This window comes from Dromiciops gliroides, chromosome 3, assembly GCF_019393635.1.
Source record: "Dromiciops gliroides isolate mDroGli1 chromosome 3, mDroGli1.pri, whole genome shotgun sequence".
NCBI classification, from domain to species: domain Eukaryota; kingdom Metazoa; phylum Chordata; class Mammalia; order Microbiotheria; family Microbiotheriidae; genus Dromiciops; species Dromiciops gliroides.
In genome coordinates this window covers 340,642,038-340,714,126 of record NC_057863.1, presented here as the reverse complement: position 1 = coordinate 340,714,126, position 72,089 = coordinate 340,642,038, and the positions used below count along the sequence as shown (strand labels likewise).

The following is a 72,089-nucleotide window of genomic DNA, read 5'->3' as shown; positions in this document are numbered from 1 at the left end:
AGTGGACATGGAATATGATGATACTGCTCTTCCTGACAATGACCAGGGGTTCAAAACTCCATTCAGCTCTGGATACAAGACTGAGAATGAACCAGAACCCAAATCCCAGGTCACACTTCAACCAGAACTAGAAGACTGGGAAACAATATCTCTAGGATCAGATTATGAGGTGACACATTTCACAGGTAAAGGTCAGTGGGCAATACCTTCAGAGGGTGTAACAGACACTCAGAACACAACTCTATATGGTCATGAACACCAGGCCACACCTCTATCCAGTAATGACCACCAGACTGAGGATAAAGAAGTAGAGACCACTACCCAGGTCATATTCCAACAAGAACTAGATGAATGGGAAACATATTGGATAAAAGACCAAAAGTCTTCACCTCCATCCAGAATAGATCAGCAGACCCAGGATCCCCCAGAAGATCCAAGGGACCAAATCACATTTGAACAAGAACTAGAAAACTGGGAAATACATTGTACAAAGCAACTAGATGACAAGTTGTCACCTCCATTTAGCAATGACCACGAGGATGAGGCTATACCAAAAGATCCCAGTGCTCAGGTAATATTCCATCAAGAACTAGATGAATGGGAAATAATTTGGAAAAGAGGACTAAACGACCAGTCCACACCCCCACCAAGCAATGATCACCAAGCTCAGGATGTGCCAGAAGATCCCAGTGTACATATGATACTCAAAGAAAAACTGTATGATTGGGATACATTTTGGACAACAAAACTAGACCATGAAGCCACACTTCCACCTGGAAATGACCATCAATCCCAAGATACACCAGAAGACCATAATTCACAGGTCATATTTAATCCAGACATAGATAAAGAGGAAACATTTTGGACACGAGGACTAAACCATCAGTTGACACATCCAACAAATGATGAACACCAAACCCAAGGTAATCTAGAAGACTCTAGTGCACATATCACACTGAAACAAGAACCATATAACTTGGGCACATTTTGGACAAAAGAACTAGACCACCAGGCTACATCTTCACCTAACAATAACCAGGAGGCCCAGGATATATCAGACTCCAATTCTGAGACCGCAGTACAACCAAAAATAGATGAATGGGAAACATTTTGGCCAACAGAACTAGACGAGCAGGGCACAATACTAACAAACCAGGTTTACTTGGCAACCTCCACATTGGAATTAAAATACCAAAACAGGATTTCACCAGATCCTCATCGTGGGGACACACCATCACCCAGCCATGAGGACCAGGCTTCAGATGTATCAGACCTCAGTACCCATGCCATACTCCAACAGGAACAAGGCAAAAGGGAAACACTTTGGCCAACAAAAGTAGACCAGCAGGCCCAGACTCTAACAGACAAGGTTTATTGGGCAACATCCTCATGGGACATAAGAAAACAAGAGATAATTTCACCTGACCTTCATAATGGGGCCATACCTCCACCCACACACGGTGACCAGGTTTCAGATATATCAAACCTCAGTGTCCAGGTCACACCCCAACAAGAACTAGGTGAAAGGGAAATATCTTGTCCAATAGAAACAGACAACCCAGCCACAATTCTAACTGATGAGGTTTACTGGGCAACATCCCCATGGGACGTAAAACACCAAGACAGAACTTTACCTGACCATCACCATGGGGCCACACCTCCACCCAGCCATGATGATCAGGATTCATATGTATCAGACCTCAGGACCCAGGCCATAATCCAACAAGAACTACATAAATGGGAAACAATTTGGCCAACAGAAGTAGACCAGAAAGCTACAACTCTAACAGACAAGGTACACTGGGCTACACCCACATTGGATCTAAAATATGAAGACAGAACTTCACTTGACCTTCATCATAGGAGCACACCTCCATGCAGATATGGAGACCAAGCTTCAGATGTAACAGAAATCAGTGCCCAGGCCACACTCCAACAAGATCTAGTCAAAAGAGAAACATCTTGCCCAACAGAATTAGAGAAGTCAGTAAGAACTCTAAAAGACAATATTTACTGGGTAACAACACCATGGGACATAAAACACCAAGACAGAACTTCACCTGACCCTCCTCATGGGGCCACACCTCCACCCAGACATGAGGCCCAGGATTCTGGTATATCAGACCTCAGTGCCCAGGCCACACTCCAACAAGAACTATGTAAGACAGAAATATCTTATCCAAAAGAACTAGACAAACAGGCTATAACTCTAAAAGATAATATTTACTGGGCAACATCTCCATGGGACATAAAACATCAAGAGAGAACTTCACCTGACCATCACCATGGAGCCATATCTTCATCCAGCCATGAGGACCAGGCTTTAGATGTATCAGAACTCAGTATCCATGCCATGCTCCAACAACAAATAGGTGAAAGGGAGACAACTTATCCAACAAAACTAGACAAGGAGGCAACAACTCTAGTAGACAAGGTTTACTGGGCAACTGTCCCATGGGACATAAAGCACACAGACAGAAATTCACCTGACCATCACCATGAGGCCACATCTCCACATAGGCATGAGGACCAGGCTTTAGATGTATCAGACCTCAGTGTCCATGCCATGCTACAACAAGAAATAGGTGAAGGGGAGACAAATTATCCAACAAAATTAGACAAGGAGGCTACAACTCTAACAGACAAGTTTAACTGGGAAATGTCTCCATGGGACATACAACATCAAGAGAGAATGTCACCTGACCATCACCATGGGGCCATATCTTCACCCAGACATGAGGACCAGGCTTTAGATGTATCAGACCTCATTGTCCATGCCACGCTACAACAAGAAACAGGTGAAAGGGAGACAAATTATCCAATAAAACTAGACAAGGAGGCAACAACTCTAACAGACAAGGTTTGCTGGGCAACTGCCCCATGGGACATAAAGCACACATACAGATATTCACCTGACCATCACCATGGGGACACATCTCCACATAGCCACGAGGACCAAGCTTTAGATGTATCAGACCTCAGTGTCCATGCCACGTTCCAACAACAAATAGGTGAAAGGGAGACAAATTATCCAACAAAACTAGACAAGGAGGCCACAACTCTAACAGACAAATTTAACTGGGAAATGTCTCCATGGGACATAAAACACCAAGAGAGAACATCACCTGACCATCACCGTGGGGCCATATCTTCACCCAGCCATGAGGACCAAGCTTTAGATGTATCAGACCTCAGTATCCATGCCATGCTACAACAAGAAGTAGGTGAAAGGGAAACAACTTGTCCAACAGAAACAGATCAGCAGGCCACAACTCTAACAGACAAGCTTAACTGGGCAACATCTTCATGGGACATAAAACATCAAGAGAGAACTTCGCCTGACCATCACCATGGAGCCATATCTTCATCCAGCCATGAGGACCAGGCTTTAGATGTATCAGACCTCAGTATCCATGCCATTCTACAACAACAAATAGGTGAAAGGGAGACAACTTATCCAACAAAACTAGACAAGGAGGCCACAACTCTAACAGACAAGGTTTACTGGGCAACTGCCCCATGGGACATAAAGCACACAGACAGAAATTCACCTGACCATCACCATGAGGCCACATCTCCACATAGCCATGAGGACCAGGCTTTAGATGTGTCAGACCTCAGTATCCATGCCACACTCCAACAACAAATAGGTGAAAGGGAGACAAATTATCCAACAAAACTAGACAAGGAGGCCACGACTCTAACAGACAAGTTTAACTGGGAAGTGTCTCCATGGGACATACAACATCAAGAGAGAATGTCACCTGACCATCACCGTGGGGCCACATCTCCACCCAGCCATGAGGACCAGGCTTCAGATGTAACAGACTTCAGTGCCCAGGTCACACTCCCACAAGAAATAGGTGAAAGGAAAACATTTTGGCCAACAGAAGTAGAAGAGCATTCCACAACTCTAACAGATAAGGTTAACTGGGCAACATCTCCATGGGACATAAAACATCAAGAGAGAGCTTCACCTGACCATCACCGTGGGGCCACATCTCCACCCAGCCATGAGGACCAGGCTTCAGATGTAACAGACTTCAGTGCCCAGGTCACACTCCCACAAGAAATAAGTGAAAGGAAAACATTTTGGCCAACAGAAGTAGAAGAGCATTCCACAACTCTAACAGATAAGGTTAACTGGGCAACATCTCCATGGGACATAAAACATCAAGAGAGAGCTTCACCTGACCATCAACGTGGGGCCACATCTCCACCCAGCCATGAGGACCAGGCTTCAGATGTAACAGACCTCATTTCCCAGGTCACACTCCCACAAGAAATAGGCAAAACAGAAATATCTTGTCCAACACAACTAGACAACCCAGCCACAATTCTAACAGACAAGGTTTACTGGACAACATCCCCATGGGACCTAAAACACCAAGAAAGAACTTCACCTGATCCTCATCATGAAGTCACACCTCCACCCAGCCATGAGGATGAGGATTCAGATATATCAGACCTCAGTACCCAGGCCATAATTCACCCAGAACTAGATGAATGGGAAACATTTGGGGCAACAGAAGTAGACCAGGAAGGCACAACTCTTAAAGACAAAGTATACTGGGCAACACCCACATTGGATCTAAAACACCAGGACAAAACTTCACCTGACCCTGATCATGGGGCCACCCCTCCACCCAGCCATGAGGACCAGGCTTCAGATGTAACAGATCTCAGTGCCCATGCCATACTCCAACAAGATCTAGGCAAAAGGGAAACATCTTTTCCAAGAGAATTAGACAAGCAGGTTACAACTCTAACAGACAAGGTTTACTGGGAAGCATCCCTGTGGGACATAAAACACCAAGACAGAACTTTACCTGACCTTCTCCATGGGACCACCCCTCCACCCAGCCATGAGGATCAGGATTCAGATGTATCAGACATCAGTGTCCACGCCACACTCCAACAAGAACTAGACAAATGGGAAACATTTTGTCCAACAGAAATAGAACAGCAGGCTGTAACTCTAACAGACAAGGTTTACTGGGCAATACCAACACTAGAACTAAAACATGAAGAAAGAATTTCACCTGACCTTCACCATGAGGCCACACCTCCACTCAGACATGGTGACCAGGCTTCAGATGTATTGGACCTCAGCGCCCAGGTTGCACTCCCACAAGAAATAGGCAAAACAGAAACATCTTGTCCAACAGAACTAGACAACCCAGCCACAATTCTAACAGACAAGGTTTACTGGGCAACATCCCCATGGGACCTAAAACACCAAGAAAGAACTTCACCTGATCCTCATCATGAGGTCACACCTCCACCCGGCCATGAGGATGAGGATTCAGATATATCAGACCTCAGTACCCAGGCCATAATTCACCCAGAACTAGATGAATGGGAAACATTCTGGGCAGCAGAAGTAGACCAGGAGGGCACAACTCTTAAAGACAAAGTATACTGGGCAACACCCACATTGGATCTAAAACACCAGGACAAAACTTCACTTGGCCCACACCATGGAGCCACACCTCCACCCAGCCATGAGGATGAAGATTCAGATATATCAGACCTCAGTACCCAGGCCATAATTCACCCAGAACTAGATGAATGGGAAACATTCTGGGCAACAGAAATAGACCAGGAGGGCACAACTCTAAAAGACAGGGTATACTGGGCAACACCCACATTGGATCTAAAACACCAAGACATAACTTCACCTGACCCTCATCATGGGACCACACCTCCACCCAATCATGAGGACCAGGCTTCAGATGTAACAGACCTCAGTGCCCAGGCCACACTCCAACAAGAACTAGGTGAAAGGGAATCTTGTCCAAAAGAAGTAGACCAGCAGGCCACAACTCTAAAAGACAATCTTTACTGGGTAATGTCTCCATGGGACATAAAACACCAAGACAAAATTTCACCTGACCATCACCATAGGACTACCCCTCCACCCAACCATGAGGACCAGGCTTCAGATGTAACAGACCTCAGTGCCCAGGCCACACCCCAACAAGAACTAGGTGAAAGGGAATCTTGTCCAACAGAAGTAGACCAGCAGGCCATAACTCTAAAAGACAAGATTTACTGGATAACATCCCAGTGGGACATAAAATACCAAGGCAGAACTTTACCTGACCTTCACCATGGGGCCACACCTCCATCCTGCTGTGAGGACCAGGCTTCAGATGTAACAGACCTCAGTGCCCAGGCCACACTCCAACAAGATCTAGGCAAAAGGGAAACATCTTGTCCTAGAGAATTAAACAAGCAGGCCACAACTCTAACAAACAAGGTTTACCGGGCAACATCTTCATTGGACACAAAGCACCAAGACAGACCTTTACCTGATGTTCACTATGGGGCCACACCTCCACCGAGCCGTGAGGACCAGGCTTTAGATGTAACAGACCTCAGTGTCCAGACCACATTCCAACAAGATCTAGGTGAAAGGGAATTATCTTGTCTAATAAAAGCAGACCAGCTGGCTACAACTCTAAAAGACAAGGCTTATTGGGTGATACCCAAATTGGATCTAAAATACCAAGACAGAACTTTACCTGACCTTCACCATGGGGCCACAACCCCACCCAGCCATGAGGATGAGGACTCATATGTATCAGACCTCGGTACCCAAGTCACACTCCAAGAAGAATTAGACAAATGGGAAACATCTTGTCCAACAGAACTAGACAAACCAGCCACAACTTTAACAGACAAGGTTTACTGGGCAACTTCCTCATGGGATATAAAACCCCAAAACAGAACTTCACCTGACCCTTGTCATAGAGCCTCACCTCCACCGAGCCATGAGGACCAGACTTCAGATGTAAGAGACCTCAGTGTCCAGACCACACTCCAACAAGATCTAGGTGAAAGGGAAATATCTTGTCCAACAGAAGTAGACCAGCTGGCTACAACTCTAAAAGACAAGGTTTATTGGGTGATACCCACATTGAATCTAAAATACCAAGACAAAACTTTACCTAACCTTCACCATGGGGCCACAACCCCACCCAGCCATGAGGATAAAGATCCATATGCATCAGACCTCAGTACCCAGGCCACACTCCAGGAAGAATTAGACAAATGGGAAACATCTTGTCCAACAGAACTAGACAAACCAGCCACAATTCTAACAGACAAGGTTTCCTGGGCAACTTCCTCATGGGCCATAAAACACCAAGACAGAACTTTACCTGACCATCACCATGGGGTCACATCTCTACCTAGCCATCAGGACCAGGATTCAAATGTATCAGACCTCAGTACCCAGACCACACTCCAACAAGAACTAGACAAATGGGAAACATTTTGGCCAAGAGAAATAGACCGGCAGGCTATAACTCTAATAGACAAGGTTTATTGGGTAACACCCACATTGGATCTAAAACATGAAGACAGAATTTCACCAGATCTTCATCATAGGACCACACCTCCACCCAGACATGGTAACCAGGATTCAGATGTAACAGACCTCAGTGCCCAGGCCACACTCCAACAAAATATGGACAAAAGTGAAACATCTTGTCCAACAGAACTAGACAAGCAGGCCACAACTCTATCAGATAAGGTTTCCTGTTCTACATTCCCCTGGGATCTAAAACACCCAGACAGAAATTCACCCGATCCTCAACATGAGGATGCACCTCCACCCAGCCATGATGACCAGGCTTCAGATTTATTAGACCTCTATGCCCAGGAAACACTCCAACTAGATATAGAGAAATGGAAACATTTCTGGCCAATACAACTGAACCAGCATGCTACAACTCTACCAGATCAGGTTTCCTGGGCAAATTCCCCAAGTGACATAAAACACCAAGACAGAACTTCAGCTGATGCTGACCACACAGTCTCAACATCATCCAGCCATGAAAACCAGGATTTTGATGTGCCAGATCCCAATGCTCAGGCCACACTCCAGCCAAAACTAAATCTATGGGAAATAATGCCATCAGTACTAGACCAAGATGTAACAAATCCCACAATTCAGCACTCCCAGACAGTACTTTCAATGGACATAACAGAGCCCCAGAATATAGCTCTATCTGATCCTGAGCACCTAATTATACTCCCATCCAGCAATGCCCAGCAGGTAGAAGATATACCAGAGCCCAGTTCCAAGGTCACACTCCAACAAAGACAAGATGATGGGGACATATTTTGGACAAGACTAGATTACCAGGACATACCTTCACTCAACAGTCTCTACCAGATGCAGGATATTCCAGTCCCTAAAGCCCACATGATTCAAAAAGAAAAAGAAGACTTGGATATATTTAGGACAAGAACACTAAAATATCAGGCCATAACTCCAACAAACCAGGATCACTGGACTGCACTTCCTTTACTGGGCATAGAACATCACAATATGATGCAACCCGGCCCTTACCAACAAGCCACATATACAGCCAGCCCTGACCATCAGGCTAATGATACAACAGATCCCGATGCCCAGGGCATACTTCAAACAGAACAAAACCCATGGGAAACAATGCCACAGGAAATAGAGCACCAGAATCTAGTTCTCACAGCCCACAATCAGGAAGCAACCCTTCCACTGGGCAAAAACAAGGACAAAACTCTATGTGGCCCTAATAACCAAGACTTGGTTCCAGCCATCCCCGACTCTCAGGATACTGATGTACCAGGCCCCAGTACCCCAGTCACAATCCAACCAAAACAAGGACATTGGGATTTGATGCTCCCTGAAACAGACCACATGGCCATAAAAGGTCTCACAGTCCAGCAACAGGAAGAAACACCTTCCCTGGCTTTAAACCATGAGGATCTAACTCCATCTAATTCTATCCATTGGGCCAATTCTTTACTGATCACTTAGCACACAGCTAGACCAACTCTTCTTAGTTAAACTATGAATAGGCCACTGGAAAACAATGTCACCAACCCAGAATTTCAACAACACAAGACTATGAGGCAACTATTATACTGAGCATTGACTTAGAGAACCAAACTTTGCCTGATCCCAACAATCATGACATACCTCCATACGACTCTAAGGATACAACATCAGATCCCAACAAAACACTAGGAAACAATACCCCCAAGAATAAATAACCAGACCATAGTTCCTATAGATCATGTGTCTCAGGGAACATCTCTCCTCAACTTGGATCCCAAGCACACAGTTCTACTTGGACCCAATGATTAGACTCCAACTCCACCATGCCCTGCCCAGCAGGCTAGGGATGCATCAGGCAGTGATGCCCAAATCTCATTTCATACACAAATCCTCTTAAAAGCAATTTAACCAGGAACAGACTATGAAGCTATAACCCTCATCATCCAGGATCATGAAAGAACACATCTAGTGGGTTTAGACAACCAGGACAAAATCCCACCTTGACTTGGCCACCAGATCTCTCCTTCACTGAGCATTGACTACAAGGCTTGTGACATTCCAGACGCTAATGCTCAGATCTTTGTTCAACTGGAATTAGACCACTGGGAAACTGCCACTGGCAACAAACCACCAGCACATACCACCAGAAGGCTGGGATCATGGGCAACACCACTAATGGGCATCAGTCCTGAGGATACAAGTCTCTCTAGCTCCAACTGTCAGGCTATGCCTCCAAGTAGCCCCAACCAAAAGTCAGAAGCTGCTCCAGACTCCCAAACTTAGAATACACCTCTTTCAGACCTACCTCCCTAAACAAATAAGTCAGTGAGCACAGATCAAGAGGCCATACCTCTGCTCAGTCCTGATCTTCCAATTACTCTTCTACCCAGCCATGAAAACCAGACTGAAAATAAACCAGACTGAAATAAACCACTTCTTAAGACCCAATTTCAACAGATATGAATGCTCAGAAAACAATTCAGCTAAGACCAGAATGTAGTAGCACATTTTCATCAAGTCTTAGCCATCAACCCGAGAATAAATTGAGCTCTGACCAAAGAGATGACAATCAATCCGAACTCCAACATCAGAACCAGATAAACAAAATTACACAAACTCCATGACATTTAAATTACTTCAAAACAGGGGCAGTCTCTGCTACAACTGTTCATGCTGTCCATCATCGATACTATCCCTCAGGAGAAAATTAGTGATGACATCTCTAAGCAGATTCTCCTGCTGAGAATGAGGGAAACTTTTGTTCTTCAACCTGGTCAACACACCACATGCAATTGTATGGTCTGTTTAATTCATGCCTTTTGTGTCCCAAATAGCTATTCCCATCTTCAGGGAATGAATTATCCTTGTAAGGCACAATAACTAGCCATAGCAAAATATCTGTGTGGCTCTGAAGAGGAGATGGGTGTGAAATTTGTCCTCAAGTACTGTGGTCAACACTATTCTCCTTTTTTAACCTTCAAGCCACCCATGGAGGTTTATCCAAGCCCTTATATCATTCACCAGCATTTCTAACTCCTTCCCACTCAGAGCCTGCACTTCCTATACACACAAGGGCAAACTGGCTTCAATTTATCCTTAGTAATTATTTCTGGCATCAAGGAGGGTCACACCTAGAAGTCAACAGCCATCTGCAAGGCCACAAAGAGCAAGAGCAATAGAAAAGAGGGGGCAAGAACACATTGGACATTGTTCAAATCCCTGCTAAAAGTATTTCAAAGGCAGCCAAGGAGAAATTAAATAAACATCATTTCCTCTTTAAAAAAGGAAATAATGCCTTGTGTATCTTTGAAAGTTGGGTCTGATCTTGTGTGCCTCTTCCTTTTACACAGAGAGACAAGGAGCCTATTTTTTCTTTTCAGTTCATGGGATATTCAGGAACCCTCTTACACATATAGCTTGATAAGCCCTTCAGGTTCCCTCTCAGGCCATATTCAAGTCAGACTATATTCGGACTGAACAGCTTCCTATACAGCAAGAAAGTTTCATTCTCTGCTTTACCCCGCACTCTATCTTGTAGCAATTCAATGAAGATTTCCCTCCCCCTGAAACTTTATATAAAATAGGCACTGCCCATAAAATCATCCCCTTTTAATGAAGAAATGGGACGAACTCTCCCCTAGGGTTATGTGCATGAACACATGTAGATCCCATGTACTTCTCTCCCAAGGAAGCCGTTAATGGCTCTGGAGCAGACCTATATCCAGAAATCTTGTCCCCCATTTCTATCTTTCTCCTGATGACTGCTTGATCTCTCCAGTTGAAAGTCAAGGGAAAAGTTAAAAAGAAACCCATTGTCTTCCCTGAATCAATCAGTCAACAAGCATTTATTAATAAGCACCCTCTGGGTACCGGTAGGCACTGTGTTTTGGCCTAGGAATACAAAAACAAACAAAAAAACCAGTCTCTCGCCTTTGGGAAATGTATAATTCACAGCTACTCCTAAGACTGAACTACTATCAGTCACTAAGATCCATCGCCTAGGAGGCACCAAGGGGAAGTCCCAGACCTATCTGTGTTAGGATAGTCTTAATTGAGTCTGTCTCTTGTCTTTTCAAAATGGCACCAGTGGGCATGTCCATACCCTGTATAAAGACAGTTCTATCTAGAAAATCTGAGGTTCTAAAAAAAGTCTCATCTTCCAATAAGCTTATAAAATTGATCAGAACTTACACAGTAATAGCAACATAGGGTGATGATCAGCTGTGATAGACTTGCCTCTTCTCAGCAATACAATGATCCAAGACAATTCCAAAGGACTCATGATGGATCAGATTTCGTGAATGTGCAATGGAATGTTTCTAGTTGTCCAAATATAACTTTTGGTTGTTATTCTTTAATAGATTTTAATTCCATATTCATAGATGCCAGATATGCTTGCATTTCTGAACTGTAAGAGGTGAGTTGATTAAATGATCAGTGTAAGTACTCTGATCAATTCCATTTCTTTCTTTCTTCATTCATTCATTCATTCATTCATTCGTTTGTTTGTTTGTTTGATAAATCTTCATATTATTTTTTTCCAGTTATGTGTAAAGATAGTTTTTAACATTTGTTTTTATAAGATTTTGAATTCCAAATTTTTCTCCCTCCTTCTGTTCCCTCCCCTCTCAACAAAACAGCAAGCAATCTGATGTGGGTTATATATATATATATATATATATATATATATATATATATATATATATATATATATATATATATATATATGGTAAAAAACAGCATACTACGGAAGTGGCTTTTGAAGGACCGCCCTTTTGGGGAGGAGACCGTGACGAACAGCTGTAAGCCTGCTGCTGCCTGGGAGAGCGTGGCCAAGCACTCGATATTCCAGGAGGCCAACTTAAAACTGAGTAGTGGAACAGAAGTTCTCTCTTGGTCTGGCACATTCTGGCTTCTCAGTTTAGCGGTGATGGCGTGTTCTGGTGATCGGCTCTGGTTCTCGGCCTGGCAGGCAGTTTTGGGATTCGGTGAGTTTTATAAAAGAATATAGACTAAGCTTAGATCTAAGATTATTTATTTGTAGTTCTACTTTCCTATTTCCCTAATTGGTATCACCTGTTTGTTGTCTAAACAATAAAGGCTAATCTCTCACTGATTAAAGCTCAGAGGCTTCTTTCTTACTGGTCTGGGAGATATATAAGGGAAGAGTTAAAGGGGGAGTTTAATGCTCTTATAATCAATTTTAAATCTCATATATACATATATATATATATATTTACAATCATGTTAAACATATTCCCACACTAATCATGTTGTGAAAGAAGAATCAGAACAAAGGGGGGAAAAACTCAAGAAAGAAAAAAAGTGAAAATAGTATGGATCGATCTGCATTCAACTTCCACATGGCCACTAAAACCTCCAAGTTTGTTATCCTATATCTTCTCTTGTCCCTTTGGTTCCCTCATAAAACCCTGAAACTTTTCCCTCCAAGCAGGAGAAAAGTGTGTCTGTTTTTCTTTTAAATGTTCTCTGAGGCAGAGGGTTTCAGCTACGTATTTGTCCCAACACTTCACATGCCCAATCAGCCAAAACGATTTCATGTAACTTGTAGAAATTTCTCTGACAGCTACCTTTGCCTGCATTACTGCTCTGCCAGCTGGTCTCTTCTCCAGTTTCAGGTATCTGGTATAAGTTGCATCTGGAACTAGGTTCCCCTTCAAGTCTCACTTCCACCTGGACTGAGTTGACGTTGTTACTGTGATGGTGTATTGTGTAGAGAGGAAGGGATGGCAAGGCAGATGCCCAGTTCCTAGGCATCTTCATCCCCCTACCCTTCTCTGCTTCAGTCCATGAGAAAAAGGGTGTTTTCTCCTTGCCAAGGAAGAATCTCTTCAGTCCTCTCCTCTCCCACATCTTCCAGGAGTTTGTCTAATCTGTCCATTCTCTCACTCATTTTACATCCTTTCCTATATCCTGGTTATTTCTTTATAACCTACAAGCATTCTTAGTTCATTCCCTTTTTAAAAAGAACTCTCACTTGACCCTGCCATCTTCTCAAACTATTATCCTATATCTCTCCTTCCTTTTGCTGTCAAAAAATCACATGTAGTCATTTCCTTCACTTTCTTACCACCCACTAATTTCTCAGTCCCTTATAATCTAGTTATCAATCTCAACACTCAAATGAGGTCACCAACAATCTCTTAATAAGTCTGATGGGTCTTTTTTGTTCCTTAATTGTCTTTGACGATTTTGTTACTGTCAGCCCTCTCCCCTGAATATTTGCTCCTCCCTTGACTTCTGTGACACAGCTCTCTCCTCAACAATCCTCTTGCCTGAGCACACCTTCTGTCTCTTTTGCTGGATTATCATAATCCCCTGACTCTTCATCTATCTATCCATCTGGTTGTGAGGCCTGTTCTCTTCTCTCTCTATGATCTTTCTTGGAGCTCAAAGAACAGAAATCTCCTAAATCTATCTAGGCAGTACTAATCTACCTCCTAAAGTGCAGGAAAACATAGGATTAGCATCCTATAAGCTGCCTGCTGAATATCTATCTTCTACTGCATACCCTGTAAGTTTCTTAAACACATGATGTCCAAGACAGAACTCATTATCGTAACTCTTTAATCTACCTTCCTCCACATTTCTCTGTTTCTGTTGAGGGCACTACCACCCAAACAGTCATCCTACACTCTTCCCTCTCCCTAACTCCCTTTAGTTAATCTGTGGCCAAATCTTTCTGGTTCTACCTCCACAATATCTTTTGCATCTTTCCTCTTCTATGTACACAGTAACCCACTTTAGTCCAGGCACTCATCACTTCTTTTCTATACTACTGTGATAGCCACCATCTTGGTTTCCCGAATTGATATTTCTCCTCAATGCTAATCTCACCTGTATTTCACTACCAAAATAATATTACTCACCCTGGCATTTCTTAAATCAAAAACTTCAGTGGTTGGCCATTGCCTATAAAATAAAACATCAATTAATTTCCCATCAGCTGACTGCTAGGTCAACTACCATAAGAAAAAAATCTCATCATCAGGAAATTCACCACCATGAAGATTGCTTTACTTTTTATACTCCCACCCCATCAGTACTCTCACTTGTCTCTGCCCCTCTGATTAGAGGGCTAAAGGAAGGAGCAAAATAGGTCTCTCTTAGCTGTGGGAAAATTGGAACACTAATCCCTTGTTGGTGGAGCTGTGAACTGATCCAACCATTCTGGAGAGCAATTTGGAATTATGCCCAAAGGGCGATAAAGCTGTGCATACCCTTTGACCCAGCAATACCACTTTTGGGTCTTTTTCCCAAAGAGATCATGGAAGGGGGAAAGGGACCCACATGTACAAAAATATTTATAGCTGCTCTTTACGTGGTGGCAAAGAATTGGAAGTTGAGGGGGTGCCCATCAATTGGGGAATGGTTGGACAAGTTGTGGTATATGAATACAATAGAATACTATCTTGCTATAAGAAACGATGAGCAGGAGGACTTCAGAGAAACCTGGAGGGTCTTGCATGGGTTGATGATGAGTGAGATGAGCAGAACTAGAAGAACATTGTACACAGTAACATCAACATTGAGTGTTGATCTACTGTGATGGACTATATTCTTCTCACCAATGCAATGGCACAGAAGAGTTCCAGGAAACTCGTGATGGAAGAGGATCTCCAAATCCAGGGGAAAAAAAAAAAAAAAGAACTGCGGAGTATAGATGCTAAATGAACCATACTATTTCTTTTGTTTTTGATGCTGTTGTTTTTTTTCTATTTTGAGGTTTTCCATCATTGCTCTGATTTTTTTTCTCTTATAACATGACTAATGCAGAAATAGGATTAATGTTATTATGTGTGTGTGTGTATATATATATATATATATATATATAACCTATATCAGATTACTTGCTGTCTAGGGGAGGGGGGGAGGGAGGGGAGGGAGGGAGAAAAATCTGAAATTGTAAAGCTTGTATAAACAAAGGTTGAGAACTATCTTTACATGTAACGGAAAAAAATAAAATACTTTATTAATTAAAAAAAAAATAGGTCTCTCTTTAAAAAGGACCCAGGGGGCAGCTAGGTGGTGCAGTGGATAAAGCACCAGTCTTGGATTCAGGAGTACCTGAGTTCAAATCTGGCCTCGGACACTTGACACTTACTAGCTGTGTGACCCTGGGCAAGTCACTTAACCCCCATTGCCCTGCAAAAAAACCAACCAAACAAACAAAAAACAATAAAAAGGACCCAAAAGCTCAGCTAAGTCTTCATTGCCCACATGCTAACTGCTTGGTTCAACTCTACTTGGTTTTAACTCAAACTCATGCTCCTGGACTCCCAGCCCCTTCTTCCCCTTTTAGCTTCCAATTGTGTTATTTTCCTCCCCTGTTATAATATAAACACTTTGAAAGCAAAGACTGCCTTTTTTTTCTTTCTTAGTAATATTTCCAATAACATGTAAAGATCATTTTTAACAGTCGTTTTTTTAAAAACTTTGAGTTCCAAATTTTTCCCTCCTTCCTCCCTCACCTCCCCCCTCCCTAAGATTGTAAGCAATTTGATATAGGTCATGTATGTGTATAGTCATGTAAAAGATATTTCCATATTAGTCATGTTGTGAAAAAATAAACAGGCCAAAAGAAAAAAAAAAGCAAATGAAAATAGTATGCTTCTATCGGCATTCAGACTCCATCAGTTCTTTCTCTGGATGTGGATAGCATTTTCCATCATGAGTCTTCTGGAATTATCTTGGATTGTTGTATTACAAAGAGCTAAGTCATTCATAATTGATCATCACACAATGTTAACTGATACTGGGTCCAGTATTCTCCTGGTTCTGCTCATTTATTTAACTTTGTATCAGTCCATATAAGTCTTTCCAGCTTTCTTTTTCTCATTTGCACTGTCAACACATAGCACAGTTCTGGGTACATAATAGGCACTCAATAAATATATATATAATATCATGTGTCATATTCTATAACTTAGTATTTAAGGTCCTATTTTTCTATTTTCTATTCTCATATCACAAATTTTACCTTCCAGACAAATTGGATTAACTGTCCCCCAAACTCTATGGGCTTATCCAAATGGTATGTGTGGGGAAGCTTTGATAAATAACTTGGGAATCTTGCCCATTTATTGCTTAAACAGACTTTGATTCCCAACTGGAGAGGAACAAGAGAAAAGACCATGATGTTGGTCACTCTGTTCTATTCAGAGAGCAGATACTAGACTAGAAGCGTGAATATCTGCCCCCACCGCCCCCCCTCCCCCCAGCAAATGTTGCTAATTCAGGGGAAATTATTTTTTTTAAGTTCTAGCTGCTTTCATGGTTACTATTGAAAAAATTAGTTTTTGAACCTGCATTTTGTTATATTTTACTCTGTAAATGATTCTATTCTGTAACTATATTCTGTAGTCTATGTAATAAACCTAAGCCTCTTCTGTCTTTAAATATAGAAACTCATGAGTTCAAATGTTTAGTCTCCCTCTCTTGTTAAATGCAAAGATTTAAGCTTTTCTACAGCCACTGCTAATTCAAGGAAAACCCTGAGCTATGTTTAAAGATTCCATGCCCTCATAAAACACTTTAACTCTTAGGGAATTGTTATCTGAGCACCACCTGCAAATTACTTTGTTTTGTTTTGGTTTTGGTGAGGCAACTGGGGTTAAATGACTTGCCTAGGGTCACACATGCAAATTACTTTGTGCCAAGAAAATTTGTTATCCCTCACAATTTCAGCTCCTGAGAATCCCCATGATATGTTTGCTATTCTTGAGATCACACAAACTGATGTGCCCTCATCTTAGGTCCAATTAAAGGTGGTCTTATCTCATTCCCAGTCACCAATGAGTCTACTTTCCCGGTCCAAAATCAATAGCTTTGACATGCAGCTAGATCCCACAAATCCACAAGGCAATTCCTCTAAGACAGAGAGAGGTTGTCTGGCTCAAGTTGATAGAAGGAAAATGTGAAGGTTGATGAAGTTAACCAAAGCTCCTCTCTGGGATCATTAAGTAAACAAGAAGCAAGAGGGAGGCCTCCACTACATTTGGAGTTCAAGAGGAAGAACAGCAAAGGGTAATGCAACAATTTGTTACCTTGTTCTGTTGGGGAGGCTATTCCACTTTCCTGGCTTTCTGGGGTTTTTAGAACTCACAAATAGAAGATCTGTGGGGGGGAGCGGGAAATTGGGGCAGACAGTTATTTCGATATAGGTCGCACAGTGGATAAAAAAGTACCTGCCTTGGATTTAGGAGGACCTGAGTTCAGATTTGACCTCAGACACGTGACACTAGCTGTGTGTGACCCTGGGCAAGTCACTTGACCCTCATTGCCCTGCAAAAAAAACAAACAAAAAAATCTGCCCCTGCCCCACTCGCCCCACCCCCAACAAATAAAGTGATACTTAAGTACCAGGAATGGTGGTCATTTAGTAAAGCCTATGTGAATGTTTTCACTTGGGATAAGGTACTCACCATCCCCTCTTTCCTCTTTCCCAAGAGTCCCAGTATACAATCTCACATGCAAATAATGTTTTATTGTTGGTGTTGTTTTTAACCAAAGCAGTTCAGTAAAAACCATTTAACATATTGCAGAGTAGAAATTCTGTACATTTACAATTTTTTATTACCACTATACAGTATTTTAGCCCCATTATGAATTAGCAGCCATGGGCAAGCCTAGGAATCTAGCCACCATTTATGATAACACCATTATTACTAATAAACACTAATAATCATTATTTGTTAATAATATGATACTTTGATGTTTACAACATAAAAATAGTGGAAATATTCTTAGCCAGCTAGATGGTGCATTGGGTAGTGTTGGACTGGGAGTCAGAAAGACTTGAGTTTGAATCCTGCCTCAGATGCTTAGCAGCTGTGTAACTCTGGGCAAGTCACAACTTCTCTCAGCCTCAGTTTTCTCATCTGTAGAATGGGGATAAAAATAGCTGACTTCCAGAGTTGTGGGAATCAAATGAGGTAATATATGTAAATCATTTTGTAAACCTTAGCAAAATGCTAGTTATTATCATCCCCATTATTGAACTGAGGAAACTGAGACTCAAAAAGGCTTAAATGACTCATCCTGAATCACAAAGCTAATTGTGTATCAGAGTCCATGTATGATCTCAAGTCTCCTGACACTAGGATTCAGCACCTTTCTGATACAGGAAATGCCTGCCACCTATGTTGCTACAACTTAATATGTGCTCTTTAGGGTATAACCTGGTTGTAAATTGGGAATTGCACATACTCATCTATACTAATGTATTTATTTTTTCATCTATGCTAATTTAAAAAAATATATATGCCCTGCTAGACTAAGTTCTTTTTCCTTATATGAAACATTTTATTAAGAAAAGTAAGACCAGATTGCCCTTTATATGCATATTATGAGTAACAGTGATACCAGTTCTGAAAGAGCACGCCTATGAATATGATGGCTCTTCAGCAAGGATTCAAGCTGAAATAGCACTTTCCATCATTGGTGACCGGATGGTAGTAGCCTTTCTCTTGGGACAGCAGCACCATGGTGTAGTAGAAAGGGCACTGACCCTAAAGTTGAAAAACCTAACTCCAGAACTGGTTCTGCCTCTTACTCCCATGACCATAACCTTGAGGAAGTCACTTTTTCATCTGTAGAATAGAAATGGAGAAGATGGTGTAGATCAGCTCTAAAATCTCCACCATGGCCTCTTTGAAATCTCTGTTTTAGGAGTGCTTGAAAAAGAAGGACATGCTATCCAGGCTCAAATAGAAACAAGTCAAATCAGGAAACAGAGGCTTGGGTTCAGTGATGGATGGCCCTTTTACTAGCTGTGTGACCTGAAACAAGTCCCCTCACCTCCCTAGGCCTCAGTTTCTTCATCTATAAAATGAGGGGGTTGGATTAGATGATCTTGACAGTTACTTGTAGATCTGACAATCCATGATTTTCATGTCTTTACTTTTGTAGGTACAAAGATTTCTGGTTCATTCTGACACAGGTTATAGCAAGAGTCCAGACCATTTCCATTTCAGTTTCCCAGTGTCATCTGTGCCCCACAGTCATTGTTTCCACTTCTCTCTTCTCCGTCACTTCTCAGCCCTTTTGTCCCCTGGCTTCGAAGTGACCTTATCACTTAACTGAAATTGAGCAGTCAGTGATGGTGCCAAATATGATGGTCTCATTTCTATTTATTTATTTAGAATTTTCCCTACATTACATGTAGAAACAAATTGTAGCATCGATTTTTAAAACTTTGTGTTCCAGATTCTCATCCTTCCTATTCAATATAAGTTATACATGTGCAGTAGTGCAAAACATAGCAGACAAAAAAAATCTTTAGAAAAAGAAACTAACAACAACAACAAAATATACTTCCATCTGTATTCAGGTATCAGTTCTTTCTCTGTAGATGGGACTGCATTTTTAATAAGTCCTTCAGAGTTGTCTTGGATCATTACATTGCTGAAAGTAACTGTCATTCGCAGCAGATCATCTTACAATATTGCTGTTATTTTGTATACAATACATTTCACTTTGCATCAGCTCATGTAAGTCTTTCTAGGTTTTTCTGATAGCATCCTGCTCATCTTTTTTTTAATAGCAAATGTTATATAGTACTTTAAAGGGAGATTTCCCTGTAAAACACCCATGAGGTTGATTATTGCAGCAATAATAGCTAACACTTATACAGTAGTACCTTACACCTGACAAAGAATTTTCTTCACAATAGCCCAGCAAAGTACCAACATCATCATCATCTGATGGTCTCATTTCATTCTTCATTCTTCTTGATCCGTCTAGTACATTTGACAGAGCTGATTACCCTCTCTTACTGAATTCTCTTTATTCTGTGTTATAATGGCACCACTCTAGTCTATTCCTTCTCCTATCTCTTCATTCCTTTTCTTTTTTTTTCTTTCTTTCTTTCTTTTTTTTTTTTTTGGATGGGGCAATGAGGGTTAAGGGACTTGCCCAGGGTCACACAGCTAGTAACTGTCAAGTGTCTGAGCCAGATTTGAACTCAGGTACTCCTGAATCCAGGGCCAGTGCTTTATCCACTGTGCCATCTAGCTGCCCCCCTGTTCATTCCTTTTCAATCCCCTTTTGCTGATTCTTCATATTATACTCCCTAACCATATATGCAGAAAGTCTCTATTCCCTCTCTATACTTTCTTGGCCACCGTATCATTCCCCATGGGTTTAGTTAGCATCTCTATGCAGGTGACTTATAGATCTATATATCCAGTCCCAATCTTTCTTTTGAGTACCAGTCCTTCATCAGGAACATTCAAACTGGAAGTCTTATAGTAATCTCCAACTCAACATATCTAAAATAAAATGTATCTTTTCCCCACCAAAATGCCCTTCCTCCAAACATTCCTATTACTATCAACAGCACCACCATCCTTCTAGTCTTCTAGCTTTTACAAGGAAAGAAAGGAGTGATGAACAACATCACGGGCTACAGAGAGGTCAAGAGGGAGAATTGAAAAAGGGGTCATCAGATCCAGTAGTTAGAAGATAACTTGGAGAGAACAGTTTCAATGCCATTATGGTATCAAAACAATGGGACTGGGAAGTGATTGAGAAGTGAGGAAATAGAACCAATGGGTATGGAGAGCTTTTTATAGGAGTTTGTCTATGAAACAGAAAGAAAAGAGAAGACAATAACTTGGAGATGGAGTGAGAGGAAGCCCTGGGCTGGAAGCTTTGTGAGTGTCAAGGAAGGAAAGACTCAAGTGGAGAATGAGAGGTCATTGACCAAAGGTACCAGTTCAGGTAGGAGGTGAGAAGGATTGAGATTAAGAACACAAGTAGATGGGCTGGGCTTGGCAAGAAGAGCCACCTTTTTGTCAGGGACTAGAGCAAGGAAGGAGAGAATGGGAGATGAATTAGAGTGATTTTGAGATGCAAAAGAGGGAGAAGAGAGAACTCACTACAAATGACTTTTTGTTTTCTCAGGTAGGAGATGAGAAGAGTGTAGTGTAGGAAGCTAAAGGAAAGAGGTTTAAAACAGCCACTTTGGGGAGTTAGGTTGAAAGTCAGGTGAAAATAGCAGGATTGAGATTGGGTAAAATAATGGGAAACATTTTTTCCATTATATTAATAACCAATTATTAAATTAAGATCCAGGCTTTTTCTCCAGTTTCTTCATTGAGACCCAGATCTTGTAGAAGGTTGGCCTCTGAAGGATTTGGCTAATTGAGATTAACCCTCGAGGAACATGCTTTTCAATCTTGGGCAGGACCCCATCCAACTAGGAGACCTTACTTCTGTTTAGAGTGTAAATAGAATCTAGGCTAGGTGATTTCTTGCCAGAGTTGTCTGGATGGAGATGGATTCCCCTATCCAGATTGCTGGAGAAGGCTGAGTCTCATGATCAAGCCACACTCAGCAGGAGCTGCAGGCTTCTAGCCCACCTCATCATTAAATGTCCACCAATCAGGGCTGATTTTCAGTTGTCAAGAGAATTCCCTTTCAAGGATTATTTAAAACTTTTCCTGTTCTCCATGTTGTCTTTGGTTGCCAAGATAAACCATGGATTACTAATTAGCCTAATTAATAAATTGATAATTAATTATCCAGAAACTCTGTTTCTTGGGGCTTTTCATTCATCACGTCAGCAGTACTCCAATACAAGTGAAGAAGGGAGATGGCAAGGGCTGGTGTTTTACAAAGCCTGAGTGGTAATAGGATAAAGGGGATGAGGGTCAGGTACCGAGGGCAGTGTGGGGTAATGTCAGAGAAGCAATGGGAGATTGGGAGAGCAAGGAGAGGTATTGAGCAGGGTGAAGAGGAAGAATATCTTTAGGGAAAGTGAGGCAACAGGAAAGATGGAGTGGAAAAGCCGTGCTTTTCTCTCAGTTATCTGTGCCTAGGATTACTTTGTGTGTACTCAGCAGCCTTAAATGAAGCTTGAACTTCCTCAATTGTATTGTAGATGAGTATCTAGAAAAATTAAGTAAATTCTATGGGAGTAGTCTTGCTTATTCAAATTGATTTTTTGTTGTTCATTTGTGTCTGTGACCATATTTGGGGTTTTCTTGACAAAGACACTGGAGTAATTTGCCATTTATTTCTCTAGCTCATTTTACAGATGAAGAACTGAGGCAAACAAGGTTAAGTGACTTGCCCAGAGTCACACAGCTACTAAATATCTGAGCCCAGATTTGAACTCATTAAGGAGTCTTCCTGTTTCCAGGCCCAGCACTGTATCCACTGAATGTGCACTCCAGAGCTGCTCTTTACACACAGCCAAGTCTCAATAATCAAACTCTAGAATTTATGCTAATTGTGACCCAGGTGAAACTAGAGTTAACTCTTCTAAACAAATTAGGAAAGTAAAAAAAAATATTATAAAGTGGAATACATACTGAGCTGATTGTTAAATTTTCTCTGTGAGCATTTACATCTCAGAAATCAGTGCTGGATTTGTTATTTTTTTATTTCTAGACTTAAGAAAGTAATGGTGAAAATGTTAATATAGATGAAACTTGAAAAGTGTATTGTGTTTTCAGAGAGCCAGTTGTTAAACAAGGAGCAGCACCCACCCACATACACACACCCTTGTGGGAACTAATTGTAAAGAACATTTCATTCAGACCTGGGTGTTTCAGTGACAGTGAGGTGTAGTGAATAAAAGCTGGCCTCAGCCCAGAAGAGCTAGTTTTAGTTCTGCTCCTTACTAGGGAAACCCCAGGAACCAAGCCCCTGGTGTCCCCAGGCCACTCTTAAGACTGTAGCTGACTTATCAGGAGCTGGTCTACACCGGTAGTCAGTTTCCTCAGTGAGAGTTCTTTGTACCAATGAAATCACGTGTCTAGTCTAAAATAAAAATGGGATTACAACATGGCAGTGCAGTCTAGACATAGGAAAAGGCATGAGATGTGAAGGAAGTTTAATATGAAAACACAGAGAATCAGTGACATTCTTCCACTTTATTGTTCAGATGACAGCAGGGAAGTATGAAGGTTGAAGACGTTATTCCACTGTAGGATCATCTGTTAAAAGGAAGTGAGAAGGCCGTCCCCACCATTCTTGGGGATCAGGAAAGAGCAGCAAAAAGCAGTGTAGCCATCTGGTGGTTAGTCCCTCATGGGAGAATGTCTCATGTTCTTGGCTTTCTAGAATTTGTGAAATTCACAGACAGGCAGGAGAGCTGTGGGGAAAGAATAGGACAGATGGTTATTTAGCCTCTGCTAGCTATTTCCAAAAAATGATTTGGCCCCCACCCTCCTGCAACATGTAAAATGGCAGTTCTATACTAGAAATGAGAGTCAAGTAATAAACTATAGACAATATTTGTAAAGGGCCTGGTACAAGAGGGAAACTTCCTTCTCTTCCCCACTCCCTTCCTCACCAGTTTTGTCAATAGGAAAAAAATTGTGCCCTTCCACTCTTCTTTTCTTTTTCTCTACAGAAGGAAGGGAACAAGCATTTATTAAGTGACTACTATGTACCAGGCCCTTTACAAATATCTCATTTGATCCTCATAACCACCCTGGAAGGGAGGTGCTATTATGATGCCCTGTTGAGGAAACTGAGTCAGACAGAGGTTAAATGAATTGTCCAGGGTCAAACAGCTAGTGTTTGAGGCCAGATTTGAACTCAGGTATTCCTTTGTTGTCCAGCAATCTGTTCACTGCATCACCTAGACTGATTTTGACTATAAGAAAAGACAGTCTCATACTTAGGCACTAATGATAGTTCTTTGAGGACAGACATCTGAATTTTAAAGTAAAGGCATTCTCAGACTCCTTTTTGTACTTTTGGGGGGAGAGGAAGTAGGAGGAGTTGAGGAATGGGATCTTAGATGCCCACCAAGGGTTATGATGAATAAAGAGTTGGATTTTTCTGGTTGGTTCTTGGCTTTCTTTGTATCCATAGCTCTCAGTAGGTGTCTTATAATAGTAGGTGTTTAATAAATGCCTGTTGACATGACTGGACTGAAGTCATTATCTTCTATCCTCCTGTTTACCACCAGCCCTCCTTCAACAAGGTTATATCCAAGACCAACCTAAGGCTGAGAAAGGAAGAAAAGGGTCACCAGCAAGCTGGAGGGAAGTCACTGTGCTCACCAGCCACTGCCCCAGATGGCAGTTTTTTAGAGACAGGCATAAGTAAGTCGAGATTGATAGCTTTCTGTCTCCTCAGCACCTTGGACAGTGCTGGAACCACTGCATGTACTCACTATTTCTCACACTTTCTCATTCCTGTGTTCCTAAGGAATCCATTTGATAGTTAGCTACCTGTTTCCCGGTGACTTTTCCTTCTACTTACTGGAAGTTGAGCATTTCTTCAGAGAGCCAACAGCTGTGACATACTCTTGTCCTAAGAATGTCTCATAGGTGATGTCATCTGAGAGTTTTGCCAGGCACTCAGTGTTGTCCTTGAACAGGAGGTTTTTGGTTTTGGGGAGGATAGTAAAAGTGTCTCGATCGTTCCCATAAGTTCCAAAACGGCTCTGAGTCAAAGAGACAGACACATTATCAGCAGACATCCATAGGAAAATGGGGGAGGGGTTGGGGAAGAATGGTTTGTTCAGGATCAGCCTTAGAGGAAACTTCACAGCAATACAAATTGACCACTGGTGTCTTTCTTTTCACATTGTCAACTCTCTCCCTTCCTAATATTACCACCACCACCAGTTCTACCATCCATCAAAACTTACTCATCCTCTATCTACTTAGAGCCTTATTTTGACAGCTATGATACTATCTTTTCAGATGCTGAAGGATTTCCACTTAATGCATTACCCTACCTAAGGGAAATTTAAAATGGCATTCCTAGAGATAAAATACCTTTATCTTAATTGGCAGACTCTGAGGCAGTGTGCCATCCAAGTGGTGAAGATGTCTTTTGAGAGCAGAAAGGTTTTATGGATCTTCCTTGAATCATACAATTAGGCAACTACCTGCTCTACCAATATTGTCAGTCTTGTGATATTTTGAATTCAGAGACATGTCTTTTTCTCAGTGCCCAGTGCTGTGCCAAGCTCTACAAGTGCTATTTCTGACTAGCTTCATTTTTAAAAGCAGATCAGCAAGGACAAAAACCAAATATATTTTACCCCAACCTATACCCAGGCCATCACTTTCACCTCTAGAAATGAGAAAACTAAGTGAAAAAGGGCAAGTAAAGGTAAGTATCTCAAATTCTCCCAACAAACTCAAGAAGGAATAGATTGAAAAACTGCATATTCCTCTGTTCTTGAATCACACGGGATTCCTGAATGTTCTCCCTTTCTTTCCACTTAGACACTCAGGACAGAACAAAAGCGTTAACATATGGCTACAACCAATTACCTACATTCAGATTTAAGTAGAAGCAAGATCAAGTGACTGGGTTCTGGACCCAATTAACTGATTCAAGTCTAAGTTAGGGAAAGGGATGGCAGGCCCTGAATTATACAGACCTGTTGGTCCAATAGCACCTGGCGGACTAACTGTGCCTTATCTTTCCGTGAGATCACAGCATGGTTTGGTGCCTTAGCCAGGTGACATGTTTCCGGATTGGTCACTTCCCTCTGGCTTCCATCTAAACATAAGAACCTAAAGTCTCCACTCTTCAGGTTTTCTGCCCAAGAGTCCGTATTCTTTCCTGAAAAGAGAATGAAAGTGACCATCAACAGCAACCACTTTGACTTCAGTTGGTTAATCCATTGGCCATCACTCATAATTATGAGTACCTAGGGATTTCATTTACTGCTTTATAAAAATCTATATATCTGTGCCACGGTAATGTAGGGGTAGAAAAAAGGGTCAACTACCTCTCAGGAGGAGAGTTCAACTTCAGATTTTATGACCAATTCATCCTCTCTTGAACACCTCCAACCCATCACACTTTTTCTTAAGGATCAAACCAAACCTCTGGGTTTGAGACCAAGGAGAATGTAATTTGTTCTTCTGTTTCCAAATACCTCTTTGTAGTAGTAGAGAGAAAAAACCCTGAATCTTCTGTTGCCCAGACATTGAGCACTAGTGTCTATACCTCATCTGCTAGGTTCCCCTTGGGGACAAAATTCTTTGGGGAGTCACTTATGAAAGCTTCCTTACAGACTCAATGAATACCATGTCTGCACAATAGTACACTCATGTGAATACATATTTCATCATCAGCCTTTTCATTGTTTTATCTATCCCTTGTCGTGCTGCTAGAGAAGGGATGGGCAGTAAAAAGAATGTTCTGGATTTAGAGTCTGATGACCCAGATTCAAATCCTGACTGTGTTATCTGTAATAACCTCTGTGGTCTAAGGCACAATGTGGAACTCCTCTAGGCCTGTCCCCTCACCAGTAAAAGGAAGAGGTTTGATGAGAAAACCTCTGAGGTCACTTCTAGCTCTATATCTATGTTCTTTTGGTCCCTGAGAGAATGCATTCATTGAATCAAATGGTTTTGACAACCATGTGAATGGTTGACGACCTCTGCGCAGAAGACTAGCAAGTCCTCGTGTCAGACGGGGACCACTGTTGTTTCCTGCTATTCCCTTTTATGAAGCCAGGCTCTAGTCAAAATTGGCCTGTCATTGTCTCTGTGTTTTTATACCTCCCTCATCTTCCTCTTACCATTACCCCTGTAGGGAATGAATTATAGGAAGATCTAAAGCTAGAAAGGGCCTCAAGCTGTCTAGTCCAACTTCCTCACTTAACGGACAAGGAAACTGAGACCTAGGGAGGCAGAACACATACAAAGTCAAAAAGGTGGCAATCATGAGAATTGGGATGTAAAACCAAGACCTCTGACTCTAGGTTCAGTGCTCTTACCATTCTTCCATGATGCCTCTTCTTTGCCCTATTTCCTTTCTCTTTCCCCCTCCAATTCCTAACCATCATTCAAGGCCCAGCTCCATTCTCAAACTCTTCTGAGAAAGAGTCTGAATCCAAAATTAACTTGGAAGTTTGTGTCTAAAGGGAAACTAGGTGGTACAGTGGATAAAATGCTGGGATATAGTCAGGAAGTCTCATTTGTCTGAGTTCAAGTCTGGCCTCACACCCATACTAGCTTTGCAACCCTGGGCAAGTCACTTAACCACAGTTTGCCTCAGTTTCCCCTTCTGCAAAATGGGGATAATAAAAGCAGCTACCTCCCAGGGTTGTTGTTGAGTGCTCTGTAAACCTTAAAGTGCTAAATATATGCTAGATCTCATTATAATTATTCTTTTTATTCTTTTTTCTCTCATTATAATTATTGCTAGTGTTACTGTCATCATTAGGAATCAAGATGCCTACCTCTGATATTTGGGTTGTGTGACTCTGGACAAGTCAATTAACCTCAGTGGCCCTGGTCTCCTTCCTAAAGACAAACCTCTAGGACAGGTGCTGATCTACACTGGCAGAATTCCCCCCATGGATGGAATCACAAGTCCCAACAAAAAAGGGAACCAAAAAATGACTAAGTTGTAATTTGCTTCTATCTGTCATTGTAAGTAAAGAGTGGATATTCAAGAATCTATTGAGTATTTGGATGGATGAACAGATGAGGATAAGATCATGGACTTGGAGCTGAAAGGGGGCTGGAGGCCATTCGCTCCCACCCTTCATTCTACATATAGGGACCTGCCCAATATCACACTGGCTGTCAATGTCAGAGCTGAGATTTGAACATGTCTTCTAACTCCAAATCTACTTCTTTTTCCCTTTGCCAAGAGCTCGCCCCTTTCCCCTCCTCAACTCACATCACTCAGATGCCTTCTGCCATCATCTCTTCCTTCACCTGTGACTCACATGAAGAGGTGATTCCCCTTTCTCCTTGCCAAGCAAAACCCTCTACATACACAAAAGATACACTTCCATCCTGTCTTCTCTACCATGTTTCCCTCTAACATCCCCACTCAATAATCTTCAGCCTCTCTCAGTCTACTGGCTGCTATTCAACTGCCTACAAACATGTCTATGTTTTCTCCATCCTCAAAATCCCTTCATTTCCTCCATCCATCCTTGCTAGCTGTCATTCCATATTTCCCCTGTCTTCTGTGGTTAAATTACTTGAGAAAGCCATCTACAAAAAGTGCCTTCACTTCCTTTCCTCTCACTCTCTTCTTAGCTCTCTACAGTCTAGCTTCTGTCCTCCATTCAACCAAAACTGTTCCCTCTATAGTCATTCATGATCCAATTGCCAAAATCAGTAGTCTCTTCTTAATCTTCATCCTTCTTGTCACAGCCTTTGACACTGACTGTCATTTGCCCTCTTCTTGAGACTTTCTTCTTTCTTGGTTTTCAGGACTCCATGCTCTCCTCAATCTCCTCCTTCCTATCTGACCGCTCCTTCTCAGTCTCCTTTGCTGGATCTTCATCCAGGTCATGCCTTCTAACTTCACATATCATACAGGGTCCTGTCCCAAACCCTCTTCTCTTTTCCCTTGATATAATTTCTCTTGGGGATCTCAGCAGCTCCCATGGATTCAATTATCATCTCTATGTTGATGATTATCAAATCTCCTTATCCAGTCTTAACTTCTCTGTTGACCTCCAGGTTCTCATCTTCAACTGTCTAGTAGACATCTCAAATTGGATGTCCTATAGACATCTTAAATTCAACATGTCCAAAACTGAACTCATTATACCAAGGGTTTCTCCCTGCTCCAGTCCATCCCACTCAGCTTTATCCTTTATCACTAGTCTCCAGCACGCGAGAGTGCACACACGCGCACGCGCACACACGTGCACACACACACACATACTCCATAAACTTCAGTGCTTCCCTGTCTCCTCCAGGGTCAAAGATAAAACTCTGATTGGCATCCAAAGCCTTTAGTAACCTGTCTATCTGTACCTCCTCCTCACCCTTTCCAATCTTCTTACATTTTACATCCCTGTGACACTGGTTCTTTGCTGTTCCTTAAAGGAGACACTGTCTCCCAACTTTAGGCATTTTCACTGGTTGTCCCCCATATCTGAAATGCGCTATCTCCTCGTTTCTTCAAATCCTAGCTAAAATTCCATCTTTCACAAAAAGGATTTCCCATCCCCCATAATTCTAGTGCTTTCCTTCTATTAGTTATTTCCTATTTATGCAGCATAAAGCTTGTTTGCATGTTGCCTCCCCCATTGGACTGAGCTCCCTGAAGGCAAGGACTGCCTTTTGCCTTTCTTTGTATTCTCAGGACTTAGCACGGTGCCTGGCACATAGTAGGCATTTAACAGATGTTGATTGACTAACACTACTTCTTATAGTGAGTAATAGAGGTGGTATCAGCTGTTTGAAGTCCAAGGGGATGCTATTGATTGTGTCCCCCTCTAGGTCCTGATTATTGAATGCCTCAGGTTAAACTATCATACTATGAATTCCAAGAGGTCTGGTTCTGAATTTTATTTATGCTTTATATATAATTGAATAATAGAGCTCAAAGGAACCTAAGAAAGCAACTAGTATCTAGCTCTTTCATTTTACATGTGACTGAACTAAGACCTTGAGAGGAGAACTGATTTGCCAAAAGCCACATAAGTAACACCAAGATTTGAACCCGGGTTTAAATTGGTTGACTAATCCTAAATCCAGTGCTCTTTTCATGACAATCCACTCCTCCCCTTGACACCCAGCACAGAGCTCTTCATAACCATACATACTCAATTACTCTCTTGAACTGAATTGGGCAGGTTTGGTAGAGAGGCCCATGTGCCACCCTTGGTCCTGCCTACAAATGTGAAAGATTTCATGGTTTCCTGGAATAGAATTGTAACTGGATCCCAGAGGAGGTCATGGATTTCCCCACATTTCTAGCCCACCACAGAACATGACTATACAGGTAGTCAAAAATAGAGGTGATCACGTACCATCTGTATTCTCCAGGACAGTGGTGTGTTTCACGAAGGCCACATCTCCTTTTCTCTCAGCCAGGCATCTATAAAAGATGAGACAGAGAATCAAATGAAAAGCAAGTCAGCATTAAAATGCTCTTTCTTGAAGAAAATCTCTTTCAGAGTCATACATTTTTCTGAATCATGGGATGACCTGAAAGGGACCTCAGAGGTCATCAAGTCTAATCTCCTTATTTTACAGATAAGGAAACTGAGCTCCAGGAAAGGTTAAGTGACTTTCCCCAGAAATTGGCAGAGGCAGGATTTGAACCCAAATCCTGACTACAGAAGCAGTGCTCTTTCTACCATGCCATGCTGAAACCACTATATTCATATAATTCTTCCCACGTTCTCATCAATAATACATTTCCATTCATTTTGTCTTGTCGGTGTCCTCACATTATTTTAGCAGTGATAGAACCCTTTACTTCCTACAAAATTTTAGTGGCATCCATGTAATCAAATTTCTAAAACAAAAATTTAATGCCAACTATTAATAATCCCAAATAACAGAAGGCAAATTAAAAATTTGAAATTTCTATTACCAGAACACATTCCCCCCAAATATAAAGCAGTATAAACTAACGAAAAGGATGGAATCATTTGGCATAAACAAATGTTTTAAAACTGGGAAAGATTTTAATAGCTCTCTTTGTGAGGTGATGCACAGCAATTTCTACTTTTTCATCTTATACAAGCCAGTATGGGGTGAAGGAGAAGTGGAGGGATGGAAAAGGAAAGAGAAGAGGGTGAATATGTTTCTGTTCATCATATTTTGGCTTTCAGATTTCAAGTTTTGTCTTTAAATTTTCTATTTTATTTGTGAATCATTCATAAAATTGCTATAACCATGGAATGATATTTTAAAATGCAGCAACAGAATATTCACAGAGCATCAGGATCACTAAAAGCAAACACAAATTAGAGACAGGATTTGATACCAGAAGTAGATTCATGGCTTTGTTTCATCAGAGTTTTGTTTATTAATAGTTGTGTTTTCTTGTCTCTTCAGACATCTCAGTGTTATCCAATTATCCATAATGAACTTTGGTGTATAATATTAATAAAAACAACCTGCCCTCATACCGTTCACAGCTATGGTCAAGGTGAGAATTCTGATCCAAAGGACAGAGATAATCAGAAAAGATATTTTCAGTTAAATGAGTTTGAAAATCTTTTGCCTCAATACAATCAGTATAAGTAAGATAAGGAAAGAAGTCTAACTGTATAAAAAAATCTTTTGCTTTTAATATCTCTGATATCGTTCTGATGTCCAAGATAAAGAAGGAATGACCACAAATATATAAACCAAAAGCCATTCACCAATGAATAAGTGGTCAAAGAACACACAAATAAAGCTCCTACATCAGATTGCTCCAATTTGATTGAGTCCAATTTGTAGAAAACTGAAAACAAAATAAATCAAAGCAAAACAAAACAAAACAAACAAAAAACCTTGGAGGTTTCACTTCTCAACCAGGAAATTGTCAAAGAACCAAAGATGAGACTACTCAATGTTGGAGGAGTTGTGGGAAAATAGGCACACTGATTCCTTGTCAATGGAGCTGTGAATTGTTCCAAACATTCTGGAAAATAATTTTGAATTCTGCAAAGAAAATTACTAAACTGTTCTTGCACTTTGACCCAAAGATTCCACTGCTAGGCTTATACCTGAAGGAGATAAAGAATAAAATGAAAGTTGCTAAGGAATTATATGTACCAAAATACCATAGTAGCTCTTTACTTAGTGGCTAAAAATTGGAAAGAGACTGTCCTCCTATTGAGTGATGGCTAAACAAATTATGGTGCATGAATGTGATGGAATGTTCCTGTTCCACAAGAAATTAAAAAAGAGATAGTTTCAGAGGAAACGAGAAAGGTATTTTTGAACTTCTGAAGCAAGGCAAAAGTGAGCAGAAGTAGAAAAACAAGCTATATAATGGCAACATCTAAAGAAACTTCAAAAGACTTTAGAATTCTGATCGATGTAATGATAAACCTCAACTAAAGAGACTGAAAATGAAATATGCCACTCACTTCTTGCTAGAGAGGCGATGAACTTAAAATGCAGAGAGCGAGAGAGCGAGAGAGAGAAGAGAGAGAGAGAGGAGGCGAGAGGGAGGGAGGGAAGTACCTTTTCAGTTATGGTCACCATTGGAAATTATTTTAGTGAACTACCCATATTTATTAATTTTTTTTTCCAACGAACCCCCAAACAGAGGACTACCATGGAAAGTGTGTTGGGTCTGGCTCTCTTCAGATCCTTAGCTTTGTCACTTTATAGACTGTAGGACTTTAGGGCAAGTACATGACATCTCAGCACCTCAGTTTCATTACCCATAAATAAGTCGGTTGACCTCTTAGAATGTTTCCTGAGTCTTATTATAAAGTCTATGAAACAGTCTATGCCCTTTGAAAGGCATCTGGGGAAAGTGGGGAAAGAGCTAGCCTCCCACTCAGAACAAAGACCCCATGTCAAGTCCCTCCTCTGACACATACTAGCTTACTAACTGGGATCCTGGCTGGATCACTTAACCTCTCTATTCTCCTCTCCAGGCAACTACCAAGACTATAAATTATAAATCAAAGACCTGTGTGTGCTTAGTACAAGGAATTTCCTACCTAGGAGTTTCACACACACAGATGAAATCATGAATCTGTTTTCCCCCAGGCTTCTTTTAGGGAAAGTACTTTTCCAGAATTACTAAGCACTAAGAATTTCTTGGGGGAAAGCTAGGTGGTGCAGTGGATAATGTACCTGGCCTAGAGTCAGGATGACATCTTTCTGAGTTCAAATCCAGTTTCAGACACTGACTCACTGTGTGACCCTGGGCAAGTCACTTAACTCTGTTTGCCTCAGTCTCCTTATCTGTAAAATGAGTTAGAGAAAGGGCAGCTAGGTGGTGCAGTGGATAGGGCACTGGCCCTGGATTCAGGAGGACCTGAGTTCAGATCTGGCCTCATTCATTTGACACTTACTAGCTAGCTGTGTGACCCCGAGCAAGTCACTTAACCCTCATTGCCCCACAAAAAAAAAGAGCTAGAGAAGGAGATGACAAACCAACTCCAGTATCTTTGCCAAGAAAACCCCAAATGGGGTCACAAAAAGTCAGACATGACTGAAACAACTCAACAACAACCATCTAGATCAGTCTCAAAGTGGAGTGAGCACCTCAGGTGGAGATAAGTTACCTATCACTTCGGTTCCCAGAGTCTAGTTCATCTCTTAGATGTCATGGAAAGAATTTTTTCTTGCATATAAATTGGATTAGATGGTCACTGAGCTCTTCTTATTCTGAAATTCAATAACTCATTCTATGATAATAAGAGAGGCCAAGCAATCACAGTTTCAGAATGAGCTCTAGAGTGGCCTCAGAACCCTTTTGACCCAATCCTTATTTTTACAGATGAGCAAACTGGGGCCTAATGCACCTAAGGTCACACAGATAAATAAGAATCAGAGGAGGGAGCTTGGGTTCTATTACTCCAGAACCAGTGTTCTTTCCAAGGCAGCACACTTTCTTTCCCTTTGGCCCTTCAGCTTCTAAGCTATACTGTCTTCACTCCAACCAAGAGGCAATCCAAGGCCACAATGCTCACAGGTCATGGCAATCCATCAGTTTGTTAGGGGGAAGAAAAAAACAACCCAACAAATTTGTCAGTGCTGACAAGACTCACAAATGACCAAATGTGTGGAGCCTCGGGTCTAGTCTATGTCCTCTTGCTTGACCTGTACTGAAGCCCTCACTGAGAATTAGGGGACCTCGCTACCAGTTGGGGACCTCACTACCAGTCATAGCCTTCTCTAACCAGGTGCACAATCCTGAACAGGTCACATCACCTCTCTGACCCTCGATTTCCCCATCAATAAAAAAATCTATAAAAATCTAAGGGCCCTTTCTGATCTATGATATTAAAATTCAGCTGTTAATCCTTACCAATACCGTTTTCATCTCCACATTACAGAGCAAGAGTTTAAACACTGTCATAATGGACAGTCAGTGATAAGAGACCTGAGTCCAAGAGAATAAGAAAAGCAAGAGGAAAGCAAGGCACCTTGGGGGTCTATGGAGAGTGTCTTCCTTAGCTATCAGGGACAGGTGGGTCCCTGACTTTGCCACTATATGCATCTTTCACTTTCTTCAAAGGTCTGTTTCCTAAGGCTGGTGCTCTTCTAAGTATAGCCCAGAGCTGCCATGAAGGATGAGTTGGGTAATGTATGGAAATGTGTCAAGAAAAAAACGGGGAAGAGACTGCTGGGTGGGGGTGGTATCATTAATTAGGGTTAGAGTTCATACACTTACCTAAAAGCCCCGGTGTAGCCATAATAGGTTTCTTTGGAACTAGAAGCACATTTATCCAAAACTGGTGAGTCTTTATTGCCAATACATAAGGCACAGAGATTGGAAGCAGGATCAGCACCAGGTGCACAGGATTCACTGAAGTATTGATCTGCATAGAGGAAAGACAGCTGTTTCTACTTGAATCAATACAAGAGTACTTCCCTTTCCCTCCCATGTTAAAAAGCTTCTATTTTAAACTATGCAATTGCCTCAATTAAGTAAATTGTAAATGATCTGATCATAAGCCCAGAACCTGAAATAAATTGGAGGCTGAGAGATTAGGCTACAGCCAGATATGCTGCCCATTGCAGGGATAGAATGTGATGGGGAAAAAAAATACCTCAAGGCTCATATATAGAAAGTCAATTCATAGACCCCCCCCACCAACACCCAGGTCCTTTGGTGACTACTTTTCTCCTTCTAATCTGTCTTTGATAGCTGATTTACCCTGATTCCACCCATATAGAAATGTTTAGGACTCCCTTCCCCCCAGGGTAGTGAGCTATCTCACAATGTCACTTTCCCCAAGTCTCTAACCACTAGAGTAAGTCAGACAAATAACTGCCTCAAAGAACCAGCTTACCAAAATCACAGGAATGGGTTTGGTTGTATATCAGGCCCATGGGTATGTTCCAGCCAGCAGTTCTTCCAACTGCTGTGTGGCAGGATTTCTTGCCTTTTAGAGTAGCCCAAGTGAGATCAGTACCTGATCTAACAACAGCCACGGCATAATAGCCTGGAAGAAAACAGATGCAGAAAAACAAAAGTTAGCATTGAGGCCTTCCCGAAGGTGCCACTTGGTGCCGCCAGACCAAGCCTTCTTCATGCCTTGGGAAAAACATATAAATGTCCCCAGAATTATGCAACTGAAGAGTTGGAAGGACCTCAGCAGGCATCCACTTCATTTCTCATTACCAGAAAGGTATCTCCACTGTAATATACCCAACACACAGCCTGTACTCAGAAAAATTCCAATTGGAGAGAATACATTATATCAGAAGGAAACCTTTTCCATTGATTTGGTTTTGCTCAGTTTTTCAGTCACATCTTACTCTGTGGACCCCATTTGGAGTTTTCCTTGACAAAGACACTGGAGTGGTTTGCCATTTCCTTCTCCAGCTCATTTTACTGATGAGGAAACTGAAGCAAACAGGGCTAAGTGACTTGTCAGGTCAGACAGCTAGTAAACATCTGAGGCAGGATTTGAACACTCATGAAGATGAGTCATCCTGATACTAGGTTTATATATATAGATATTATATATATATATATATACTCTATATATTATATATATATATATACACATACATGTATAGGTATAGGTATAGGTATAGGTATAGGTATAGGTATGGGTATATAGGTATATAGGTATGTGTATGTGTATATGCGCAGGTATGTATATATGCATGTGTGTATGTGTATGTCAACAGCTTGTTTTCCAATTCATACGCCCCAGGCCGCGCCCTGGAGAGGACACTATCAGCTACTCCTTATGGGTAGATACAACACAGGATGTGGCAGTTACCAGTTATAAGTCACTCAGATGCTAAGGCTCCCCACATCGGACTACACAGCCACACTGTGGCTCGTGGCTCTTCAAGACACTGATCCATGGTCCGTCCTAGACTGGTGGAGGCCTACTACTATGTGTATGTATATACACACACACATATGTGTAACATAAAATGTTCTCCATTCAGCTAAACACCTCTATATATGTATGTATGTATGTATATGTTCTCTCTATAACACATATACACATGTACATGCATATAGATGTGTATCTGTGTCTTGTGGTCTGTGTATATAATCAGAAATGTCTCTTTGTCTCCTTCCTACCTCCAGAAGAATCTTCTGTCTCAGAGTTGGGAGTTGAGAAAGTCACTTTGCATTTAATCCCTGACTGCTTGAAAGTGCAGGGATTGGTTTTTACCATTTTCTAAGCAAAATATGTATGAGTTTGATCCCCTTCTTGGCCTGCCACAGGGCTAATAAGGATGAACCCTGACCAGGGACTGTTCCATATCTTGAAATCTATAGGAACATATGCAATCCCCTAGTGACTCTTTGGAACTAATGTTAGGATTTTGTTTTTCTCCCTCTCTTTTTAAGTGGGAGAATAAGTGAATTTTTGTTCATTCAAAAACATTTAATTTTTTTTAAAAATCTGATCTTGGCTTCCTACCATTTCATCTTCTTCAGCTCTTTTGTAGCTCTGCTTTTTATAACAAGAGAAATGTTCTTTCCACCCCTGGAATTACCAGTTCAGACTCACCCTCAGCAGGTTTATTCACACAGTCAGGCCCATGCCTCTCTGCATCCTTAGGTGCTGAAATAAAGAAGACAGAGGAATGAGCCATCTTCCATCTGCAGTCACTAAATATCAGGTCTCCTTAAGGATAAGTGTTTATCCCATTCCAAAATTATCCCATTAAGGAGAATCTTTGATTTTCCACCCATTTAGAATAAAGTGAAAAGTGAAAGTTCATTCCCTTTCAGCTACCTACCCTTACATTTTGATCCCACCCTTAGAGTATGTGGATAAATCAGGCCCATATTTTGTCTTTCCTCTTGCCCTTTGACAATTTAGAACCTCTCTCCACCAGAAGTAGAGCAAGAAGACATGGAATTTGACCTTGTATGTAGCAAAGGAATAAAAGGCTAAGGGGCTAACCTGAGCTGTCTGTTATCTCAGAGCTTTAAATGTTTGAATGATTATTGGTCATACTACTGTTTTATCCCTTTGATATTTCCCACCCTTCTTCTGCCTAAAGGGAACAAATCCTAGTGAGAGTTATGTGCACAATCTTTTGTCTGGAGTCCAGAGGGAGTCAAGCACAAGGAGAAATGCTCTCTCTACTTACTATAGTTCTCTACCAGGACAGGCACCAGACCACACTTGCCAGCGAGATAGACATATCCTCCATCAGTGCTCATGGCATCAGCTTCCCCTTTCTGTGGGGGCAAAGCAAATAAATCATTACCAAAACACCTGGGATGTTACCTGTTCCATGTAGCCTAGTAGCGGTCCATCAGGACTGATGCAGTACACACTTGGTGACAGGGATGACTGATTAGGGAAAGGGAAGGGAAGGGAAGAGTACAATGGGAAGTAAGGAAGTTAAGTGGAGATTGACACGAGAAGACTACCTTGAATATCAGCCTCACACAGCAGACAATTGGAGGGGGAAATAATCTCACAAGGCATTTTCCTGAAAACAATCCCACGAACTAGGCAATTTTTACAATCATTATCCCCATCTTATAGATTATCTAAGGACTAGAGAAGTAAGCTGATCACAAAAACAGCTCAAGCCAAGGTCTCTGTCCTACCTTCCACCATCTCAGTTGCTCTGGTTGCTTGACACCTCACAACTTTCTTTTGCTTACCATGGACACTAAGCTACCTGTCCTCCATCTCTCACCCAGTTCTCCTCTGACCATCTGTACTTACTGATACATGAACTTCAGCATTAAGGAAGGCAGTCTTTGTTGATGGAATATTTATCCCCAATAGAAAGCTAATTTGGCCAGTATGGGGATGAAATCCACAAAGACCTTGACCTGAAGTAAAAAAGACCTGAGTTTCTGCCAGCTGTGTGACCTGCTGATGGAGAATTGGAAGTGGTAATACCAAAGGTAGGACATTTTCTGTGTTCTAAATCACAACCTCTCTCAGCCTCATTTTCCTCATCTGTAAAATGTGATACCTATGTCACAGAATTGTTGTGAAGCTCACTTGAAACAACATGTAAAATGCTTTCCACACTTTATAATTGACATTTATATATAATGTTTTAATCTGTTAGCTTCATTAACACTGTGTCTTCCCCAGTCACCACTGCCCTCCCTTACCCTCTGCAGATACCCACAAGGAGATGGAGACTACAACCTTTCACTGATCTGCAGAACTGACCTCAGCTGTCTGAAGGCTCTGATCCCATCCCTATCTTGCTTGTGCTGTTCCCTATATTTAGAGTCAGTTCTAAGGCTCCTGTCATCAGAGATCCATAGCTGAAAGGGACCTCCAAGGTCAACTAATCCAACCCCCTCATTTTACAGATGAGTAAGAAAGTAGGCAGTCTAGGATGCAGCACAAGAGACCCAACACAAGACATTTTAAAATATTACTTTCTATGAGTGCACATCTTTTATTGCAAAACAATCCCACTCTCCCAGGATTTTTATACTAAGTCAAGCCACACATGCTGCAGGAAAGGCTACGACTCTCTGGTGGGCAATAACACGCCCTTGGGTACACAGGACAATGAAAGAAAACACTAATTGAGTTGGGGAGTAAAGTTTTCAGACACTTCCTACAAAGTACAAATTCTTTGGTTCATCTCTGTCCATGTCATGAAGTTAACAGTACGCCAGCAGTGCCCAGAGAGAGCCAGGTTTTCTTTTCTCAAGCAGATTCCTATGAGGACCAAAAGGTATCCACATATTAGTCTGCTTGATGGCTCCATTGAGTTTCCTGGGCGTGGGGGAAGGGGCTCAGTTGAGTGGCAACAGAATGGATTGTCTGAATAATGGCAGCAATACACTTGGCTCCTAAGAAGTTGGTGTTCCATGTAATGCCCTAACAGAGTAGCCCAGACTTAGCAGAAGTATTGTTATTATTAATATTGATCATCATCTTCCTTCTCTGTTAGGAAATCCCTACTTTGGATGATAGTTTAGATTTAGACAGGACTATCAATATCATCTAGGCCAAGTCCTTCATGTTACAAGCAAAGAAACTTGAATCCTAGTGAGCCAGGCAACTTCTTCAGGGTCACACAACTGGTAAACAGTAGAGCCCTAACCAGAACCCAGGTTCTCTAGGCTGAAGAACCCCTAAACAATGATGCTGTACCAAAATGGAAGCTACCTACCATTATCTTGACAATGCAGTCTTCAGCATTTTCTCCCACCTCACATGCAATGACTCCATTACTGAACACGCTCCATTCATCACATTTTTTCTTTTCATCATCATTTACTGTGCACCACTTCACCTTCTTGTCCCCTAAGGAATGCATCTTGTCTAGGGATTGACCTGGGAAGAGAAGTAAGAGTTTAGCCTCCTAATCAATGCTGAAAATGAACCATGCAAGTGTTTGGAGGTGTGGCCAGTGAAAGATGAAATGACTGAGGAAACAAAGGTTTGATCTTGAGCTTATTGATTTATTAAACAATATATGACAATTACCCAACAAACCAAGACCAGACCCCTCAGCTTAGACCTGGACCCCAAATATAGGGGGAGACAGACTTAGATATTAAAAACAATTATCCAAATAAGGCCCATTAATTAAAAGAAAACAATACAACATTAAATCATCCAATTGCTAATTGGATAAAAGAGTAGGGATTTTCCAAGTTGGAAAGGAAAGAGCAAACAGGTACAATTCCCTGAAGGAAAAAAGAGATGTCCCACTCCCCTCAAGTATAAACAATCAAAGGAATATGGAAACAATAACTAATCAGTATGGAATAGATCAGTATGAGTTTCTTGCTATGTACAATTGTAAGAAAACTCCTTGCACGAGTCTTTGGATCTGACTGGGTTTCTGATCAGCATTACCTATATCCTTATTTAAGGGTCTCTGAGTGGCAAGGAGAGGTGGTCCAGCTTCCCAGCCACACAGGGCTCAATTCAAATAATACAATGAAGTTTTCTCCCAATTCCCACAACTGAATAAACTTTTTTCACAAGACAGAAGTTGGACTAGACCCATAACTGAATAGAAAGGGAACTGAGCTAGATCTAGCATTGAGTCACAAGATGGACACAATGTGGGTCACTCAATTCCCACAATTAACCATAGGGTGTCCTCATCCCCTCAGTTCCCTCAATTTCCTTAAATTTTGGGTTTCTGGCATGAAAAGAAGGTCATCATTCACCTAGTAACCAGATGAGCTCTTTCATTTCCTTGAACACGCAGGAACTCGGGGTCTTACAATGATCATTACCTCCCCCTTGTCACCCATTACACTCCTAGAAGAATCCCCCTAGCCTCCATCTTCTCTTTAAAACAAGGAGGACTAGAAAAAATTATCTGCAAGGTTCCTTCTAACCCAAAGCATATGGCCCTGTGGTCTTTGGAAAGGAAAATGACTCTCTTAATTTCCAAGGGAGGCTGGGAGGGAAGAGAGGCAAAGTCGGATCTCTGTGGCTCTCTCCTAGGCCAACAGTAAGACCACATTTGTTTTCTGAATTTGGCAGCTCACCCCACTGGAGGGCTATGTTCCCATGGTACATCAGCAACAGCAGAATTTTACCACTAGAGGGGCTGGCCTATGGACCACTCTAAATGAGCAAGTCAAGACACCCTCATGATGTCATCAGAGAACAAAGGAAGAACAACTTTAAATAATTGAAGGTAATGTTGAATTTCAGGTAGATCTTAGTTAAAATAAAGATGTAATTTTTTTGTCCCTATCCAAGTCACAGACCCCCTGAAATGTATCCATAGATCCCTTAGAAGTGCATGAAGCCTAGGTTAAGAAACTGAATAAAAGCTTCCAGGATGCAGTTTCATTGACCTGTGACTTGTCCAAAGATTTAGACCTGGGAGAGACCTCAAAAGCCATCTAACCCCAAACCTTTCATTTTGCAAGATGAAGAAATGGCAGAGAGCGCTTATGGGATGTGGCCTGAGGTTGGGCAGGTAGTAACCATTGGTTTTAACCTAGATCCTCTGAGCCCCAGAATGGCCCATTTTCCACTTCCATTTCCACTCTGATTCTAACCCTAGTGTGCTGTTCCACATCATGCTAGAGACTGTGGATATTTAAAAAACAAAAACAATTTACCAGGGGCTTACTTTCTAAATACTTCCTAAGCAATGGATTAGACCTGACCTTTCAAGGACCTCTCGGTACGGCTTTGGGAGTGTCATTTTCCTTTGATGGCCTCTATTCTCACATTTTTAAAATGAAGGAAACAAATATATGATCTCTAAGGTCCCTTCTATCGTTGAAATTCTCTTGATACATGATCAGATTCTCAAATATCTTTGATTAAATGTATGATCTCTCAAACACATGATATATTCCTATATCATATGTATTTGTATATAATATATTCATCATATATCTTGTATATTCGTATATCATGATATATTCACATCTACATGATTTCCAAAGTCCCTTCTATCCATGAAATTCTGATATGTGATCAGATTCTCAAATGTACGATCTCTGAATTATATTCTCAAATTTGTATGATCAAGTACACGATCTCTCAAATATATGAACTCTAAAGTCCCTTCTATCCCTGACATCCTGATTCTGTACTTCCCCAGTGATGTCAACTTGGAACTGTGATGGTTAGGAGGATTTCCTGAGTAGTTGGACTGAGGATCGTGGGTAAGATTGGGGAGGGACATTCTGAAATTTCCCCCTGTGCCAAGTAAAATAACACTGTGTGGACAGCAGAGCCTCAGGATGTAGTCCTTGAAATGTTTGTCACTGTCCCTAATCAGAACTAAATCTTCCAAAAGGCTACCAGATTCAGGTGACAAACACTGAGAGCCATCTGGCCTAATAATCTGTGGGAGACCAGGAGGAGAAAGTCATTTAACCCCTCTGAGTCTCGGTTTCTCCATCTTATCAGTTGCCATGGATTTTTATAAAGTGTTTTGGAATTCTCAAAGGGCCAAATGCCTGGAAGTGTTATGATGTCTTACAGTACCTGCAACTGAGTTAGAATCATGGACTGCCCTATATGCTGACATCACACTGCTTGGGGTCCCCCCGGTGTGGACCAGTCTCTGCTTACCTTTCATAGGCTTAATAGCCTGGATGAATTGGTATCCCAGGTACAGTTCATAGTCCATCTTTGGAGGAATCCTCAAAAGCCTGTTGGCGGTATCCTTAAACAGCAAGTCTTTTCCATGTGGAGAACTAAATAGATTGAATTTCTCTGATTTGCCCTTGCCAAAATGTTCCTATTCAAGGAAAAAAAAAGAACCATGAATGAAAACTACTAACGAGGGAGGAGATAACCCAGTGTTTGGGTTCTTTTCTCTCTATTCTCTCATTTGGTGACCCAATCTGCTCCCATGCTTTTAATTATCATCTCTTTGACATTGGTGTTCACCAATCTCTATATCCAGCCGTAGCCTCTCTTGAGTTCCCATCTATTTCCATCATCACCAGCTGCCTCCTGAATAGTTCCATAAGCATTTCAGACCCCAAAAGAACTCATGATCTTGTCCCAAACGCCCATTTCTCTGCTGAAATGGGCTCCACCATCCTTCTCGTCACCCAGGTTCACAGCTTTGGAGTTTTCCTCAATGCCTCACTCCCTCTACTCCCAACTTTTACAGTCCCTGCTTATTAATCTCGTGATCTTCACAGGCTCTCCCATACTCATCCCCTTCTTTCCTCTTCACTTGGACCACCATCACCAACTTATTTCAGTCCCTCTTCACTTCTCTGCAGCATTGCAATAGCCCCCTAATTGGTCTCCCTGTCTCTTTTCTCTCTCCTCTCCAACATGCCCTTCCCAAAACTTCCAATGTGACACTCCTGAAGCCCAGTGGTGACAATGTCACTCCCCCACACACACACTCAATAAACTCCAATGATTGTCTATCACCACTAGGATCAAAATATAAACTCTGTTACTTAAAGGCCTTCCCATGTGAAGAGAGCAGAGGCAGGGGAACATCATACCCAGTAACAGCATCTGATAAAGATGACCAACTGTGAAAGACTTAGTAAATCTGATCAGTGACCCATCCCAGCTCCAACAGAGTGGTGATAAAGAATGCTATCCACCTGCAGACAGAAAACTAATGGACTCAGGGTGCAGAAAGCATGTGGTGTTGTTTCCCCTTTGCCTTCCTTTTTCTATCTTTCCCCAGAACATGCCTAATGCAGAAATGCATTTTGTATGACTTCATATTTGTAATGAACTTTACATTTCTTGCCTTCTCAATCAGTGGAGGAGGGGAAAAACAGGAGGACAGATTTGGGAACTGACAATAAAATAAAACTTAATATAAAGAAAAAGAAAAAAGGCTGAGCAATACCTGTGCAGTGGAGAGGAGATCCCAGATCGGGTCCTCCTTGCCATTCACATTTCGGGTCACGACAGCATGGGCTGGGATTCTGGCCAGGTTGCAGTCCAGGTACTGACTCACAGGTTTCCTTGTGTTATCAGGGCACAGTAGCTCATATTTTTCTCTTTCTTCCTCGGTTTGAAGGTTCTCTGCAAGAAGGAGCAAAAACCTCAAATGAGCAGAGTTCCAAGGATGATTATAGGCCCCATGTGAACTGTTTTCTTGAAGCAGAGTCTCAGCATCTCCAGAAGACTGAGCCTGGCAAGACTAGTGAGGCCAGATCTTCTACAGTACAATCTCAAATGGAATAAGCCCTGTGTGCAAAGCACTATGATAGGCACTCCATGAGATACATATTTTGAGTAAAAGGAAAGGATCCAGAGGAAGAAGAAATCTCTGACCAACATCTATAGTGGAATCAGAATTTTAGGCCAAATAGATATTAGCCCTACTATTTTGTTGTGTTTCTAGAATCTTGGCAATACAACCATACAAAGGCCTAAGAACAAATTGGATATTGCTGAAGGACCAGCCTTTCCCATGAGAAATCTTGCATGTTGTCAATGATCCATTAACATGTTACCTCTACCCCAGCCCCACCCCACCACTTCCCTTGGTTGTGGAGTCTCATTGATTTCCACTTTTATGTCTAATATTTTTGTCTACTTTGTGTGGTCCTCACTCTGAAGGACATTACAATCTGGCAGGGTGAACTGGTACCAAGGTGGGTAACTTTAATCTACAAGTATTAGGGTATGGGTAGAGATGTAGATAGAAAGGTTAATAATCAATGATAAAAGGGGGCGGTTAGGTGGCTCAGTGAATAAAGCACCAGCCCTGGATTCAGGAATATCTGAGTTCAAATCCAGCCTCAGACACTTGACACTTACTAGTTGTGTGACCCTGGGCAAGTCACTTAACCCCCATTGCCCCGAGCAAAAAAAAAAAAACAAACAAAAAAACAACTCAAAATAATCAATGAAAAAAAGGCCCAGCAGAGGCCAGTGCAGAAAATTCCACCTATCTTCCATCAGATGCTAAATGGTGAACTATCTTTGTTATTATTCTCTTCAGAAGAGGGTTGTAAGAAAGAACAGAAGGGCAGGAAATAGAACAAGACTGAGATTGAGCTATGCTCAATGCTTGGGACAGCAGAAAGGTGGGCTTCTCTACCTGGGTACTTACCTAACACGGTTGTGTGCTTGACAAAACTCACATCACCCGCATTGTCCTTCAGGCATCTGGGGAAAAGGGAAGCCACAAGCCCATCATTAATAGTGTATCCTCTGCTTTCCTACAATCCTCACAGACATAGAAGCCTATGTGAGAATCCAGAGCACATCTGGTCCATAGAGGCTCATACGGTCACACAGTAGGAAGTGTTAGAGGCAAGATTCAAACCCAGGTCCCCCGACTCCCAATTCAGCACTCAGTGATACTTATCAATTCTATTGATGCATGAAGCTTAACTTCAATTAAGGGGAAGGTCCCACCTACTCATAGATTTAGAACTAAAAAGGACTTTAGAAATTATTGACTCCAGCCCCCTCCTCCTGCAGATCAAGAGCCTGAGGACCAAAGTTAGGTGAGAAGTGACTTTCCTCAGTCTCATAGGTAGTAAAAGTAGGAGAGTCAGGATTCAGACTAGAGTCTTCTGACTATAAATCCAGTTCTCTCTTTTGGGGGGAGGAGGGGGAGGCAATTGGGGTTAAGTAACTTGCCCAGGGTCACACAGCTAGTAAGTGTCAAATATCTGAGCCCAGATTTGAACTCAGGTCCTCCTGACTCCAGGGCCAGTGCTCTATCCACTGCACCACCTAGCTGCCCCATTATAAATCCAGTTCTCTTTCCCCTGGGCCAGTGAGACTTCTCATGACCTGCTTTGATTTTGGTTGCCTGTTATTTTATAGGTATCAGTCTAATTTTCTCAAGCCAGCTAAGTGGTTGCAGTGGATAGAGTGCCAGGCTTGAGTTCAAATCCAGCCTCACTAGTTAGTGTGACCCTGGTCAAGTCACTTAACCCTGTTTGACTCACTGAAACAACTGAACAACTAGTCTTCCCATCCCAATCCAGTGTTCTTTCCATGGGCTCCTTGAGGGCAGAGACCACTTCTGGTACTTCTGTATTCTTATAGTCCCTAACTCAAGGTTGGGGATTCAGCATGTAACTAATGCCCAGGGTGATGTTAACTACAGAGGAGGTTCAGACACTGACCTAAGATTCTGCCATCCCTCACGTTTTGCTGGGATTTCAGGCAAAAAGGGGTGTGTGTGTGTGTGTGTGTTTGTGTGTGTGTATGTGTGTGTGTGTATGTTTAAGTAAAACCATTTTAGAGACGCTAACATGAAAGAGAATTATTTCTGGGTTTTAGAGACCCCGAGCTGACAGGCTGGAATTAAAAAACCATGTTTCCCCCCTTTTTTATGAGTATAGGTAATTTGGCCCCGCTTGACATAGAGAAGGCAAAGCTCTGCTCTGGAAATCTGCTGAACCAGTGTGAAGAAAAATAGCAGGAGAGGAAACTAGTCAGAGGGAAATATCTATTTCAGAAATCTAATAGAGGTGGACAGGCAGGAGGGGGTCATTGGAAGGGAAATGAAAGATCAGGTCACATTGGCCCATAGGAAAAAGTGAGCCCAGAGGTCAGGCTGTGAGGCAGGGTGTGGGGGAAATTTTTCATAAGTAGCCAGCCCTTCTCTGACAACCAAGGCACTCTCTTGGCTGGACTCCTGTATACTAGATAACTTTCTCAGTCAGGCCCTTTGTCTTCCTCCAGTTCAGGCCTAGACTAGACCTAAGAAACTGAAAGAGCCAGCAATAACAGCAATGATAACAATAATAACCCCCTCTGTATATAATGCTGAAAGTTCTGCAAAGTGCCTTACATAAATTCACCTCGTTTGAACAAAAGTAGAGATGGCTGTGGAAGGACAGAACACTTGCCATCTTGCCCAACTGCTTTGGGAAACCAAGGGTCAGGATGGTTGAAGTCAAGGTGGCGCTGTTGATGGGACCCAAGAAAATCACAGGGGTTGGGGAAAATGTTCACAGACCTCTTGAGGCTTGAAGCATCACTACAGTTACAGGGAGGGTTCAACTTACTTGAAAGCTCCAGAGTAGCCAAAATAAGGTTCTCTGTCTGAGCAGGCACACTTGTCACCACCTTTTCCGGCACACAAAGAACACAGTTTTGGATTCTTCCCCAAAGCACAGGGAACACAGCTTCCAGAGAAAAACCTGGCCACAGCTACGGAGAGAAAGGAACGGTGGGCATGAGCAGTCCAGGTCATGTGGGAGGACCCACAGGAACATACCAGTCAATAGTGCTTTCTAGGCCTGCCCTCTCCCCAGAAGTCATCTCCCTAGCAATCTGCACTAAGGTAGTGATCTGAACCACTTGCTTTTCACTTTGGATCCACAAGAAGGTCAGCAATCTGGTTCCAAGCACAATAATCACCCACTTGTATTCCTCACTGACCCATTAGTCCTGGGCCCATCTTTCAGGTGTGAGTTCTGACCAATACCCTGGCCCAAGCATATATCTATCCTCCTGGTTCCTGGGAAAGTCCCAAAGCCAAGGAGATCAATTAGTTCCAAGAGCCACTAGTTCAGTACTTTTTAATCAGAAGGTCCATGATCAGCTTACATTTTTCTAGCTGTGTTTCAATAAAATTAGCTTCCTTTGTGATCCTAGCTATTTTACTGTTTGCATTTAAAAACAGTGTTCTGAGAAGGGATTTATGGGATTCACCAGGTTACTGAAGGGCTCCATCACAAACAAAAAAGTCAAGTCCCTTAAACTCTCAGTGCCCTAGGCACCTTGGGTCTAAGCCTATAAGCTAGAATTTCCATTCAGTAGAAAAAGTTTCCTTCTGAGAACTCATTTCACTCCTGAAATCACAGATCTGGTTGGGAGAAACCACTGATAATGACAACACTGCAGCTAGAAGCCACACTGAACTTGACAGCTTACCATCCTCTATGGGCTCTGGAGGTCCTTCCCAGTCCAACAAGCCAAGTGCATAAAGTGTCCCCACGGGCATGATCCACCCAGCTGACCTGCCCAGGCCAGTGTGGCAGGACCTCTTGCCTTTGAGGTCTCTGATTTGGAAATCGGATCCCTTCTTCACAACAGCTACAGCAAAGTACTGAGACAGAGGATCTATAAGAGATGGAAGGAACAGGAATTCTCAGCTAGGAGCCAAAGACAAGAAGGTAGCATTCTCTGCTAATTTCCTAAGGGGAGGGGAGATCCAGGAAATCTCTGATCCTGGTCTTGGATCTGTTGATCAGGAGAAGAATTTGAAAACTCTTATAAAACATTGTGTGTCTATGTGTGTGTGTATGTATGTATATATGTATGTATGCATGTATGTATATAAAATGCATGTGTATGTACATATAGACATTTTATGTGTGTATCTAAAGTGTATATATACTCACATATACATATATACATACATATATAACATATATGAAACTCTTCTAAAACACAAAATAATGAAGAGTGAAATGAGCAGAACCAAGAGAATATTGTATACAGTAACAACAATATTGTTTTAAGAACAACTTTGAGTGAAAAAGTCATTCTGATCATAATTACTGCTAGAAAAGGACATATGAAGACACTACATCCAGAAAAAGAACTGATAAATAGATGTATAGAATAATTTTACATATGTGTATGTGTGTGTGTGTGTGTGTGTGTGTGCCTAATGGTCACTGTCTCTAGGGTGGGAGGGAAAGAGAATGAAAACAGAAATTTACATGATAACTTTGTTGTATACTTATAAGGAATGGCAAGTTGTATAAAATAGATTTGCAGTTTCATATTCAATCATATTTTATTACCCTATATATGTTACAGAAATACTTGTTTATTCCATAAATTAAAAATAAAAGAATTTTTAAAAAAAAGAAAAAAAAGAACTCTTCTTTGACTGGTATAGAAGAAGATAATCAAAGCATTTCAAATCATTAGATGCTGGGCAAATGAGTGACTAAGAAAAGCCCCTGCTTTACATTTACCTACTCTGCAGTCTCTTCTCCTGACAATGTCCCAGCTAAAATATTGTTTTGGTGACCAGAATGATGTCCCTTATTGATTGTTCCTTTGTTCCTTGCACCATGGGTTTGAATTCTCCAGCCCCAGAAGTGCATAGAGAAAATAAGATCAGAAGGTAGAAATGTAATGGGGGTGTTTACATAAGGGCCTCTGTGATAAGGAATTTCTGGAAGTTTTGGCCCCCAACAAAAGCCCTATTCTCTCACCCTCATCAATGGCCTCTCTTGAAAATAACAAAACCCTCCTCACATTCTGCAATTGGGGTTTAGTCTGGTCAACATGCCAAGAGTTGTCAGCATCCGATCTCCTGCCCTAGGAGCCAACATGTGCAAGTCCAGGAAAACTCACCTGTTTCAGTACCATAGTCTTCAGCAACAACGGGTTTCAGATTGTAGGGGACCAGACCTGCTTCATAGATCAAACCACCATCGATAGTCACAGCATCGGCATCATTGTCCTGAAAGGGATGAGTTAAAACAGCATTCAAGTCCTTTGTCTCTCAATAAGAACAATATGAACATGTTTAAGGGATAGGTTTGGCAGGAAATCATAGGCCAGGAGCTAAACTAGTTGACCTCAGAGGTCCTTTTCAGATCCAAATCGATGATTCTACGATCTTTTCCCATTTGTACTTGAATACCTTATTCACCAGGGTTCTCCTCCACCCCTAGAAGATAGTCTGGAGGAATTCCTGTGGCCAACAAATAAATAAATATATAATAGTGCCTGGTAGCAGAGTTCCAGGTAATGAGCATCACTGATCCGGGCTGAGTCTCAGCTGGCAGGCATCTAGTCACTGGGCCCTTACTCGGCTAAGGGCTTTCCAGCTTGGTAGACTTTGCCAAAGCTTGCCCTTTGCTGGCATAACCTTTTTTTTTGGTGAGGCAATGGGGGTTAAATGACTTGCCCAAGGTCACACAGCTAGTAAGTGTCAAGTGCCTGAGGCCGAATTTGAACTCAGGTCCTCCTGATTCCAGGGCTGGTGCTCTATCCACTGCACCACCCACCTAGCCCCCTTTGTTGGCATAACCTTAAAGAAGCCAGGGTCCCTTCCAGGCAGCAGCAACAGAAATGGTCTGGTTTTATTTTTTAAAATAATTGGGCTGGGGGCAGCTAGGTGGCGCAGTGGATAGAGCACTGGCCCTGGAGTCAGGAGGACCTAAGTTCAAATCTGACCTCAGATGCTTAACAATTACTAGCTGTGTGACCCTGGGCAAGTCACTTAACCCAATTGCCTCACCAAAAATACTAATAATGATAATAAAAATAAGTGGGCTGCCTTTGCAGTTGTCATCTCTGGATTTTATTTTTCTTTCCTCCTCTATTTTCCATACAGCTGCTTTCTCAGCATTGCAAGTAATTCTGTCTCCCCTCCAGGCTCCCTTTGTGGAAAGCACTTTTCCAGAATTACCAAGCACTAAGAATTTCTCTGGGGCAGTTAGATGGTGCAGTAGATAGTGTGCTAGGCCTGGAATCAAGAAGACTACTCTTCCTGAGTTCAAATCCAACCTCAGACACTAGTTGTGTGACCCTGGGCAAGTCATTTAACCCTGTTTGCCCCAGTTTCCTCATCTGTAAAATGAGCTAGAGAAGGAAATGGCAAACTACTCCAGTACCTCTGTCAAGAAAACCCCAGATGGGGTCATGAAGAATCAGACATGACTGAAACAACTGAACAGTAACAAGAATTTCTTAGAGACCCTCATAGAAGGGAAGTACCAGTGTAATAAAACAAAGTAAGAGTGTTAGGGGAGAGAAGAGAGAACATTCTTCCATTTTCCCTCAGGAAGACAACCGTACACCCCTCACCACATCACTAAGAAGGGTTTGTGACCTACTGAGATGGCCTTGACACAATCCATGTGGGAAGTTTTCTTTATACAGGCCAGATCGCCATTGTTGATACTCTTCAGGGCCTCTTTAAAGTCATTACATTTCTTCAGCTCATTTTCTGATATGACACACCATCTTACTTGTTGTTCTGAAGCCAGGCACAGCCCTAAAGGAGAGAAACCAGAGGGGAATGAGTTCATGACCACACTCACCTCTCTCAATCAGGAACAGAGAAGGTGCCCCCTGTCCCAAGTCCTGCTCCCCTGCCGCAGTCATCTTCCAGGAAGGAGTTAAGAGGGACAGGACCTCCAGTGCTTGTTCAACCCAGCCTTGGCTAGTCATCAGCTCTCAATTAACCAGGGCACAGGATCTCAACACCAAGATGCCTTCCCTTTCTTCCCTACCACCTCAGAATCTAGTATGGAAGGACCCTAGGGATAGCAAAAAAGATAATTCCCCCCTCCCTCTCCCAGTTATTTTGCTCTTCATCGATGTCTCTTTGGGGAAGGGGGAGGTTGTGTTTTGTTAGTGCTAATGTTGTTACTATTTTTCACAAAGTCTTTTAATATGATGCATAAAATAAAATATATAGTTACAAAGGAAAGCAACTATATTGAATTGTTGCTGTTGTTGTTTTAAAAAAAAGGAAAGAATAGGGGGCAGCTAGATGACACAGTGGATAAAGCACTGGCCCTGGATTCAAAAGGAACTGAGTTCAATTCTGGCCTCAAACACTTGACACTTACTAGCTGTGTGACCCTGGGCAAGTCACTTAACCCACATTGTCCTGCAAAAAAAAAAAAAAAAATTAGAGAGAGAGAGAGAGAGAGAGAGAGAGAGAGAGAGAGAGAGAGAGAGAGAGAGAGAGAGAGAATTTGTAAACCCCAGGTTAAAAAACCCAGACTTAGGAGCAAAGGATGGAGCACTGGCCCTGGAATCAGGAAGATCTGAGTTCAAATGTGGCCTCACACACTTGCTAGTTATGTGATCCTGGGCGAGTCACTTCACCCTGTTTGCCTCAATCAACCCATGTGTAAAATGATTGTGAGAAGAAAATGGCAAACCACTCCAGTATCTTTGCCAAGTAAACCCCAAATAGGGATATGAAAGGTCAGACACAATCGAACACCATCAAAGAGGGACTGCAAGCACAGCAGCTTACAGGAAATATATTCAAAGTATATTTTACACATATGCAGAAAGCCAAACCACTAAGTCTGGGAGTTCATCAGATATGGATCGAAACATCCCATAGTTCCCATCATCCTCTTTGCACTCATGAGAAGTGTCCTCACACAGTTCTTCCCGGAATAAATAGTTTTCACAGGAGCGTCTTCATCACAAAATGAGAGGGGTTGGACCAGATTTCTAAGGTATCTTAGAGGACCTGTACTGTACAATCTTGTCCACTCTTTTGGACCATGTTGCCTAAGTCTTGTCTTTTCTTTTCTTTTCTTTTCTTTTCTTTTCTTTTTTCTTTCTTTCTTTTTCTTTTTTTTCTTTTGCAGGGCAATGAGGGTTGTGACTTGCCCAGGGTCACACAGCCAGTAAGTGTCTGAGTCTGGATTTGAACTCAGATCTTCCTGAATCCACTTATGCCACCTAGCTGCCCCCACCTTGGTCTCTTTAAAATCTCTTGTTACTTCAAAACTAGGCAGACTTCATCTAATGTCATGTGCTCCACATAGATTTAGAACTGGGAGACACTTTGAATGCAATTAATTCCAACAGTTCCATTTTATAGGTAGGGAAAATGAGGCCCAGAGAAATGAAGTAACCCAACCCCAGGAGTCACACAGGAAGGAAATGTCAGAGCCAGAAGGAACCCAAGTCCTTTGATTTTTATTCCAAAGGTCCTTCCTCTATGTCGCAGTCAGTCATTCGATACTAGAATTTAGAACTTAGTTATCTAGAATTATTAGTTAAAATGGGAAGCTACTATGAGGACTGGGGTGAGCTTCTCCCCACCCTCCCCAGCCTTGCCCTCCTCCCTAGCTTGCCCAGAGGCACTGGGAAGAGGATATGCCTCAGTGAGGCCTCTCCTCCCCATTTGCCCCATTCAACTAAGGCACAAAAAATCCTACTTAAGACTTTGCGAAGAGGCAGTGTGACTGGCACAGCTGGCTGCCTCAGAAATCAAGGCCTGGGTTCAGTTGCTGAGCTCCTCCCAGATGGTTCTGTCTCCCCCTCTAGGAGTTGCCAGGCCTCTATTCCATACTTATCTGGTATTTGCTGTATCACATTTGGGACTAAAGAGCCAAAACTTCCATTTGGCTTATTAGCAAAAGCAAAAGGAAAGCGGGGGAAGGAGGAGTGTTTTTGTATGTGCTAAGTAGCAAACCAAGTTATTTTGGAAAACTCACTATCCCAGCAATTTTCCAAACAAAATCAATCACTCAACACAAAATCAATCACTCAACAAGCATTTAGTAAGCTCTTACTGTGTGCCAGTCATCTTAAGTCAGCCCTGGGGATTAAAAAAAAGGGGGGACAATCCACTTGCCCTGGATTCAGGAGAACCTGAGTTCAAATCCTACCTCAAACACTAGACATTTACTAGCTGTGTGACCCTGGGCAAGTCACTTAACCCTCATTGCCCCTCAAAAAGTTAATTAATTAATAAAATAATTTTTTTAAAAGGCCCCTCTCAAGAAGCTCTCATTAGCCATCAGCCTCCCATTAGTGTGTTGTCTCTCCCTGTAAGAATGTAATCTCCTTTGAGGTCAAGAATTCACTTGGCTCTTGTACTTCTATCCCCAGTGCCTGGCATAGAGTAGGCCCTTAACAAATGCTTGTTGAGTGATTGATCTAAAATTTCAGGAATAGGGCATTGACAAGAAATAGAGCACTGGAATCCATCAGAAAGAATCTGGAGAAGCAAACTGGGAGGGGAGCTCTTCTGGCTTATTATAAAAGACCGTAAAGCACCATCCCCCCTTTATTATTGCTCCTAAACACCTGCTCTCAGCTCTCTACCAAGTCCCTCTAACAAGGAGCTGAGCAGCTGTTTTCATCTGGCCTCTACTCCTGACTGGCCTGGGCACTGCAGGTAGAGCCCTATAGCTCTCCTCCATCCTAGTGTCTCCCAGTGATCCTGTGTTTCCTCACAGCTACAAAATGAGGCAATTGGACTCTTAACCTGGGGCCCTGGGGACTTCTAGTTCTAAAGTTTTGATTCAGTGCTTTCTAGCTCAGGATTTGTGCTTTGGGATGGAGGTGCCTCATAAGGCAGATCATAGGTATTACTGACTTTTACACCACCCATTGATCAGGAAACTTCAAGTAACCTCTGCATTTTTATCAGGTCCTCCTTTTATAAAAATAACCTCATGAAGGACATTTCCCACTCCCTTCAAAGAAGCTGCATTAGCCTGGGCAAATTATTTAACCTCTCTGGGCTTCAGTTTCTTTATCTGGAAGATGAGGGGGTTGAATTTTACGTTGGTCACTTGCAACTTTCTAAATGTCCAGAGGACTCAGGGTTGGAGTAAAGAAAAGGTGAGCAGAAATTCTGTCTCGGTGTGCCTATTGGCAAGTCCCTTACCCCTCTCTGGGCCTCAATGTCCTCATCTATAAGATGGGATCATAATAGCACCCATCTCACAGGGCTGCTCTGAGGATCGAATAAGGTAATATATGTCAAGTACTTTATAAACCTTAAAGTGCTACTGTAAATGCTGGCTATCATTATTATTAAATCTATAAGGGAAGCACCTCAGGATCTCAAGGCTGCACTCATAAGCAGTTTAACCCCAGGACTGATCTCTCTTCTATGCCAGTTATGGGTCTGACTCCTTCCCATTATTCTGTGAAGACAGGGATGGGAATCCAATTCCTGACACCCTCCATTGTGCTAGTGGCCTCAGAGAAAGCTCACACTCTGAGATATGGGGAGGGCTGCCATGGACCCCTGCTTTTGCTCACAAAGAATGGACAAGACAGACTACCTACTACTACTAGATGTCCTCTAATGGACAATGATACACACCTGCCCAGCCACCCACACCTCACACCCCCAAAATGAGCCTGGCATCCCCTCTCTAAATCAGTAGCCATTCAGTGGTCTTACTTACCTATTATCCCGAAGGATAATAAGGCGGAGAAAGTGAGTCTCATGTCTTTGTTGGTTCTGGGTCTGGCAGCAAGGGGGTGGTGGGGCTTCTATCACAGAATGACCCCCTGGATTCTGTGATGGCTTCTTAGCTGCTATTCTGGCCCTTTTATAGAGAAACAGGAGCTGTGTTAGCAAAATCAGTGACCTAACAGTGTTTGTCCTTCCTTGTTGCCCAATAGCCACTCAGCCACCTTCTTCTCCCTCTTCCCTTTTCCCTCCCCTTTCCCCTCCCCCTCCTCCCTCTTCTTTCCCCTCCCCCTGCCCTCCCCTGATGATTGCATTTTCTGGAAGGTTTGGGCTCTGTTACAGCACTGCAGGGCAGTAGCCAAGGGAAAGAATGCTGATTAATGGGGATGAGGCCAGAGGAGAAGGAATAAGGAAAAGCATTAGATGTTTTGTGAGGGCCTCTTGTGGTTAAGCACCTCCGGGGGTCAGGGGTCCTATGCTATGACTGCTGGAGAAAAACCCACATTTGCAGTCAGTTTGGCCTGAATCAAAGTGGGAAAGGCCCATTTCTAGTCCAACAACCCCTTTTTCAGAAGAATGTGTGTGTCACTGATAAACCCTGAACTTGGGATCTTTCCCCTTTCACTCCTGCTTTTATTCCCCTAGGATGGGGAGGACTGGACCTGTAATAATAACCATAATGACAATAATAGCTAATATCTATATAAGAACACTCTGAGGTTTGCAAAGCACTTTACCTATGTTATGTCAGGCTTTGTGATCCTCACAACTACCCTGTGAGGTAGGTGCTATCATTATCCCCATTTCACAGATAAGGACACAGAGGCTGAGAAAGTTTGTACTTGCCCAGGGCCACACAGCTAGTAAGCATCCAAGGCTGAATTCCAATTCATGTCTTCCCGACTCCAAATCCACCACTCTATCTACTGAGCCCTGAGTGCTTTAGGTATACCCAGAACTGATTTCATTGGTGTAATAAATTCCTAGGTGATAATATTCCCTCTACTAAGCCAAGTCAGCAACTTCTCTGCAATTTATAATCTTAGAAAGTTGTCTAGAATATTACAAAGTTAAGAGACTTGCCTAGGGTCACTAAGACACAAGATTTGATCCTGTTCTTCCTAGCTTGGATACTGGCTTTCTAACTACTACATAGCTATGCTTCTCTTAATTTTCCCAAAATCAATCAATCAATCTATCTATCTATCTATCTATCTATCTATATATATATATATATATTTTAAAGATAAATAGGTGGAGTCAGTATCTTAATCACAATATCTGGATATGGTGAAATCATTCATTCTAACCAATGTATATTTGGTGGGGGGTGGGGAGAAAAGGAGGGGAATGCTTATTTCAATTATAAAACATTTTTAAAGAACCATAGGAGTAGATTTAGAGCCATAAGAAATCTTGAAGGTCACCAGGTCCACTGCCTTCATTTTATAAATATGGAAACTTGGGCCCATATTGAGAACTACAAATTTACTGAGAATTGATTGATCCCTACCCACTCCTCTTTCCCAGACAAATGAATTACTGGGGCTAACCAATCTTTGTCAATTCCAGACTCTTGATGGATTTAGGGATCTCCTCCACCTTCCCCCCAGCAACTTATCCCCTCCCAATGTTTCCCTACCTTACTCCCTGGACTTTATGATTATTATGTGAAAGAGTCCATCTACATGAAGTAGTTTCTATTTAGAGTTAGTAGCATCTATACTTAGGAGTAGTTCTATTATTTCTTTTGTTAAAGGTTCATTTACATTAAGTAATTGTACTCTACATGACTCTGGAGCAATCTTTTGGTTCCCTTTTTATTCTGTTAGCCCATAAAACACCCGTCCTCTGTTCCAATCTTTGGGTATTCCTAGCTTCCAAGCTTTGGGATACCAGGAGCTATAGTTCCTCTGCCCTGATTAAAGACCAAATGTTCTCCTATATTGATTGTTTCCTTAATTTCCAGGTTAACAATATAGACTTGTCCCATGAGATGTGGCATTCTACTAATGTAGAAATATATTTAATGTGATTGTACATATATAACCTATATTATATTGCTTTCTGTCTTGGGGAGGAGGGAGGGAAGGGAGGGTGCAAGAAAAATTTGAAACTAAAAATCCTATGAAAACAAATGTTGAAATCTATCCTTATATGTAACTGGATAATAATAAAATACTTTAAAAAAAGAAAACTATCTTTACATGCAATTGGAAAATAATAAAATACTTTTATGATTAAAAAAAAAAGATCACATATTCATTATGCAGCAGAATCAGGATTGGAATCCAGAGTCTCTTACTCCATGCCCAGTGTTCTTCCCACTAACCCACTGTGAGAAAATAATGGGATTTGGTAGATACTCAAAGGCTCACCTGGAGATTAATCTAAACTGATTGAATTAAGTGAAAATGATTGACTTTGCTGATTAGCCTACTTCCAGTTAATTAGATTGTAACCACACCTGGCTGGCCCTTAAGAAGGTATTGTTCTCAGAAGCTAAGGACTTTGAACTCAACTGGAGACCACCTTCAAGTCCATTGAACCAATGGATTTGGATGACACTAACCAATCAGCTTGAAGCAGTGTGTAAGGACAGCCTCTGCTCCAGACCTATAAAAAGCTTCCACACTCAGTTTGGGAGCAGTTCGTGGTTGAAGCAGGCTAGTAGTGGTGGAGGACTTGAGGAAGAACCAAACCAGGCTGGAACTCTAGGCTAGATAGGCCCTTTCTTAACTTTCTGAACTCCACATGAATACCTAGTATGCTTTAATAAATGCTTAATGCCCAAAGACTGGTGCTAAAGCTTCTAATTTAAGGCAACCACACATTAGATTTTTTAGACGTTACAGTTAGATTTTAAACATCACACCACCTATCTCAAAATAGAGGAAGTAAGCCATGACCTTCATCCCAAAGAACCATAGGATATTGATAACTCTTTTAGATATAAAAGCATTTCTTCTTTTAATTCCAATAAATATTTTTAAGGTCTTACTACATAGTCAAATAAGTGAATATTGTTGTGGCCCCATTACACATCACTTTCATAACTTCAAGCTGGAAATCTGTTCCAGGACATGGGACCAATCCTAAGCAGAAACTCTGAGCTCCTACTAAGGAAGTGTCATCTTCTATTTGACCCATTGGATCACTCTTATCATTCATACAAAGAAGAGTAGGATACATAGACAGCAATACCCCAAATCTCAGAGTCCAGGGTTTACCTTCAAAGGCATTTTGTCAGTGCCTAGGCTTAGCCCTATCTCTTTCTCCAAGACTAGTGAATGAATGAATGAATGAATGAATGAATGAATGATCCTTCTTTAATCAAACTCTGGGGATACAAATATAAGCTAACAAGACAGTTCTTGCCTTCAGCAAGCTTGCATTGTAATAGGGGAGATAGCACATATAGGGGCATAGTGACCAAGAAACATAAAGCTCCAGAGATGGTGAGCATAATCATAGGGTTAACTACAGGTTAGTGGTTGTTGAGCCCTTTCCAGAAGCAATTATAGCCTTGATTTGATTTGATTAGAAGGATTGCCTTCTAAAAAGCAGCTAAGTAGCACAGATGGGGAGGTGGCACAGTGGATAGAATATGAGGCCTGGAGTCAGGAATACTCATCTCCCTGAGTTCAAATCCAGCCTCAGACACTTCCTAGCTGTGTGACCATGAGCAAATCACTTAAGCCTGTTTGCCTCAGTTTCCTCATCTGTAAAATGAGCTGGAGAAGGAAAACCACTTCAGTGTCTCCGCCAAGAAAACCCAAATGGGGTCACAAAGAATGGGACACAACTAAAAATGACTTAGCAACAGTCTAAAGCAAGAGGTAGAAAATTCATGTTTATTTGAAGAGGGGGAGGGGGAGAGGTGCTCAGCTGGAGGTAGTGAGCTCTTACCAGCCAACATGGCCCTAGGGACAGGAGCTAGAAGGGGAGGGTGAGAAAGCAAGGTGACAATAGCAAGTATATAGTAGGTTCAGTCATAAAAGGCTCTGGGCTCCCTTTGTCTATGTTGTAATTATAAAATCATCCAGGGGCAGCTAGGTGGCGCAGTGGATAGAGCACCGGCCCTGGAGTCAGGAGTACCTGAGTTCAAATCTGGCCTCAGACACTTAACACTTACTAGCTGTGTGACCCTGGGCAAGTCACTTAACCCCCAATTGCCTCACTAAAAAATAAATAAATAGAAAAATTAAATAAGATCATCCAATCAGTGAACATTTATTAAGCACCTACTATGTGTGTCAGTCACTGGGGCTACGAGGACAAAAGAGAAATGGTTGTTGCTCCCAAGGAGCTTACATTTGATTGTGGGAAGTGACATATACATGTATAGATTGTCCCAGAAGTCTTAGTGCAGTTTTAAGCTATACACTATATATAAAATTAATACAAGCTAGTTTTGGAAGGGATGCATTAGCAGATTGAGGGGTGAGCTGGGATGGGGCAGAGGAATAAAAAACCTTCAGGTAGAAGCTACATTTTAAAGAAAACCAGCAATTCCAAGAGGTGGAGGTGAGGTGGGAGAAGATTCCAAGACACAGATGACAGTCATCAGAGACAGGCGATAGAGTGGCATGTGTGAAAAAGAGTTATTTTGTCATATTAAATTCCAATAAATTTAACAAATTAAGTGAAATGGAAGAATATTTACAAAAATATAAATTTCCTAGATTAGCAGATGAGGAAATAGAATATCTAAACAGACCTATTTTAGAGTTCTGGAGGCAGAGTCAAGATAGCAGAGTGAAACCAAGAAGCTGCCTGAGCTTCCCCAAATTTCCCTCAGAAACAATGTTAAACTAAGCCTCTCCACAGATTCTGGAGCTTCGAAACCTGCAAAAAAAAAAAAAAATGGAGTGAAACAATCTTCCGACTTAAGATAACCTAGATCTTCAGGAAAGGTCTGTCTCATCTGGGTAAAAGGAGAACACAGTTCAGCACAGAGGCTGAGCAAGCCAGCAAAAGGCTCAGCCACAACACAGATGGGTAACTGAGGACCCAAGGTCCTAGGACAGCAAGGTAGTAACACAGCAGGCCAGTTGTGAGGCCTCTAGCCCCAACACAGAAGGCAATCTTCCAGCTGGGTATCTGCTACCCAATGGGCCCAACTAGGCTTGGCCACTACAGTGCAGTGAGCAAGCTGCAAGCTGCTGAGGCCTCAGAGCAGAAATCCAGTGACTGGGCCCCTGACCCCAGCAAAAGAAGTTTGGGACAGTTCACACTGTACCCCAGGAGCAGAACTCAACCTTAAAAGACACAAAAGAGGTTAAGATATGAATAAGAAACAATTATGTATAATAAAGGGCCTTGGGAAAATAGACTAACATATGCTAATAGGTTTTTTGTGCCTCTTCATGTGATTAGCATAGAGGGAAAGAAGAGAGGGGTGAAAACTGTTTTGACCTTACTCTCATCTCATTTGGCTCAAAGAGGGAAGAACGTACACACTCAGTTGGATATAGAATTTTATCTTACCCTATAGGAAAGTAAAAGGGTAAAAGGGAAAGAAAAAGGTGGGGTGCTAATAAATGGGATGGTAAAACTAGGAGGGGAAAGGGGAAAGGGCAAAAAGGAGGTGGGGATGATAGAAGAGAGGACAAAACTAGGAGCTGAAAGGGAAAAGGACAAAAGGGAGGTGGGGCTGATAGAAGCGGGGGTAGACTTAGGGAGGTGGTGGCCAGAAACAAAACACTAGTGAGAAGGGACAGGGGGAAAGGAAAGAGAAAAGTACAAACAAGAGGAAAAACTAGATGCAGAGAAATACACAGTAATCATAACTGTGAATGTGAATGGAATGAACTCTCCTATAAAACAGAAGCAGATAGCAGAGAGGATTAAAAACCAGAATCTGATATATTTTGTTTACAAGAAACAAATTTGAAGTAGAGAGAGACACACAGAGTAAAGGTAAAAGGCTAGAACAGAATATATTATGCTTCAGCTGAAGTAAAAAAAAAAAAAAGCAGGGGCAGCAATCCTTATCTCAGACAAAGCAAAAGCAAAAATTGACCTAATTAAAAGAGATAAGGAAGGAAACTACATCTTGCTAAAAGTTACCATAGACAATGAAGTAATATCAATACTAAACATGTAGCATCCAAATTCTTAGAGAAGTTAATTGAGTTACAGGAAGGGATCAACAGCAAAACTATATTAGTTGGGAACCTCAACCTCCCCCTCTCAGAACTAGAAAAATCTAAACACAAAATTAATAAGAAAGAAGCTAAGGAAGTGAATAGAATTTTAGAAAAATTAAATATGATTGACCTCTGGAGAAAACTGAATGGGGATAGAAAAGAATATACCTTTTTCTCAGTGGCACATGGACCTTACACAAAAATTGACGATGTATTAGGACATAAAAACCTCACAGTCAAATGCAGAAAGGCAGAAATATTAAATGCATCTTTTTCATATCATAATGCAATAAAAAATTATGTATAATAAAGGGCCTTGGAAAAATAGACAAAACATTAATTGGAAACTAAGTAATCTTATCCTAAAGAATGTGTAATTTAAGATTCTAAATGTGGATTCTAATCTCTTCCCCCAGTTTTGGGGGAAACTGACTAAAATCACTGATAAAACGAGTTTAGGTTTTTAAGGGTTTATTGAAAAATAGAAAGAAAAAGATTGAGAACAGAATTCCAACAGCCTGGCATTCCTATCTTTCCTCAAATTTCCTGTGAAGTCCTCTGCCGCCACCACCACCATCAAGTCAGGAACCCAAAAGAGCGAGAGCTCTCCGCGCAGGCTCTCTTTCCTCCTTCCTGTCTCCTCCCAGAAAATAAGAGGCTCCTCAAGTTGATTGGCTGGTAGCCTTGATAGACAGCACCCATGAGCAAAACATCATTTCCTGATGCCAAGGAAAAGCCACATGGCCTTGCCCTCTGAGGCATTTTCCTCATGGCAGAGCTTTCCCACAGCAAGTCTCCAGTAGGTGGCATCATTCCAATCATTACAAGAATGAGTGGGTCAAACAACAAATCATAGAAACAATCGATAACTTCATCCAAGAGAATGACAATAATGAGACAACATCCCAAAACTTATGGGATTTAGCCAAAGCAGTTCCTAGGGGAAATTTTATATCTCTAAATGCCTACATGAATAAAATAGAGAAAGAGGAGACCAACGAATTGGGCATGCAACTAAAGAAGCCAGAAAAAGAGCAAATTTTAAATCCCCAATTAAATACCAAATTAGACATTCTGAAAATTAAAGGAGAGATTAATAAATTTGAAAGTAAGAAAGCTATAGAATTAATAAATAAAACTGAGAGCTGGTTTTATGAAAAAAAAACAATAAAATAGATAAACCTTTGTTTAATTTGATTTATAAAAGAAAGAAGAAAACCAAATTACCAACATCAAAAATGAAAAGGATGAACTCACCACCAATGAAGAGGAAATTAAAGCAATAATTAGGAGCTATTTTGCCCACCTATATGGCAATAAATTTGACAATCTAAATGAAATGGATGAATATCTACAAAAATGTAAACTGCCCAGATTAACAGAAGATGAAATAAAATCCATAAATAAGCCCATTTTATAAAAAGAAATTGACATCAATGAACTCCCTAAGAAAAAATCTTCAGGGCCAGATTAATTTACAAGTGAATTCTACCAAGCATTTAAAGAACAACTAATTCCAATATTATACAAACTACTTGGAAAAATAGGTGAAGGAATCCTACCAAATTCCTTTTATGAGACAAATATGGTGCTGATATCTAAACCAAGAAGAACAAAAACAGAGAAAGAAAATTATAGACTAATCTCTCTAATGAATATTGATTCAAAAATTCTAAATAGAATACTAGCAAGGAGATTACAGGAATCTGTCACCAGGATAATACACTATCACCAGGTGGGATTTATATCAGGAATGCAAGGCTGGTTCAATATTAGGAAAACAATCAACATAATTGACCACATCAATAACAAAACTAACCAAAATCATATATATAATTATCTCAATAGATGCAGAGAAAAATTTTGACAAAATACAGCCCCCATTCCTATTAAAAACACTAGAAAGCATAGGAATAAATGGAGCTTTCCTTAAGATGATAAACAGTATCCATCTTAAATGATCAGCAAGCATTATATGCAATGGGAATAAATTAGTGGCATTTCCAATAAGATCAGGGGTTAAGCAAGTATGTCCATTATTGCCACTATTATTCAATATTGTGCTAGAAATTTTAGCCTTAGCAATAAAAGAAGAAAAATAAATTGAAGGAATTAGAGTAAGATAAGAAAAAGAAATAGAAGGAATCAGAATAAGGAATGAGGTAATAAAACTGTCTCCTTTTGCAAACAATATGATGACATACTTGGAAAATTCCAAAGACCCAACTAAAAAGTTAGTTCAAACAATCCATAAATTTAGCAAAGTAAATTTAGTAAAGTAAATCCACATAAATCATCAGCATTCCTATATATTACAAATAAAACTCTGCAAGAGGAGATGTTAAGAGATACTCCATTTAAAATAACTCTAGACAGTTTAAATACCTGGGAGTATACCTGACAAAACAAACCCAGGAACTATATAGACAAGATTTTTTAAAAACTATTTATATAAATAAAATCAAATTTAAATATTGGCAAAATAGTAATTGTTCATTGGTTAGGCAGAGCTAATATAACAAAATTATAATTTTACCTAAGCTCATTTATATAATTCAATTCCATCCTAATTAAATTACCCCAAAATTATTTTACTGAATTAGAAAAAATACTAACAAAATTCATTTAGAAGAACAAAAAGTCATGAATATGAAAGGAACTAATGAAAAATGTAAAGGAAGGAGGTTTAGCAGTACCAGACCTTAAAGTATATTATAGGGCAGTAATTATCAAAATTATCTGGTACTGACCAAGAAATAGAAAGGTAGATCAATGGAAGAGAGTAAACGTACAATTTATAGCAGCAAGTAAATATAGTAACCTTGTATCTGACAAGCACTTTACACTTAAGATTTGGGGATAAGAATTCATTATTTGTTAAAAATTGTTAGGAAAAATGGAAAGCAGTCAGGCAGAAAATGGGCATAGACCAATATATTACCATTTACCAAGATAAGATCAAAATGGATACATGACCTAGATAAAAAGAGATTTTACAAGAAAAATTAAAGAACATGAAACATATTACTTATCAGACTTATGAATAAACAAGAGATAGAGAGCAAAGTTAGGTGTAAAAATGATCATTTCAATTACATTGAACTAAAAAGATTTTATACAAATAAAACAAATGTAGCCAAGATCAGAAGGAAAGCAGAAAATTGGCGGGGGCTGGGGGGGATTTTATGGACAGTTTCTCAGATAAAGGTCTCATATCTCAAATATATAAAGAACTTTGTAAAAGCTGTAAGAATATGAGTCATTCCCCAATTGATAAATGGCCAAAGGATATGAACAGATAGTTTTTTCAATGAAAAACTGAAAACAATTTATAGTCATATGAAAAAATGTTTTAAATCATTATTTATTAGAGAAATATAAATTAAACCTTCAGATATCATTTTACACTTATCAGATTTATTAAAATGATTGAAGGAGAAAGCAACAAATGTTGGAGGGGATGTGGAAAAAAATGGGACACTAATTCACTGTTGGTGGAACTGTGAATTGATCCAACCATTTTGGAGAGCAATCCTGAATTATGCTCAAAGAGTTATTAAACTGCTTATACCCCTTGACTCAGTAGTACCACTACTAGGCCTTTCCCAAAAAATGATTAGGGAAAAAGGTAAAGAACCTATGTGTTCTAAAATGTTTATAGCAGCTCTCTTTGTGGTGGCAAAGAACTAGAAATTGCAAAGATGCTCAACAATTGGGGAATGGCTGAACAAGTTGTGGCACGTGATTGTGATGGAATACTGCTATACTATAAGAAATGATGAGCTCAATAATCTTAGAAAAACATGAATAGACTTTCATGAAACAATGAAAAGTGAAATGGACAGAACCAAGAGAACACTGTATACAGTAATAGCAACATTGTTTTAAGAAAAAATTGAGCAAATAAGTAATTTTTACTATTATAAAGACCCATATTAACAACAAAGTTCATATGGAGGAAGACACTACCTACATTCAGAAAAAGAACTGATAAATATAAGTATTTTTAGAATGATTTTACATATGTGTAAACATATATATACCTATATGTATGTATATATACACACACACACATACACATATTTATGTCCAATGGCATTCCTTTCTCAGGAAGAGGAGGGGGAAAAAGGGGAGGAAAGAAATTTACATGATAACTTTGTTATATATTTTAAAAGAATAGCAAGTTGTATATAATTGATTTTTTCGTTTTCTGTGCTATCATCTTTTTTATTATGCTATGTTATGAAAATGCTTCTTTTATTTCATAAATTAAAAAGACAAGTAGACCAGTATGACTAAACAATAAAGTACAGTGAGGCAGGTAATATGTAAAAATAGATTGGACAGGTAAGGAGGGAAGGGCCAGGTTGTAAAGAGCTTTAAATGCCATAGAGAGGAGTTTATAATTGATTTAAGAGGTAACAAGGAGTCACTGGAGTTTATTTAGTAGGAGGGAGGAGGTATAAGATGATCAGACTTGAGCTTTAGGAAAATCACTTTGATAGCTTTGTGGAGGGTGGACTCATGTGAGGGCTAACATTCTAGCTATACTGTCTAAAATATCTAATGAGTGGTCACCAAAAAATTATAAGCTTTAGCAAGAGTTAGACTTTTAAGCATTTATTAAGGAGAATAAGAATTTGGTAAAGAGAGAAGGAAAGACCTAGATTTATCTATCTATTAAAGGGAGAGTTCATTTCTAGCTGCCTTCTCCACCAGAGTCCTCAGGAAAGAGAGTGAAACAGAGTGCCAGCCTCCCCCTTCTTCCTCCCACAAGCCAATGTCACTTCCTGACGTCAAAGAAAGCTGCACAGTCCTGCCCTCAGAGACCCTCTCCTCACGTTGGAGCTTTCCTACAGTAAGTCTCCAGCAGGTGGTGTCATTCCAATTGTTACACTCAAATGGGGAGAGATTGGGGGGGGCGGGGCAATGAAGGTTAAGTGACTTGCCCAGGGACACACAGCTAGTAAGTGTCAAGTGTCTGAGGCTGGATTTGAATTAAAATACTCCTGAATCTAGGACCAGTGCTTTAGCCACCTAGATGCCCAAATAGGGAGGGATTTTAAGGCCAGGAGATCAAGCACCAGTCCAAGTGAGAAAAGAAGAGGGCCTGAATCAGGGTGGTGATTGTGTCCCCCTAACATCTGCAGGCCTTCCAGAATCTGTTCTGGTTGTCTGGGGCTTGGCCATCTACATGTGGAGATTCATTTTCCCAGACTGAGCTAAATGAATGACCCAGGAATGGCAGCGGAGAGTGGGCACATGTCTTCTATCTCTTTGGGGTGAGTGAGTAGGTCCACTATCTCGGTTACTTGAGAGTTTAACATAAAATAATGCAGTTATTTGAACATGAAGCTTTTTGTATCTGTTCCTTGAATTCCCCTATCACACCTCCCATGAAGATACCCTACCCAAAATACCTAGTGGGATCAACTTTAGGGGACTCCTTTGTGATGACCTTTGAGGTGAGGAAAACAAATAAGGAGCTCCCTGGTGCTGATGCTGCCAGAGACTACTTAGTATTCCTCAGACGTTTTGTGCCAGGCTACCAGATGGCCTATTTTTCAGGGACAAAGTCTTGTTTTGTTCATTTTTAGTTTGGGAAAAACTGCCTGTCTCTCAAGAGCCAATATTTGACCTGTCTCCTTCTGTGAAAGTCCTGAACGTTGCTTTAGGTGAAATTGAATTGTATGGGAAATGGCCTAAAATGTTCCTTTTGTTTTATTCTGATTTATATCCTTAGAGTTGTTCAGTCATTTTTAGTCACGTCTGACTCTTCATGACCCTATTTGGGGTTTTTTGGCAAAGATGCTGGAGTAGCTTGCTATTTCCTTCTCCAACTCATTTTACAGATGAGGAAACTGAGGCAAACAGGTTTAAGTGATTTGCCCGGGACCACACAGCTAGGGAGTGCCTGAGGCTGGATTTGAACTCAAGTCTTCCTAACTGCAGGCCTAGCACTCTAATGAGTAGGCATCCTTTTAGTGCTACATGGAAAGAACATAATTTTACCATAATAATAATAGTACTAACTCAAACTCATCAGATTGGGGATCAGAAGAGCCGAGTTCTAGTCTTGACTCCATCATTATTTAGTGTAGGAATTGGTGCTCTTCTGGGCCTTGGTATGGGGGGAGGGGGAAGCATCGGAATTGGAATCAGAGGATTTGTATTGAAGAATCCTGTTTTTGCTATTTGCCATGAGACCTTAGCAAGTCCCTTAACTTCTCTGGGTCTTATTTTTCTCAATATAAAATGAGGTGATTGATCTAAATAATCTCTAAGATCCCTTCTAGCTCTAAATCACATGGGATAATCACATATGACCTATGTGAGAAAATAATTATTAATAATGGATTTCTTGGGGGGACCCAGAGATCAGTCCTTTCTCTCCCCAGCAAGGATCTTTTACATTCTTCTCCCTGAATTCATCTATAGAGTTAATTTTAATGCAGACCACCAGCAAGTCATGACAACCAGTGGAATTGAATGATGCTGAACAATTAGGCTTGATCAATATATAATGACCCAGGGGGCAGCTAGGTGGCGAAGTAGATAAAGCACCAGCCCTGGATTCAGGAGGACCTGAGTTCAAATTTGGCCTCAGACATTTCACACTTACTAGCTGTTTGACCCTGGGCAAGTCACTTAACCCCCATTGCCCCGCAAAGAAAAAAAAATTTTTTTAACTGAATAAATATATAATGACCTACTTCTATCTAAAGAGGATAAGAACCCTGGCAAGAGTCCAGGACTCTCTCTTGGCATCTTCTCTTGGCTCTCCTTCTTAGGACAGGATAGGTCTGGTAGGTCTTCTGAACTTTCTTGGTTCTCCTTGAGACCACATGCTGCCTCTCAGGAAGAGAGCATGGGTTTGGGGGGGCTTTTCTCCTGCTCTTGCTAACTGGCATGCTAAAGCTCTCTTCCTGCTTTCTCTACCACACAGCCTGAGACCATGAGAAGTTAGGGAGACATGTAGTCAATCCTTTACAGATATATAATATTAATAAATTAAACTATGCTTACCCAAAACTGATATCTACAGCAATAGCAATTATTTTTTTAAAAAACACACCTAGAAGATCCATTTCAGCTTGAAAATTCTCTGAGCCTGACTATAATAAGCATTTTTAATTTATTCACATATATTATCTCCTTCGATCCTCACAACCTGATGAGGTAGGTCATGAGATCATTACCATCTGTGTTTTACCAAGCAACTATGGTTTAAAGAATCAAATGACTTACCCAAGGTCATGCGACTAGTGAATATCAGAATCAAGACTAAATCCTAGATCTTAGCACCTTAAAATCAAAGGGATAGGGGCAGCTAAGTGGCACAGTGGATAAAGCACCGGCCCTGGATTCAGGAGGACCTGAGTTCAAATCCAACCTCAGACACTTAACACGTACTAGCTGTGTGACCCTGGGCAAGTCACTTAACCTCAATTGCCTCACCAAAAAAAAAAAAATCAAAGGGATAGAAAAGACTTTATTAATCATCTGCTGGGGACTAGTTAATGAGCCCAGTCCTTATTAATATGCATAGAGTGCCACTGAAACAATCCCCATATGAACTTTGGATCATGTGCAGACATCTTTGTAATTAGTTCCAGTCTGTTCACAATCTGGTGAACAGGAGCCTCTTTGATTGGCAGGAATGGAGGGAAGGAGGACACTCAAAAGGAATTGTTGTTGTTGCTATTCAATCCTGTCCAATTCTTCATGACCCTGTGAACCACAGCCCACCAGTACTGTCCAAGTTTTCTTGGCAAAGATACTAGAGTGATTTGCCCTTTCCTTCTCTGGTGGATTAAGGCAAACAAAGGTTAAGTGACTTGCCCAGGGTCACACAGTATCTGAGGCCAATTTTGAGTTCAAGTCTTCCTGACTCCAGGCCCAGCGCTCTATCCACTGAGCAATCTAGTTGCCTCTCAAAAGACATTAGTCGGGGGCAGCTAGGTGGTACAGTGGATAGAGCACCAGCCCTGGAGTCAGGAGGACCTGAGTTCAAATCTGACCTCAGACACTTGACACTTACTAGCTGTGTGATTTTGGGCAAGTCACTTAACCCCAACTGCCTCACTTAAAAAAAAAAAGACATTAGTCATGCCAAGGTCATCCAGTGTATCCTAGGTCATAGCCAGTCATCCAGACTTTTATCTTGCCACTGAACTTCCATGGCTCAGGAAGAGACTGTGCACCTCAGCCTCACTTAAATCTAATCCACTAGTGAGTCAAGCTTATCACCCATGATATCATTGGTCCTCTTCTAAAGGAAGGGTGAACAAAAGTCACTCCTTAATCCAGAGGGCCTAAGGATGAAAAAACAAAATGCCAAAAGAGGGAGGGGATATGGGACAGGGTATGGGGAGGGAGGGGGGCATCCTGAGTCCTATATTTACAGGCCACAAGTGGGCCTTCCTCAGCTGAGCAGGATCTGTGTTAGGAGCAGTCCTAACCACTCCTCCCATAGTAGTTAGGCTAATTATTCCTTAAAAGGTTTTGAGGCCAGGGCAGCTAGGTGACACAGTGGATAGAGCACCAGCCCTGGAGTCTGGAGGACCTGAGTTCAAATCTGATCTCAGACACTTGACACTTACTAGCTGTGTGACCCTGGGCAAGTCACTTAACCCCAACTGCATATATATATTCATGATGGAAAAGACTCTCCAAATCCAGAAGAAAAAAAAAAGGAACTGTGGAATATAGATGCTGATTGGACCATACTATTTCTTTTGTTTTTGGTGCTGTTGTTTTTCTTTTTTGAGATTTTTCCTTTTTACTCTGATTCTTCTCTTATAACATGACTAATGCAGACATATGTTTAATGTTATTATATATATATATATATATATATACATACACATAACCTATATCAGATTGCCTGCTGTCTGGGGGAAGGGGAAAATTGGAAATTGGAAATCTTATATAAACAAATGTTGAAAACTATGTCTACATGTAACTGGAAAATAATAAAATACTTTTATTTGAAAAAAAAAAAAAAGGTTTTGAAGCCGTCCTCAACACTTGATTGGTTCAAGGAACTAAAGATGCAGACTGTTACCACCACTTCCTTTTTTCCTGAGTACAAAACAGTATGAAGAGCTTTAGGCTGGAGCTCTCTGATGCTTGGCATGGATCACTCTGGGCAACTCAGGAAAAGGAGCTGAATTATTTTGAGGCCTCTTCAGGTTGCCTATGCTTGTTGAACATCCTTCTCTTGCCATGGTTAAGTAAACCTTTTTGGTTACCTTTTTTTTTTTCAGGGCAATGAGGGTTAAGTGACTTGCCCAGAGTCACACAGCTAGTAAATGTCAAGTGTCCTAGGTCAGATTTGAACTCAGGTCCTCCCGAATCCAGGGCTGGTACTTTATCCACTGCGCCACCTGGCAGCCCCCTTGGTTAACTTTTTTTTTTTTTGGGTGAGGCAATTGGGGTTAAGTGACTTGCCTAGGGTCACACAGCTAGTAAGTAATAAGTGTCTGAGGCCAGATTTGAACTCAGGTCCTCCTGAATCCAGGGCCAGTGCTCCATCCACTATGCCACCTAGCTGCCCCTTGGTTAACTTTTGAATGACCTACAAATGTCTCATTTTGTTCCAAGATTGGAACTAAATTACAAGGGGACTGCCCTGAACAGGGCCCATGGCCTCTCCCCTTACAGGACAACTGGTCTTCACTCACTGGAATGCACTTCTGGGGAGAAGTCAAGTCCAGAGGAGGATGAGGAAGGCTAGTGCCTCTGGAATGGACTCCAGTCAAAGAGGTTATTCACCCCAGATCTCTCTAAAACACTTCCATTACATTTCCTCACAGCACTCCTGGAAGCCGGCTGCCTCACCTCTTCCTTCCTATCAGCTGAGCATTCTCACGTGCTCATTGGCCAGACCCTCTTTTCATTCACATGGGCTCTAGGCTTCATGTTGGTTCAGGGTGAGAGGGACCCCCTCCCCCCACCCCATTACACAGATATGGAAATTGACATCCAAAGAAGGGGAGGGAGCTAATAAGGCACAGAATATAGAATGCAAACCCCATACTTCCAACTCCAAATGCAGGGCTTTTCCTATCACAATACATTGATTCCCATACTATGTGATGCATTTGGCTTTTGCATTTAACATTTGCTTCCTTAAAGATGATTCCTCCCCTTTGTTGGTCACCCTTCATTTTTTGAAGAGGACCTGTGATGACAGGGTGATGTCCTGTGCTTCTGCTTTGACACTGAGAATAAATGTTACAAAGCATGAAGCAAGCAAGAAACTGACCAAGAAGCCCCCACCTTTTGCTGCCTTCACACCAGCAAAGACATGGCCACTATTGGCCAGAAGAGTCAGACCTCACCAGGGCACAGACATCCCTGAGTCAGTGTGCTCGGAGTGATTGGGAGATAAGGATCTCCAGTAATATCTTAGAGTTCTCATAGAATTATGCATGTGGTTTGGTGAGTTGTGTGTGTGTGTATTTTAACTGAAATTATAAGTGACGAGATGAGGGCCAGTGGTGTATTGCCCACATACCCAGAAGATGACACTGTCCTAACTTACCCACTGTCATGACAGCCTTTTTGGTGTAATAGGCAGCCCCAGGAAGAACAGTGTAGACACAAAGTATATCACAGGGGAGCACACTCTGTTCCATGGTGCCTTGGGTAGGCCTGCAAACTCAAGCCACATTTTTTTCTTTAGCTTTCAGTAGGGTTTAACTTTGGGGGTCACAAAAGGAAAGAGTCACTTCCCCAAATGAGTCCAAAAGAAGCAGCATGCTTTAGCATTCTAAGTAACACCAAGAGAACAGGCTCTTTCATTTCCTGGTCCTACGGCCTAGAGATGTAACTTCTGCCTTTTCTTGCTGGGTACAGCTAAGTCCTTTTCCTTATCTTTCTACTTGCTGCATCTTTTGAGGGTTTCTTTCTTGGTGGTGGTGATAGTTTAGGAGTTTCACTGGTTGATGGTTTGGATATTTTTTAATTAATAAGATAATCAAGATATTTTTAGAATGAGAAAGCCGAGTGAAATTCAAGAATTTTTAAGGTCCTGGTATCTGCAGGGCACTATGCTGTGTGCTCACGAAATGGAAACCTTAGTGCTATATCTTCTCTCTAATCCCTCATAGGTCAACTATGGTGATAGTATTGTTGTTGTTTTTTCTATCCAGATCCAAGGTCATCAGTTTAAGAAACTCCCCTTACCAATGCAGATCAGCAATTATTCCACAACTCACAACCTTAATTATCTAGGGGCCCTCAGAGGGCAAATGACTTGCTCAGGGACACACAGCCTACTAGTATGTGTGTGTTGTAAGATGAAGAGAGGGGAGAAGGCAGAGAAGAGATGACCTTTGAAATGGGTAGGAATTCACCAGAGGACAAGAAAAGACATTCCAAGCACAAGGCATAGAGCAAGACCAGGCAGAGCAGTGGGAAAGCATGGAACTTATAGAACAGCAAGCAGTCTACTGT

At 41.3% G+C, this 72,089-nt stretch overlaps 1 protein-coding gene across 1 annotated transcript; it reads right to left on the bottom strand.

Annotated features, from left to right (window-relative positions):
• Positions 1-23,216: 23,216 nt before the first annotated feature.
• Positions 23,217-54,624, bottom strand: LOC122745899 (lactotransferrin-like). Its single transcript, XM_043991348.1, has 17 exons — positions 54,467-54,624; positions 50,399-50,559; positions 48,909-49,017; positions 47,469-47,657; positions 46,598-46,742; positions 44,680-44,735; positions 43,465-43,643; positions 42,207-42,375; positions 39,316-39,479; positions 37,303-37,393; positions 36,714-36,767; positions 35,022-35,174; positions 34,400-34,547; positions 30,072-30,139; positions 25,713-25,897; positions 24,578-24,761; positions 23,217-23,456 (listed from the first exon to the last, which is right to left on the bottom strand). Exons 1-17 carry the CDS (start codon positions 54,507-54,509, stop codon positions 23,422-23,424), a joined length of 2,133 nt encoding a protein of 710 aa, XP_043847283.1. The 5' UTR covers positions 54,510-54,624; the 3' UTR covers positions 23,217-23,421.
• Between the last annotated feature and the right edge of the window lie 17,465 nt (positions 54,625-72,089).

What these genes read in the sequence shown, in the direction of transcription:
- LOC122745899 (XM_043991348.1), bottom strand. Translation starts at nt 54,509, where the DNA reads ATGAGACTCACTTTCTCCGCCTTATTATCCTTCGGGATAATAG. An exon ending in AGACTATGGTACTGAAACAG is followed by an intron (nt 47,658 to 48,908) that starts GTGAGTTTTCCT and finishes CATCTCTTATAG; the next exon opens with ATCCTCTGTCTCAGTACTTT. An exon ending in GAAGAAATGCTCAACTTCCA is followed by an intron (nt 23,457 to 24,577) that starts GTAAGTAGAAGG and finishes CTTTCCCCACAG; the next exon opens with CTCTCCTGCCTGTCTGTGAA.